The 72,089-nt window shown below is 36.7% G+C and overlaps 1 long non-coding RNA gene across 1 annotated transcript; it reads right to left on the bottom strand.

Moving 5' to 3' along the window:
* Nucleotides 1–18,641: 18,641 nt before the first annotated feature.
* LOC123333108 lies at nt 18,642–49,060 on the bottom strand. The gene is made up of 4 exons (XR_006550260.2): nt 48,923–49,060; nt 35,070–35,254; nt 24,093–24,175; nt 18,642–18,905 (listed from the first exon to the last, which is right to left on the bottom strand). It is a non-coding gene; the product is annotated as an uncharacterized LOC123333108 (long non-coding RNA).
* Nucleotides 49,061–72,089: the final 23,029 nt, after the last annotated feature.

Genomic DNA, 72,089 nt, shown 5'->3' with positions numbered 1-72,089 from the left:
TATTCATGTAAATGTAAACTTACGTGTATGTATCTCCAAATAGAATGAAAAAAAAAAGAAAAGTAAATTCCCTTACCACTCCTAATACCATGGTAATGTATGTTTTATTTTAACTATCCAAATCTAATTTCTCTGAGCTGTCTCTCTCTATATATGTTGACTAATAAGTGGAAAAGATAGGATTTAGGAGTTATTGTTTTCATATAACCTGTTACTCTTACATCTGTAACAAAAAAATTGGTTTTTATAGTTATTGGTATTTATATTTAACTCATTATAGTTTTACCCACTGTGCTAGCACATTGCAGTTAATCACAATACATTTTAAGGATTTCATTTTTTTGTATACATCTCTGCATTATTACTGTTGTACTTGCTCTAGAGTTTACAGTATGCCTCTTAAACTTCACAGTCTACTCAGGATTAATTTTGGGCAATGTCTTAAAAATGTGAGCATTTTGTAACTGGTCTTATTTACCCTTGTCCTTTATCATCAATATTTTCTTTTTATATGTTAATTGAACTATAGAATTAGCTTAGTTTTCTTTGTATTTTTCTAGTTCAAAGTTTGATATTTTGTTTTAATAGATAAATTTATTTCACTAAATTTGAGAAATTTTTGAGCATAAATTTTTCTAGTATTTGCTCTATATATTTTTGGCCCACTTCACCTTTGACTCCATGTAGTTCTATTAGACCTTTTGAGATTGTCTTTCAAGTTTCTGAAATACTGATTCTACTATAATATTTTTCTCTGTTGTTCACATTGTATAGTCTCCATTGATTCTTTTTTAATTTCACTGATTTGTTTTTCTTTTGTTATCTCCATTCTGCTTTTAAGTCCATCTGATGAACCTTTTATTTTTCTGCTCAAATTTATGACTTTTGCATTCATTTCAAACTTATTTTCCTTTTCTTAGTTAAAAAAGCTCTTTTAAAGTCCTTGTATGATAAAGACTTTACCCAACATATGGGTATCCCTGGTGTCTCCTTCTTTTGATTATATTTGATATTTAAAATGAGTCAGGAAATTCCCTGATGGTCCAGTAGTTACGACTCTGCACTCTCACTGCCAAGGGTCTGGGTTCAACCCCTGGTCAGGGAACAACAATAAAAAAAAAAATGAGCCACATTTTCCTTCTTCATATTTGAAGAAACTGGATTCTGAGCATGACGTTGTTAAAACTTTGCATTCCACTGTATTTTTCTGAAGGTTACTTCTGTTTTTATTTTGCTAGGTAATTAACTTGTGCTGTGCTTAGTCACTCAATTGTGTCTGACTCTTTGTGACCCCATGGATTGTAGCCCACCAGGTTCCTCTGTATGCAAATTGTGAAACTGATGTTTGGAGAATCAGCTTCAGACTTGGTTTAGGTCTTTTGTCTTTAGCTGAATCCCTCTGATTGTGCTCTGAATATGTCTAGTTCAGGATTCAACTATAGAGTTGGCTGACTTTACACTGACGCTCCTATTCTGGCTGTTTTATGCCCAGCATTGACCCTCACACTCTGGTGACTAATACCCTGTTTTTGTCCTATGGTTTCTCAGGCCAGAAATATAGCAGAATTTCTTTGGAACTTCAGTCACCATACACCACCCCCATAACTTGTCCTTAAGCCAGAGCTTACAAAACATGGCACAAATTTTTCCTCGAAGTATCAACTGCCCTTCAACGTATTCTTTCATTCATTTTTGGTGAAATTGTCCATTCTAAAGGCCTTTATTACTAGACAATTTGGTAATATGAAACAAAATGTATACTGTGTATATTGTAGCATTCCAACTTCTAGTTAAACTTAGGAGCTAGTATTTAGAAAGATAAAAGATATGCCAAGGTTTCATCATAGCAGCATTTTTAATATTAATTAATTGGAAACCAAAAGGACAGGTAAACTAGTGTTATCCACACTTAAAATTGAAAACTATGCAGTTATTAAAGTTTTGATAACAGATATACATTTATTGGTGTTATAAAAATCCATGATGTACTGCTAAGAAAAAAAAAGTTTAATAAATACCAGGTATCCTATAATTCTAATTACGTAAAACAAATGCTTTGAGAGATGAAGACTTTAACAATTAAATGGATATATTTGGTTAGTGGAATATCAAGTGTTATTTTTTTTAATCTCGTTTCATTTTCTTTTTTTTTTAAATTTTATTTTTAAACTTTACATAATTGTATTAGTTTTGCCAAATATCTTTAAACTATATTTGTTATATCCTTTTGCAAACACTATACAGCTCATAAAATGTTTTCTCTTCTTATCTTCACCTTTTAAATGTAGTCCCCAATTCTAAGAACACCCTTTTTCTATTTAAATCTTACCCCTTGAAGCCCAGCTCAAATAATACTTCCTCTAGGAAGTTTGCCTTATTTAGGAACTCTATAATACATGTGTTGACATGCCTTTCATCTTAACTTTTTTGACCATCTCTTCTTCTACATCTTTTGAGACGTGATCTAAGTATTATTTATCTTTTCTTTCCCTATAGATCTAAGGACTATTTGTATGATAGACAAATTCCTAATGAATTAATTTACAAGTATCATCATGATTTTACCCTGATAATATCAGCACAGAGAAATTAAATACTTTTCTCAATGTCAAAATTCTAATTGAAAGATAACTAGTAATGGTCTTAGTGCCTGATAAGCCACAAATAAGGAACAATAAAAATAATCTTTATAAGATTCAAAACACATGACACCCTTAATTTGTAAAACATGATTAGATAATGGTTGTATGTATCAGGTTAATTAATTAAAAACTGGTGAAGCTAATAAAGAGATACACAATTTGCCATCAGTACAGTTAAATGGTTGTTTTGGAAACTCCAAATGTAATAGTCACTTTTCATAACTTAGGAGGTATGGGGAGGAATGAAGCTTAGTTGTTACATCAACTGTAATCATTTTCCTACCCACACTGTGTAATTTAAACATTTTAAAACACAGATTGAAGCCATCCTAGAGATTATTTTATCATTTATAAAGGGAAATAAGACATTTAGTTGCCAGAGAATAACTATTTCAAGCTGAAGATTGCTTATTTATTTTGTCAGTTTGAGGAGCACTTGCCAGAGACAGAGTCTAACTTTAGTGCCCTGTGATTCTGTACCAGTCAGGGTTCCTGGTTGCAAAACAGAAACTAAAGCTGATTAGATTCAGTATAAAAACATTTATAATGGGGTAGCTCACAGATTTAACAAAAATAGCTGTGTAACAGAGCTAAGGAAATGACTTTGGGGAAAATGACTCGAGTGAGCCAAAAACATAGACTTATACTACCCCAGAGAGTGTCAGAGCTAGTTAGACTGTTTAGCAGGTTTTACTCATGTCAGACATTTTTATCTTTGTGTTTAGACTCCCGGTTCCACTACCACCATGACTCTTGACCAAATATGCTAGATTTCTCCACTGGAATAAACCTTAAACTGTCCTCATTTTTATGGCTTTTGCCATAAGTAGTGGAACATTCAACTGACAAAACCTATGTAATATGTTTATATGCTTCATGCCAGGGGTTGTGCAGAAGAAGCATAATTTTCTAATCAAGATTGAAAAGGATACATATTCATTTTTCAATCAAGAAGGCTTTAATCTTTGGTAGAAAAATTTCTCATTTTACAGTAATATCTCACTTTCAAGGTGACATTGTGCTTAAATTTATCAAATCACAAAAATCTTTATGTTTCAATACACAAACTTATTTTAAGCTCTCCTAGAATATACTTATTTTGAAATATTAAAGGTAAAATTATCTTTTTCTGTTTAAATTTATAAGTAAACCATTTATGATAAATGTCACATGAATGACAAAGGTTGTTAAATTTGGATAAGAAAGCAGTGGTACATATACACAATGGAGTATTACTCAGCCATTAAAAAGAATACATTTGAATCAGTTCTAACGAGGTGGATGAAACTGGAGCCTATTATACAGAGTGAAGTAAGCCAGAATGAAAAACACCAATACAGTATACTAACGCATATATATGAATTTAGAAAGAAGGTAATAATAACCCTCTATACGAGACAGCAAAAGAGACACTGATGTATAGAACAGTCTTTTGGACTCGGTGGGAGAGGGAGAGGGTGGGATGATTTGGGAGAATGGCATTGAAACATGTAAAATATCATGTATGAAACGAGTCGCCAGTCCAGGTTCGATGCACGATACTGGATGCTTGGGGCTGGTGCACTGGGACGACCCAGAGGGATGGTATGGGGAGGGAGGAGGGAAGAGGGTTCAGGATGGGGAACACATGTATACCTGTGGTGGATTCATTTTGATATATGGCAAAACCAATATAATATTGTAAAGTTAAAAAATAAAAAGAAAATAAAATGTATGTAAAAATAAAACATTAAAAGTATTTGCAGCAAGTATTAAGTGGTTGTCTTTGAGCCATGCGTGCATACTTAGTCACTTCAGTCGTATCAGACCCTCTGCGACCCCAGGGACCATGGCCAGCCAGGCTCCTCTGTCCATGGGATTCTCCAGGCAAGAACACTGGAGTGAGTTGCCATTACCTTCTCCAGTGATAAAGTATGAAGTGAGTGAAATGAGTGAAGTGAAGTTGCTCACTCGTGTCCAACTCTTTGTGACCCTATGGACTGTAGCCCACCAGGCTCCCCTGTCCACGGGATTCTCCAGGCAAGAGTACTGGACTGGGTTGCCATTTCCTTCTCCCTTCGAGCCATAGAACCAGGCATAATATAGTTTTCTGCATATTTTAATTTTTCAAGTTATATACATATGCCATATACCTACATTATTTTAATAAATTGAAATGGGAAACGTATTCTAAGTGCCTTAATCTTATACTTGAAACACAGGCCATTGGAGAGCCAAGATGATTCACAATAAATATTTTATGTCTTTTCATTGGAAAAAAAAATATAAAATAAATTTTATTTCATTTAAAAAGTATTGAGAAAAAATGAGCTCCATCTGGTAAAAGTTCCTCAACATTCTAAGAAAAGTAAAGGCATTAGAAAAAAAGTTATTTAAAAAAATCATTTCTTAATTAACAGAGGATATAACTAAATAAGATAAAATATAAGGAGGCAGGGGGATTGTGGTTTAAAGGAAGCATGAGATTATGCTATTTTATGAGAAGTAAAATGGTTTTGTAATAGCAATTCTTATTAGTTGACCCTTTAAGTATGTGTGTTTAGAGTTCTTAGTTATAAGAAAGTACTATTTTATTGAAAATTAAATCATATCTTACCCATATCTTACTGAAAACTACCACTCACCAACTCAGTGGACATGAGTTTGAGTAAGCTCTGAGAGTTGGTGATGGACAGAGAAGCCTGACATGCTGCAGTCCATGGGGTCTCAGAGTCGAACACAACTAAGGGACTGAACTGATCTGAACTCAAAGGAAATATTTTTCTCCACGCCAATTTTCCTGTCCTGGAAGAAATAAAATTTCTTATTATTAATATGCTGTCCAAAGTACAGAATATAGATGTCCCCAAAGAAACCCACCAAATTTGTTCTTTGTAAACTTTTCTTTATTATAAGCATTAAAACACATGATAAGAAGCACAGTAGAAACCTTTTGATACCTTACATTCAGTGCTGGAGGTTAGTTAATAAAAAATAACAATAAAGCAGAAAAAACAGTAATACTATAAACTTAATTTAGAGTATATAATTACATATTTATTGTCCAAAATTTTGACCTGCCAAAGTAATATGAATGAATATAAATATGTATGAATTTTCTGACAAAAGCTCTACATCAGGTTTTTTGTTTTTGTTTTCAATTATAAACCCAGCCATAATCCATTCTGTATAATTTGCAGTGTGGGTTTTCCTCAAAAGAAGCCAGAATATAAAGAGACAAGAAATAATCTTAGGAGAGACTTCTCCCAGATTTTAACTATTTTTTCCATATCTTTTAAAAATTTTTTATATTTAACTGAAAGAAAATTACTACACAATATTGTGATGGCTTCTGCCATACATCAGCATAAATCAACCATAGGTATACATATGTCCTCTCCCTCTTAAACCTCCCTCCCATGTCCCTCTCCATCCCATCATCAAAATTATCTCTGAGCACCCGCTTTGGTTCCCTGCATCACATAGCAAATTCCCACTGGCCATCCACTTTACATATGGTAACATATATGTGTCAATACTACTCTCTCACGTCATCCCACCTTCTCCCTCTCCCATGTCTTTTATATGTATTTCACCTATACCTGGGTTTCCCTGGTGGCTCGGTGGTAAATAATCCACCTGTCAATGCAAGAGACATGGGTTCGATCTGTGGGTCAGGAAGATTCCCTGGAGAAGGAAATGGCAACCTCTTCCAGTGTCCATGCCTGGGAAATCCCATGGACAGAGGAGCTTGGCGGGCAACAGTCCCTGGGGTTACAAACGTGTTAGACACAATTTAGCAACTAAACACCACCCCCTACACCTAAATCAGTATCAATATATTTTAGAAATCTAACTTCATTGAGCCTTTCTAAAGTATTCAACTAATTTCATATAGAAAAAAAGGCATCTGGTGCATGAGTCCTTTCACGGTTCTTTATTATTATTGGTCTATGTATTCGTCTCTTGCCTAATTATGTGCTGTCTTAACTTAATTACTGTAGTTTTATAATATCTGGCAGAACAGTGATTCCACTTGGCCCATCTTTTAGAATGTCTTGACTTCTTTGGCTTTTGCATTTCTATATAAAGTTTAGAATTAGATCATCATCTTTCTCCCAAACTTCTGGCATTTTGATTGGGATTGTATTTTATATATTTGAGTAGAATTGGCATACTTAAAACAGTTTTCCAAACATAAATATGGTATGTTCCACTATTTTTTCTGCCTTTGATTTTTCTTAATAACACCTTAAAGATTTTGTACTGAAGTCTTACTCATACTAGTTTATTCCTAGAAATTTCATTTTCTTTAGCTGGTATATAGAAATGCAATTGTTTATTGCTTGTCTGTTTTCTTATTCAGTTTAGCCCTTACTAAATTGCTAAAATAAGTATTATAAAAAGAAATATCTTTACTACATATATTGAAACTTGTCATATTATATTACATGGACAAACTATTAGCAAATTAATAGGAAAGATCCACTAAATTAATATGAACAGATTACAGATGAGTAATATATCATACAAAAAGCATGGCTTGTTTTATTATATAAAATGGATGGTAGTAAGATTTAAATAAAATAGAAAAATAGTAAAAATAGATCCTCAGATTTAACTCTGTTCTTTGAAAGACAGATTAATTTTAGCATAAGAAAGGTACTAGTAAGTCCCTTAAAATTCAGTTACGTGAGCTTTTATGTGTTGGCAGAATTATTAAATTATCATCTGTGCTTTTGTAAAGAAATTTCAGATCTAAACATTGATCCAATAAGATGTCGTGGGGTAAAAAACTTCACAGTGCCACTATCTATACATATTGTGTGTAGAATTCTGAAACAATTTCCTGGAGTAGATTATTCATTCACATATTTTTTCTCATATTCACAAAAAATTATCTTTTCTCTGAAATGATCCCATGGTATCACTGCATATTTATTGGCTTCCCCACTTATTTAATCTCCATCAACATGCAGTTATTGATTGCCTTGAATAGATTGGTGAATTAGATGACTTTTAACATTCTTTCCAATGCTGATAGCAGGTGATTTGACAATCTCTACCGTGGGAAGCTTGCAGAAAGCAAAATAGATAACCTCTCTGACAACGGTTATCATTAATATGTTACGTCTTTCTCCCTGAGGTAACTTGTACTACAATTCACTAAACATTCTCTCTCTGAGTTACCCACCCCCATCCGAGAAGATATATCCCACCTTTGTAGAATGTAGCAGCACAAATGTAATTAACATTTGCCAAAAGGATGTGGGCGTGAGTTTGGTGTGTGATTTGGGGGAGAAGATTTAAAGCCAGAACATGGTTTGCGATTTCCTTTACCTCTGTGTCGTGACCAGATTGTTTTGTCAGTTTGGATCCTGGAGTGCAGATTATGAGGCAGAGACTAGATAAATATCAATGGATGTGTACTGTGTGAGATGTACAAACTACTTTTATCTGTCAGAAGCTAGAATTTGGTCGGAGAAAGCAATGGCACCCCACTCCAGTACTCTTGCCTGGAAAATCCCAGGGGCGGAGGGGCCTGGTAGGCTGCCATCTATGGGGTCACACAGAGTGGGACACGACTGAAGCAACTTAGCAGCAGCAGAATTAGGTAGTCATTTGTTGTGGCAGCAAAACTTAGCTTATGCAGACTGTTACACTCCTTCCAACAAATGATGAGATGGTTGAGAAAAGGACCATGTATTTGTTCAATCATTAATTCTTTATTCCTTCTAATCTAAGCATCTAAACACTGGTGTATGGTGAATGATAGTAAATGATAGTTGATTAAAGTAATTCGATGAAGTTTACCTCAATCAATCAATATATATATATATATGTATACAAAGAAAGAAATCTAATAAATTCTAATTTCAAAGACCTACAATTCAGTTGAAAAGATAAATTATACAAATATTTAATTTTTTAAGTTTCAAGTTGGTGTTACTTTTAAAATTCACATGAAACAGTGGTTAGTCTGCATTGGAATAATCAAGGGAATATTCTCCTGCAAAGTATTAACTTGATCTGGAAACTGGAAACAGCAGGGACAAAGATATTCTGTGAGGAAGGAAGGTAACATTCATGTAAGGAAATAATTGTGAAGAAGGATGCAGAAGATAAATAGATTATCTAAAGGAAGAGTATGCAGTTTTTTCCGATAACAAAAGTACACTAAAGGTAAAAAGAATAAAAGTAAAAAATTATATTTTTCTGATTTATTTATGATTTTGCAGATTTTTAAGAGCTGTCCACTGATAACACACATGAATTCACTGCTAAGTCCTGCTTTTCTAGTATTCATAGTATTTAATTATACAATCATAGGTTTTGTGCTTTAAAATAAGCATCTGATATATGGGCTGCCGTCTATGGCGTCGCATAGAGTCAGACACGACTGAAGCGACTTAGCAGCATATATATATATATAATATCAGGGATAACTTTGGAATACATATCAATTATGAGAAACAAATTGCAATGTTTAACCATGTATTTAACTACCTGTTATTTTACTATACACTGCTATTAATGCACCTATGTATCACCTAAAGAGTACACTTTATAAGTATGCTCCTCTCTCATACTAGCCCCTGTGATACATAATCATTTAGAACCCCCCTCTCCTGGTCTCCCATTGCATCTTGCTCACACATACCTCTGTTCTTCTAGTTCTTGGCTTCTGTCTTGGATCCTTATTTTTAACCTCTCAGATTTAGTGTATGTTACAAATATCATGCTTCTAATCCTTAATCATCTTCCAATATAATATTCCAATACTTATTCTCATGTCATATCCATTGTGTATCTTAATCTGAACCAGCCCTATAATCTGGGACATTATCCATGTATGGCCTTTGCAAAAGAAGGAGCTGAAAAATATAAAACTGGGACTTCCCGGGTGGTCCAGAGGTTAAGACTTCTTGCCTCTACTGCAGGGGACATGCAAAACCAAGATTTTGTGTCCCACAACATGGCCAAAAATAAATAAATAAAAATAACCGCACACCCCACCCCTTAAAAAAAGACAAAAAAAAAAAAAAACTATAAAACTCATATATGCTTCCCTGACTATGTAGTTTTTAAATTCCATGCACAGTAATACAGAGAAGTGGTCGGAGAAGGCAATGGCAACCCACTCCAGTACTCTTGCCTGGAAAATCCCATGGACGGAGAAACCTGGTCGGCTGCAGTCCATGGGGTTGCTGAGCGTCGGACACAACTGAGCGACTTCACTTTCACTTTTCACTTTCCTGCATTGGAGAAGGAAATGGCAACCCACTCCAGTGTCCTTGCCTGGAGAATCCCAGGGACAGGGGAGCCTGGTGGGCTGCCATCTCTGGGGTTGCACAGAGTCGGACACGACTGAAGTGACTTAGCAGTAGCAGCAGCAGGCCTTAGGCTTGGGAATTCTGGAGTCATCCTGAGTTTGATAGCAGTTTTGCTACTTGCCAATTGTGCATCCTTGGACAAGCTACTCAACGTCTCTTTGTTTCTCTCCTTTGGTAAAATGGATATAGTAATATTACTGATCTCATAGGGTTATTGTATTATTTGAAAAATTCAACATAAATTGCTTATTAGAGGAGTCCGACACTTTCATGTATTCACCATTCAAGAGGATCAAGATAACCAGTTTTGATGAGATTCTTTCAAAGCAAAGACAAGCTCATTTGAAGTTTTGAAAGAATTCATCACAGAAAAAAAGATTTATGGGATACACTTAGAGCAGTACATCTTTGTCTTTGATCCATGCTGATATTTTAAAACCTCAGTACATTAGATCCTTTTGACTAAGGATCTAATTTCTGTGCCTTGTAACTAGAACTTTATAGATCCAAAGCATTTTTTCAAAAATATTGTGCATTTTAAGGGATCATACATTGGGAAAATTCAAATTTCCCTACTGAAGAAAGTTAGAGAATGAACAGTTCTGGAAAATTTCTTGTCCAGCTGATTAACTTTTCCCTGAAATAATTTACCTCTTACATACATATTCACACGCTCATTCTGAATTGTCCCTCACTAATCGCTTTTTATGCCCTAATTTTCTAAATTACTAAAATGATAGCCAGCATTATCACAATTACATGTATTTATGGTGCTTCCTATGATTACAATAATCATTTTCATGCTCCTAAAATATTAATATCCCACAATTATAATCATTATTAATTACTACTAACTTCGTAGTCTACCACATAACCCCAGATAGAGTGACATAAAAAGATGACAAAGAGATGGCTGCTCTGGATTCTTTTCTCCAGAAGGTTATTTCAGTGGTTTAGAAGGAAAAACATATGCATGCTAACTGCACTGACGCTAACTGTTCAAGCTCTCCTAGGGAGGTAATTTTTCATGCAACAATATGTCTATTATTAGTTCTTATACATTAGCCCTTAGTAAATAGTATTTATTCTGTCTGCATATCTTGACAATGACTTCCCCCCACATTTGCAGCCACCCACTGAGACAATCATTGCCACCATTCAGACACACAACAAACTAAGGTTTTATTACTTTAATTTTCCAAACAAATTGCACCATACTAAATTACAACACATGGAAATAATTTTTAAAAGACAAAGAGAACAGCAGATTTTGCATTTTTATTAACTGAGCTATCTGTAATTTCAAATAATGGCATATATTAAGTATTCCAGAAATGTGCTCACACATAAGTGTGTGCTGAGTGAGTCTTGTAGCAAACCTCAAAATTTGCTGAACCCTTTTGAAATTAAATGGAGAGAACTATGTAAATTATTCCTATTCCAGTATTTTTGTAGCTCAATAAGTTTAAAGTAATTTTAAGGAATAGCTGATAATCTCAAGGTGTATGCACTCTCCAATAATATATTTATGTTTGGCAATTTAGAGTCTAACTATACATTCATATATGTATATGCATTACATATGTTGTTTCTGTTCAGTTACTCAGTCATGTCCAACTCTTTGTGACCCCCATGAACTACAGCACACCAGGCTTCTGTATCCTTCTCTATCTTTTGCAGTTTGCTCAAATCATGACTACAGAGTTGGTGATGCTATCTAACCATCTCATCCTCTGCCAGCCACTTCTTCTCTTACTCTCCATCTTTCGCAGCATCAGGGTCTTTTCCAATAGGTCAGCTCTTTGCATCAGGTGGCCAGAGTATTGGAACTTCAGCGTCAGCATCAGCATCAGTCTTTCCAGTGAATATTCAGGGTTGATTTCCTTTAGCATTGCCTGTTTTAGTCTCCTTGCAGCCCAAGGGACTCTCAGGAGTTTTCTCTGCTATCACATTTGAAAACATCAATTCTTCGGCACTCAGCCTTTTTAATCCTTAATTTCAAACTGTAGGGTGCATTTTTATGCTTACTGCTAGAGCTTCTCACAAAGACTAACAGAATTCATCCTAAGGAATTATTTTCTATTTGAATTGCCACAGAACAATGTTAGATTAAGAGTTCAGATATACTGTGAAGATTAACAGTGGGAGATTACACTAACCTCAAAGAGCTCAAAACAGGAAATATTCTTTAACAAAGTTTCTGCATTTCTCCAGGATTTTTAGTATAACTAAAAAATAGGGCTTCCCTTGTGGCTCAGATGGTAAAGAATCTGCCTACAATGCAGGAGACCCAGGTTCAATCCCTGGGTTGAGAAGATCCCCTAGAGAAGGATATGGCTACCCACTCCAGTATTCTTGTCTGGAGAATTCCATGGACAGAGGAGCCTGGTGGGTTACAGTCCATGGGATTGCAAAGAGTCGGACACAACTGCATGAGTAACACTCCCATTCAAATCTAGAGGAAGATGGCTACGTATAGTGTATACTTTGAGTTTGGAGAAATTAGAAAAATGTTGTCTAACCATTCCAGTCATGCCAATTTTCATGATGTTTTAAGAAAGAAACTCAGCTTTGGAAACAAAACAGTGGGAGTTTTTTAGGATACTAACTCAAATGCCACCCAGCTGAGTAATGATCTGTTTGTTGTTACCAAACTTATTATTTCGGGGCTGCTCAGTGAATAATGTCACTTGAAATTACTATATCCTCCAGTTCACTCCCATATGGACAACTGCCACCATTCAAACATCGTCATCAAGCTACCAGTTTGGTCCTGAGAAGCTGATAAATTTGATTATTGCTAATTTTCATGTCCCCAGAGTGTTCATTCAGTGGTTGATTTCAGGAAAACCTAGAACAGCTGGTCTCAACTCTGGCCCATATCTGGAACCATCTAGGGAACTTTTAAAAATATATTTCACTGGGTTTTAGCCCAAAGCTACTGAATGAGAATTTCCAGGGGTTGTCCCTGTCAAGTTATATTTAAACAGGCTCTCTAAATAATTTTACTGCAGCTGTCCATGGACTGATCTTTGGGATCCATTGACCAAATTTTGAAATCAGCCCCAAGGTTGTGGAAGAGACCAAAGTCTATTACCTATTTCTGGACATGCAACTAGCTTACATTTCTCAGCATATCATGTGGTTAGTTGTGTTCATATGACTAAGTCCAAGGAATGCCTCAAAAGAAATGTGAACTACTTTACAGATTTAGACCATAAAAACCTCCCCAGTGAATGTATAATGATTGTTTCCCCTCTGGCAGGCTAACTAAGATGACCTACAAAGTGACCTTGGAAACTCTATGTTGAGCATGGACATGGTGTTCCACAAGATGGACAAACTAGGTTTACTGAATACTCATGTAGGAAGCTATCCACTAATAAAACTTCATTTGTGTTAATCATCTGTGGTTTGGGTTTTACCTATTAACAGAGTTAGTAGCCCAAATTTGCTGTTCAGTTTTTTAATTACCTTTTTATTTTTTTTAATTTTTTTTAAATTTTATTTTATTTTTAAACTTTACATAATTGTATTAGTTTTGCCAATATCAAAATGAATCCGCCACAGGTATACATGTGTTCCCTTTTTAAAATAACAGCAACATTTTAAAGATTTTTTTCTCTCTTTACTTACTTGTCTGTTGTGGTATTGTCCTAATTTATCGATTGTGGAAACTGCCAGGAGTTTCAGTGCTCATAAGATATGATGAGTACTTTTCAGATTCCTGCAGCAGCCATAAGAACCCTCTGTGACAGGGGATTGTCCTGTCCTTTAAAGATGAACACGTGCCACCAGGGACCACGCTACATGATCCCAGGGCGTCTCTCCTCAACTTCAGAAAGAGCAAGAAAGATACACATAGTAGATTATGTTTAGGAAATTTATTAAAATCAATAAAGAATACTATACTTATTTAGATTCTGAGGCACTACAAGCATTCATCCTCCTGTATATGTTATCTAAGTGACACATCATCTAGGGTTACGGTTAGGCTTAGGGTCAAAGCAAGGCGTTCAAACCAGGCAATATTAAAGGAGATCAACCCTGAATACTCTTTGGAAGAACTGATGCTGAAGCCGAAGCTCCAGTGCTTTGGCCACCTGATACAAACAGCTGACTCTTTGGAAATGACCCTGATGCTGGGAAAGATTGAAGGCAGAAGGAGAAGGGGATGACAGAGGATGAGATAATTGGATGGCATCACTGATTCAATGAACATGAACTTGGGCAAATTCCGGGAGATGCTGAGGGACAGGGAAGCCTGGAGTGCTGTCATCCGTTGGGTCATGAAGAGTTGGACATGACTTGGCGACTGAACAACAACATGTGCCATTTATCTATGAATGACTATGAAAAATTGCTCCCAAGACCACAGTGATTACACTTCTCCCTTTGCCATTGCTCTTTGGGATTTTCTTTCCCTTCTCCTCTGCCTGCTACTTCTAAGTGGCCCCTACCTTTATATCAGCCCTAATATCCTAATATTATGCAGGGCTGGTCCTGAAGGATGTTACTTTGGGAAGAACAGGATAGTTTGGAAGACAGTATATAAGGGAGAATAAAAATAAACTAAAAAGTATATTCGCAACACCTCTCCTCCCCACTTACAAGTTCTCAGGGTAGCATATTCAATACCCTATACTAGTTTTTTTTTTTTTCCAGTTCACCCATATTCCCTTAACATTTCTCTGCATCTTGCATTCCTTCATATTTGGCTCATTTGATGTCTTCAGTTCAGTTCAGTTCAGTCTCTCAGTCATGTCCGACTCTTCGCAACCCCATGAGCTGCAGCAATACAGGCCTCCCTGTCCATCACCAACTCTTGGAGTTTACCCAGACTCATGTCCACTGAGTCAGTGATGCCATCCAACCATCTCATCCTCTGTTGTCCCCTTCTCTTCCTGCCCCCAATCTTTCCCAACATCAGGGTCTTTTCAAATGAGTCAGCTCTTCACATCAGGTGGCTGAAGTATTGGAGTTTCAGCTTCAACATCAGAGACCCTCCAATGAACACCCAGGACTGATCTCCTGGGTCCATCTTAGGATGGACTGGTTGGATCTCCTTGCAGTCCAAGGGACTCTCAAGAGCCTTCTCCAACACCACAGTTCAAAAGCATCAATTCTTCTGCACTAAGCTTTCGTTATAGTCTGACTCTCACATCTATACATGACCACTGCAAAAACCATAGCCTTGACTAGATGGACCTTTATTGGCAAAGTAATGTCTCTGCTTTTTAATATGCTATCTAGGTTGATCATAACTGTCCTTCCAAGGACTAAGCATCTTTTAATTTCATGGCTGCAATCACCATCTGCAGTGATGTCCTAGGAAGACAGAATTCCTGTTTTTCTTCTTTGATGTAATTAATCTTCAGTCCTTTGTATACTCAGAAACTCAATTTAGAGAATTTCTTGATTTGATTGTACCCAAAGGAATTACATTGAAAGCCGCAAGTATAGTTCACCCTACTTGCTACCAGATAAATTGTTAGTGACTCTTTGGAAGGCTATGTTTAGAAAGACTTGAGACCAGTGCATAATTCTCAGCAAGAAGGCACATCCTCATCAGTTAGGGATGTGTTTCCCAGTTGCAGGAGGAGAAGCAATGGCATTCATACCAGGAGTTTTTCTTTCAAAAACATAACATGAGTAGGATGAACATTTTTACTGCAAAAAGAAAGTTCAAAGAAGCAATTCTTTTCGTTTTTAGTAGTGGTGAGGTGTGGTCAGGCCTTCTCAAAGTTAAGAAAGAACTGGTCTTCAAGCATACTTTTGAGATCCAAGTTTATTAAAAACCAAGGGAGTACAAGCCAATATTATAAATACAATGATATATTTTAAAAACTTAAATTTAACCATCTTTCAGTCCTTTCAATGTGTTCTCATGACTGTATACATAAACTTGTTTGGTGATAAAAGTGGAAGTCTAAATTTGAAATATTTCATTCATGGAGACTTTGTCAAATGGCCCTTGAATTCAACCCTGAAAATGAGCTATATAATCAGACTGATTTCTTTCCTCCAATGAAAGACTGATTGAGAAACATTTGTCAGAAGGAAGAATGAAAGAATGAAATAGGCACATCCTAGACCAATGCCTAAAGCAATTGAAATAAGAGAAAGGAGGTGACTGCTAAACAATGTCAAGATAAATAAATGATACATAGATAGATAGAGGAACAGATGTCAGGTTTGAGATCTAAATGAAATAAAAATAAAAAAAAAAAGATGGAGGCACTTGTTATCAGGGGTCCCTGAGACTCTTAATTCCTTAGACCTTTTCTCTTAAGGCTTTCTTCTTTGATGTTTTCCTCAGGTCCTCTTTCATCAGAGGGTTGACCACTTCAGCTGCTAATTCTTAAATTACTGCTGAACTCTTAACCCCACATGTTGTCAGTACAAACCAGAGTTTGTACCTGGAGACTTCTTACACCTTATGCTTGATAGACTGAGAGGCTGTGGACAGAAGTTCTTGACCCATTTATTGGGCCCCGAAAGTAAAATTGGCATTGATTTTCTTTCTGGCAACACTTTCAATAATTTGAATAGAGTCCTAAACTTTGGACTCATGATATGAGTTAAATAGATTTTTCTGTGCCTAATGGATAATAAACATTATGTACAATATTGTGCCTATGTGAATATATCTTGTCAAATTCCAAATAACTGACTTCCAAAGAACATTTACATCGCACCAATTTGTAATTGGTAAGCCCATTTCCCTGCTTTCCTTTTTTCATTTATATAATGAAATTGAATGAAACAGATGTCAGATCCACATCTCCCCAAACACTCATTTTACCAGCTCAGAGAATAAATAAAGAAATGAATTTAATGATGCTAAGTTACTGACTTGGTTACATGCATCCTATTGGATCCAAATAATTTCTCACAACAATGCATATCTTTTTCACCTTCATGTTGCTTAAGAGGAGACAGAGCCAAAGAGTGCTTACTAGACTGTGAAAGCTGCAAATTTGGCTTGGGTAAGTAGCACAAATGGTGAATGCGTACATTAACCTTTCTTGTTTCATATTCTCAAGTATGATTTTGATGAAAAGGTGACAAAAAGGAGCTTTTCTCTAAATGTACACCATGATTAGGTCTAGCTAGCATTGCCGTCTGATTTTATTGTGATTTTACTTATGATTTTGGAAAACTGAGAAAATGAAGTGCTACTTATGATACAAAATCACTAATTTAAAGCACAAACAATAGAACATGATTATGCATGGTATAGAGATGTATGGTAACAGTATAAAATGTCCACAGAAAGGGTATATGATGATATCAGGCTATAGTTACTTCTGAGAAGGTGAAAGAATGGGATGCTGGGAGAGGCTTTTGTTATTAGCTGTATTTAGTTTTTAAAGATGAGATGCAAATATGAAATACATATGGTTTTAAAAATATAAGATTGCAAAGTACAAACAAGTTCTATTAACTTTTTAAAAACTTTTAGGCAGTAACTATTATATGTGAACTGAATAAGTCAGTTACTTAATTTAGGTTTAAAAAAAAAAATCCTATTCACTTTTTGGAGCTAATTGTGAGTTGAGTAACCTAACTTTGACACTGTCTTACAATTTTGACTGTACTTCATCTCCCTTAATAGAATTACACTTGTTACTCATGTAAATTTATACATTTTAAATATGAATTTTAATATTTATTTTAGGGTTTTAAAATTTAGAACTAAATGATTTCACTATGAAATATACATGTTAGGGCTCTTCTTCATGTTACATTGTATCAAGTAAGATGACAATAAGGGTGATGAAAGTGAATTGTCACAATTATCTCTCTGCATCATTGGAGAATAGCTTTTATTTCAGTTAGATTCCATAAAGGAATGGTTATTCCTAACCATTTTCTATGGTTATTTAGACAAAAATCTGAAAAATCCATGAAATGGTTTTCAGTTTCTTTCCTTGAAAACAGACCTTTGACAGTTTACAAAAATTATCTTAAAGTATGAAGAACACATTAAAAACTGGTTCCTTACCTTCTGAGGACAAAAATTATTAATAGAAAATAGAATTAATACAAATGTTACCTTTTCATTCATATAAATGATGAGCCTCCAACTTCTAATTAGCCAAAAAACATTTAATGTTAGCCACTCAGTCGTGTCCAACTCTTTTGCGACCCCATGGATTGTAAGCCCACCAGGTTCCTCTGTCCATGGAATTCTCCAGGCAAGAATACTGGAGTGGGTTTCCATTTCCTTCTCCAGGTGATCCTCCTGACCCAGAGATTGAACCTGGGTCTCCTGTATCGCAGGCAGGTTCTATACCATTTGAGCCATGTATAGTCCATGGAATTCTCTAGGTCAGAAAACTGGAGTGGTAGCCTTTCCCTTCTTCAGGGGATCTTCCCAACTCAGGGATCGAACCCAGTTCTCCTGCATTGCAGGCAGATTCTTTACCAACTGAAATATCAAGGAAGCCTATCTGAGCTACCAGGGAAGCCCCAAAACATTTAAGGAGTAAATAAAAGATGTTTCAAACAAAAATGAATCACATTCAGTCTTGAGATCTAGTAAAATGGTATTTTCTTTTTAAAAAAAGAAATTTTGATTCCAAATGTAACAAACCATGTTCAAATGAAGATTTGCATATAACTTATTGCATATAACTTACATGAAATTCATTATTAGAATTCCACTGATTTAGTGCATTGCTGTAAGCAACTGATCGACATCCACACTGATTTAATAAGAGCTTTAATTGCATATGGTCTGTGTGAGATAAAACAAAAAGAAAACCAATTAGAGCAGTTACCAACATCTTCATCATTATGGTTATTTTTATCATAATGATGAGTAACATTTTTTTTAACTCCTCACACATTGGAAGTGCTTTCATCTCCAGTACCTCTCACATCTCACAGTCGTCTTTACGGTAGGTAGAACTTGTGTGATTTATTCTCCCTAGAGTTGGAAATTCTGAAAAAAAAAAAATACAGAAAAATGAAAACCAGTGATAGCTTATGGTGAATGGTGTCGGATTTGTGATCTCTGAAGAAGATTTAGCTTTGGGACCAGGGACCAGGCTTAATCACTCAAAAGCTTTTGCATAGAGTTTTTTTAAAGTATGAAAAGGCACAGAGAAAGCTTTTGACATAGACATCAGAAGGAGGATGGAGAGTCCCCCCCATTACTAGTCTTAGCAAGGAAGCTAGATACTTTTTTAATTAGTTATTACAATAAGTCAAAAGAATGTCTCAAGGTTGTAAAGATCTTACCAGACTCACTCCCACAATTTACATTTTAAGATAACAGGATTAGTCAGGTTTTCAGGAGGGAGAAACTGTCATCAAGCAGGATAAACTGTTATATAATTCTTAGTACAGAGTTTAAGCTGAGTTGTTTTGTTGTGTAATCATCAGTTCTGGGCTTAAAGAAATAAAAAGTTTTATGTGACTAAGACTAAGGAATGCAGAGGGGGAAAAAAAAAGACGTTTGTCCTTTCCTCCTTGAGAATTCTAGACTCCTACTTCCTCCTTGAGAGCCCCAGACTCTCACTTTCTCCTTCTCAGGGACCCCAGACTTCTTATCAACCTGCCTAGGAATTGACTCTCTCACCAGTACCAAAAATAAGAAGACATTTATGTTGTCTCTGTGTCAGGTGGCATTTTTAAAAGATGGACGCAGAAGGATCCATTATGGGAGAAAAAAGTCAGGAAGATGTGTTATGAGCTCAACAATGGAATGGCTTAAGCTAAGATGATTCCCCAGAGATCTCTAATGTTTGGTTAGAAACAGCCCAGATAACATTAAAATAGATGGAGAACTATATATCTTAACTTATTATTCTGAAGACATTTGAGTTGTTATAAATGAGAATATTATAATAGATTTACATGTATCCATCACCAATTTTTCCTCTACATCCCCCGCTCTCTTCCCATATAACCCATAATATACTGTTTTAAAGCTATATAATATATGATGTTATGTTATATCCTACACATCATTTCATTTAGGAAAACGCAAGAATACTTTATGAAAGAATAATAAGTCCATTTGAATTGAATGTGGATTTAAGTAGAAGAAATTATTATTTGTTTAAAATTGATGGGGGTTTTTTGAGGTTTACTTCTTTTCAAATTCCTGGATGAATTTGCCCCCTTCTGTGTGAATAATACATTCTACCTGAAATTTCATAGTCTTATAAACTCTTCCTGAGACCAACCAGAAATATTGTACATTTTCTTTTATGTGATCTTTCTGTTGTTCAGTCGCTTAGTTAGCTCCTTATGACCTCATGGACTGTAGCACACCAGGCTCCTCTGTCTATGGGGTTCTCTAGGCAAGAATGCTGGAATGGGTTTCCATTTCCTTCTCCAGGGGCTTTTCCTGTACCAGGCATAGAATCTGTGTCTCCTGCACTGGTAGGTGGATTCTTTACTACTGAGCCTCCAGGGAAGCCCAATTTTTGGTAGATGACTGCAGTAAACAGATGGTCATCTTACTGTTTTAATGGAAAGGAGTCTTATTAGCAAAAGATACTCAGTTTTAACACTTCCTGAAACAACCAACTTTGAGATCTTGAGCAAGTCAGATATTTTTTATGGATCCTTTGCTCTCACTAATACAATAAATGGCCAGATTACCTCCAAAATACATACATAGCATAGTATTCAACTCTGTTGCATTATTCTGTCTCTGAAGTACTTCACTTCTTACTTCCATTATATACATTCATTCTTTTGAAGCTCAAATCCATGTTCAACAGTGACTCTTACCTTGTTTAAACCCTACACAATGTAAACTGCCAAATCTAGAAAAGGAGTAACGATGGACAGAATGTCAGCAGTAATTACAGTGGTAAATCAGTCTTTTAGGGCACAACTTGAACACTGAAAGCAAAACCATTATATCGATGTGGTCTGTAGTATTATATAATTTGAGCTCTCTTGAAATTTGGGTAAAAATCACCCCTTATTAATGTCTCTGGGAATAGCTCATTGTAAACATCTGTGGCATATACATTTTTGAGGTTGATGTGGGCTTTTTTTCTTGCTTTTAAATAGACATTTTCAAATTATTCTCACTGCTGAAATCCAGTGTGAAATATAAACATTAATAATATGGAGAGATTGGTTTTTAGAATTACTTTTAGAGATTGTTTTTAGAATATATTGGTTTTAAAGCATCTATTCTGTGGTATAATACACATAAGGAAAAGCCACCTATTGCCTGAAAGTTACTTTCAGGAAAGAGGCTCAGCAATAATGAGTTATGATGTTGCCTTTGATAATGAAAGCTGGAATGCTTCCTGAAGGACTTTGAGCATTCATATATTAAATATTTATTTAGCATATATCAAAACATTGAAAAGAAATATGAAAAATACTTTAAGTGCCATAAATAATATTAGCTTTCATTCATGTTAGTTCTACTTGAGCTAGTAATCATTTACTGTAAAAATCATTAAGTTTTGCCATATTTCCTGTATGTTTAAGAGTCCAAAGGCCAAACCTTATTTCCCCAGAGTTGACAGTAGAGGATATTAAGTTTAGTGAAGCCAGAATTCCTGAAAATACTTCCTACACCTATAACCAAGTACTCAAGAGAGGAGAAATGCTTCCCCTTGGAAACAATAGAGATCCATGCATGTACTCAAATGCATACATGCCAGCATGCACACGCACACACACACACACACACACAACACACACACATTTCTAAGTGCAATTCATTTGGACAGTGCTTTTGTCTATAAAGAGAGAGCAAAGATATACTTCAGAAAAAATATTCTTGGTCTCTGACTTTAGCTTGTCTCTACCATCCAGACATGATACGTTGTGCTCAAAGGAATCACTAGGTAACCTTTGAGAGATTTGAGCATGTACTAAAACAGCTATTGTGGGTAAATATAACACTTTGAGCTCCTTTAATGTAATTTAAATTATAGAAATGTAAGGTATGGCCTTAAAATTTTAGCATTAAGGTGGAATCTTAGGCCTCTTGAACATTTGTAGTAAGGATTTAAAAGACTTAAAATCTCTTAAACTTGAATATAAGGACTTGAAGAAAAAGACTTTTGCATCAGATATATGTGTTATCAGTCAGATGCCTTAATGAATTGCATCTTTGATATGATTTCTTATATAATTTATAAAATTATTTTAGCTTTAGGTATAGAAAATTTCTCTATCAAAAATATACCTTTAGACTGAATACCTGATAGGTAACAAAAGTGAAGAATTATTTTTAAGAAAATTATGAAACCACCTTCTTAAAAATAAAAAGCAATGTGGGCTTATATTTATGAGATACATTTTTAAAGAAACCCTTTATTCCAGTTATTTCTTTTTCAATTATTAGGTTTAATAGTCTTAAGTGGCACAACCTTGTAAAAGTGATACTACAATTTATATTTATTTCTAATGGGCCTCTGGCTGGATTTTGGCTTTGGTTGGGGTCAAAGCCAGTTTGTTCTTAAGTTGAATTAATTCTGATGCTTGACACGCATACTCCCTTGTCCATTGGAGCCCTACTTCTAAAGGTCAGTGTACCATCTACTGACACGCAAACTAACAATTAAGAGTGGGCTATAAGGGAATATTGTTAATATTTTGAGTGGCAAGAAAAGCCACAGTCATTTTGTCTTTGAACTTTGGATGCTGAAATCATCCTATGGAACATGGCCACATCTAGATAAATGTCAGCTTTTTTTCTATTAAAATTATTTCCAATATCTGTCAAAATGCTTTCTTCCATAGAATGTTTCTGGCCCATAGTGGCCTGTAAAACATGTATTTGGAATAATATTCGGGAAAAAGTATAGTTTTTTTAAATGAAAAAAAAAATCATATCAAAGATGCAATTCATTAAAAACAGTGTATGCTGCTGCTGCTGCTAAGTCACTCCAGTCGTGTCCGACTATGTGCGACCCCACAGATGGCAGCCCACCAGCCTCGCTCCCCCATCCCTGAGATTCTCCAGGCAAGAGTAATGGAGTGGGGTACCATTGCCTTCTCCGAAAACAGTGTATCTTATAACTCAAATTTGAAATTTCTCCCTGAACTTTAACCCAGACTTTCAGGAAATGAGAATGCATTAAATCTCTCTGAGTGTAAGAACTCTTAATCACTTTATCACTGAAATAACTTGAGGGGAACATAAAAAAAAACTTTTTGAGAATGACGTAGTAAATTGTGGCAAACAAATGACATCCTTTATGATATATATGAAAATTCTAAAATGTTTATTTTATAAGAATGGTGAGAGAATTAGTAGATGACAGTGTTGAGGTATCCAGCTCCAAACCTGAGCTCACAACCCTTGGCTAAGAAGTCTGAGTTACTAAAAGATACACACCTCCTTTAAAAGTCCATTGTGTACAGAGCTTTGCAAGGAAAAAAAAACTGTGATGTTAAGTGCTTGGTGCAGTGATAGCGATGCATTGATGGTGGCTTTATGAGTAAGGGTTAAATGACAAAGCTAAAATCTGCTCTAACCCTCTCTGTCTATCAAACATCTAGAAATGAAAAATTGATTGCTGTCAGCTAATGGCAAATTGGGCTTCCCGGGTGGCTCAGACTATAAAGAATCTGCCTGCAGTGCAGGAAACCTGGGTTGGATCCCTGGGTCAGGAATTCCATCCTGACCAGGAATGGCAGGAATTCTCCATCCCCTGGAGAAGGGAATGGCAGCCCATTCCAGTATTCTTGCCTGAAAAATCCCACGGACAGAGGAGCCTTGTGGGTTATAGTCCATGGTGTCCCAAAAAGTCATGCGGTACTGAGCAGCTCGCACACAAACAATGGCAAATTGCTTTGAGTAAATAATGTCACCTCTTGATGACTACTTTTTTCCTTCATGGGGCTTATAAGACCTTGCATCTATCAAGCTTTTCGTCAAGCTTAATCCGATTTACACCATTTTCCCTTTCCTGCGAGTATTTTCTTACCTCCAAAGCATTGTTAAAATGAACATGAAGAGCCGACTACAATCTGGTAAACAAAAAGCAGTAAATAGTCTGAGGGAAATGTGTTCCAGGTAAAACTACCTCATTTCCTTGGACTTGATGCATCCTAGTACAGTTCTCTAGTATTACTAACTGTAGAGCTAACCGCCAGCTTTATTTATTTCATTAAGTCCTTGAGTTAGTTCACTGCTCACCTTGAAAATAACTTCAGTTGACAGACTGGTGGACAGGCCGAACATGCTTCCAGCAGATTGCTTAAAGAAGGCCACCTGTAGAGCTGCCAAAGAAAATAATTAAAATAAGAGAAAAAACTTTAAACTGAAAGTTAAAAATCCACATTATGAAATAATTGAGAAAGGGTAAGGGAGGTATAAATCCTCTTTCTAGAGTTTCTCCCTCTCAGTCTACTGACAATTACTTCAACCTGTCGATTCTTGTGTGTATATGGACACTCCTTAGGAAGGAATTAGGCACATTTTTCTGTAGCACTTTCTGTTAGCCAGGTGACTTTTGAAAAACATCTTTGAAAGGGGGCTCCTTCCCAGGAGAAGCGACTTTCAGTTCCAGTCCCAGATAGCTAGAGAAAGTAGAGGGCCTGGAGGTTGAGTCAATTGTCAACAGGCAATGGTTTAATCAGTGGTGATTATGTAATGAAACCTCCATAAAAACCCATGAGGACAGGGTTTAGGGAGCTTCCATGTTGGTGAACATTTAGAGGGAGTAGGAGAATGGCTCCTGCAGAGGGCATGGAAGAGCCGTGTCTTTTCCCCTGCCTTGCCCTGTGCCTTTCTTTCACCTGACTGTTCTTGAGTAATATATTTTTATTCTAAACTGGTGATCTTTCTCTGAGTTTTGAGCCACTCTAGCAAATTAGTAAAACCCAAGGAAGAGGGTGTGAGGACCTCTGATTTATAGGCAATGGTCAGAAGTACAGGTAGCAACATGGTCTTGAAACTGGCATCTGAAGCTGGTGGGGTGAGGGGGGCAGTCTTAAAGGACAGAACCCTCAACCTGTAGAACCAGATGCTAACTCTGAGAGATAGTGTCACAATTGATTTGAGCGGTAGGATATGCAGCTTGTGCCTAAGAATTGCATGTTGGTTTGGGAGAGCTACATAACATGCACACGCGCGCGCACACACACACACACACATTGAAATTGGGTCTAGGAACCTAATTTGGTTATAGTAAATCAGGTCAGTGGTTTTCACCTAGCCCTTGTATTTTCAAAATGTGGGATGTCTATTTTTGGCTGTATCTGAAATTGACAACAAAAGGCATGGCATTAAATAACAATGACTCACACATTGAGGAATATTCAATTTTCTATTCTCTTAATCTTTTGGTTGGCCTCAGAAGTAGACCTTGTATTTTTTTTTTTTCTTTTTGGAATATAAAGTTAACACTCCTTTAATGTTTGCTAATTTTCCATTATAACAATGAGAACAGACCTAAGCTCAGAATGTCCTTCAGGCAACAGCATACAGTTAGAATTTAATACTTCAAAAAATAATTATTTTAGTTACAGTTTTCTATTTATTTTATTGACTATACAAAATCTTCCAAATAAACAGTTTGGATACAGACAAACTGGACAAAGAGTCAAGACTGTGTTGACTTTTCCAAAATGTTGACTTTTTAGTATATGAAATTTGAATAGTATCCTAAAAAATAGAAGCTACCTTAACCAATATTAATTATTTCTTACCTAGAAATTCTTTTATATTATTTTTCAGGCTAGAAATGAATATTTTTAAAGTCTTGTTCTAGTTAAAAACTTCAAGATTTGTAACTTGTACACCCAATGTCCTAAACTTATGCCTGCTACGTTGTTTCAGTCATGTCTGACTCTGTGCGACCCCATAGATGGCAGCCCACCAGGCTCCACCGCCCCTGGGATTCTCCAGGCAAGAACACTGGAGTGGGCTGCCAGTTCCTTCTCCAATGCATGAAAGTGAAAAGTGAAAGTGAAGTCGCTCAGTCGTGCCCAACTCCTAGCGACCCCATGGACTGCAGCCTACCAGGCTCCTGCGCCCATGGGATTTTCCAGGCAAGAGTACTGGAGTGGGGTGCCATTGCCTTCTCTGAAACTTATGCCTATCTGGGTCTAAATACTTAAAAGTCATCCCTCATTTACTTTCTTCATCTGTTATCACTTCCCAGTCTGTCAGCTAACTGAAGTTCTATAAAAAGAACAAAAAAGTTGGGACTACTGGAAATAAGGAATAATTCCAATTCATGCAGTCAGTAATTTTTTTCAATTAGTCAGTATTTATAAATCTCTCTTATAACCTGCTTTATGTTATAAAAGTAACTCAAAGTAAAATATGATATGTGATCTCAAGACTGTAGTTGTAAAACAAGCTCATTTGGTTTACAAATATATTTTGCTTTTTTTCATTTTTTAAAAAACTTATTTAGTTTTTTTTTTTATTTTATTTTTAAACTTTACATAATTGTATTAGTTTTGCCAAATATCAAAATGAATCCGCCACAGGTATACATGTGTTATTTAGTTTTTAAGTATAATTGCTTTACAAAATTGTGTTGTTTTCTGTCAAACATCAACATAAATCAGCCATAGGTATATATTTTGTTTGTCACGGAAAGCTATAAAAAAAACTGAATATCAAAGCTTTCCCTGAGGGATGTGCCATATCTAAGTCCATAACTCTCCACTATTTTCTGTTTATCACACCTGAACCTCTCTACTAGTGTACCCACTCTCTTCTTCTAAAGGCATTGAACTGATTATTCCAAGTTTAGAATAGATTGGAGAGTCTTTGTTTCTGAATTCCTTGTTTAATTAAACAAATTGAATAAAATGTTCTGCACAGAGCAGAGAGTTCTGTGGGAACTTGTAGAAGGGCATCCAAGCGATCTTGGTATAAATTAAGACTGAGATAAATTTTGAGAAACAGGTAACTGCTGTCCCAGTAAGAAAGAAAATAAAGAGAAAAATGTTCCCCAGGCAAAGGGAAGAGCACATAAAAAGACATCGGAGCTAGAGGCAGATAATGTTGCAGCAGGGCGCATAGTAAAGCTTTATGAGAACAGAGAGGCAAGAAATGAAATGAAGTCTGAAGGAGAGAGTCTGAAGCCAGATTAAGTAAGCCCTTTCATACCTTAATAAGAAGCTTGGAACTTATCTTTAAAATAGAGGGTGGATACTAATGGTAACCCATATCTTCCCACGCAATAGTTAGCTTAAAGATAATCAAGGGGTTGATAATGACAATATCTACTCCTCTGGGTTCAGTCCTAGCTGGTTTGCAGGGCCAAGTTCCCCTAAGTCCTTCATTTACTTGTTGATCCTGAGTTAATTTCATACTCCTCCTGGGCATCTGTTCTCTTGGGCTTCTTTCTTTGGCATCCTTAAAGTGGCATCCATCCCAAGGGAGGGGAGACACTCCAAATAACTAAATCACATATCCAGGCCTCTAAGCTGCTCCTTCACACCAAAGCCCTGGAGGAGCATTACAAAGATTAATTAAAGCTCAAAGTGACTGGGATTCCCACTTTTCCTTCTCTTTATTTTTCTTCCTATTTTCTGTTCTACTTGTTATTCATGGAGGACTAGAAGGATTTTTACTCTATTTTTGTAATCAGCCAAGTGCTCTCCCAAGGTACAGCATTCCAAAAATTGAATTGGGAAAAAAATGAAAGAGCATGCTGTCAAAATCAAAAGAGATGATATGCTCCATTATAAAATAAAATATTCAGAATATCATTTATATGTTTAAATTATTCATTCCAATGACAGAAAATTAAGGTGATTATTTTCCCCCTGTGGTGCATGTCATGTTTCTCACAATAGGTGGAAAATAGGAAAGTCAGTTCTTTCTGTGTCAGGATTGAACTGTTTCTTCTATTAATGAGTTTAATGAAATTTTAAAAGCAGTTGCACTGAGTTTAAGCACCCTAAATAAAAGATTAATAAGAATTATGAAAACTGTCTCTTATGAGTATACCATCACAGCTCCAAAAAATCTTCAAAATGTATGAGCTTCTTTGTCACTTTAGAATAACATTTCATTTGTGTTAATTTAATCTCAGTTTCCACTTCCTGGCTCAAAACCTGTCATTGGTTCTTCATAAACTTCAAGATAGACATCAACTCCAAACAAGACATATAAAGTTGTAATGACCCATTCATTCATTGATTTAGCCATTATTCAACAAGTATTCATTGAATAACTCATATATCTTACTCTTTACTAGTTGCATTCTCCATCTGGTTTCTACTTAGCTTTCAGTCTTTTCTCCTACCATGTTCCCACTTACACTCTTTATGATGGCCATCCTGATCTGCTTGCAATTTCCAAAGCAGGCTTAGACTAGTCACATTTCCTCATCTTCCCTGTCTTATTCCCATGCCAAGAATGCCATTTACAGCTCAACTTTCTAGCTCAGTGTTTCAACAACATATCTGGTCTTCAAAATCACATGAAAGATTTAAAAAATACATTCCAGATATCCAAATCAAAGACTTGGATTCAGTAGATCTCTCAGTTCAGTTCACTTGTTCAGTCATGTCCGACTCTTTGTGACCCCATGAGCTGCAACACACCAGGTGTCCCTGTCCAAAACCAACTCCCAGAGTTTACACAAACTCATGTCCATTGAGTTGGTGATGCCATCCAACCATCTCAGCCTCTGACATCCCCTTCTCTTCCTGCCCTCAAATCTTTCCCAGCATCAGGGTCTTTTCAAATGAGTCGGTTCTTTGCATCAGGTGACCAAATTATTGGAATTTCAGCTTCAACATCAGACCTTCCAATGAACACCCAGGACTGATCTCCCTTAGATGGACTGGTTGGATTTCCTTGCAGTCCAAGGATCTCTCAAGAGTCTTCTCCAACAGCACAGTTCAAAAGCATCAATTCTTCAGGGCTCAGCTTTCTTTATAGTCCAACTCTCATGTCCATAGATGACTACTGGAAAAACCACGGCCTTGACTAGGTAGACCTTTGTTGACAAAGTAATGTCTCTGCTTTTTAATATGCTGTCTAGTTTGGTCATAACTTTCCTTCCAAAGAGCAAGCATCTTTTAATTTCATGGCTGCAATCACCATCTGCAGTGATTTTGGAGCCCCCCAAAATAAAGTCAACCACTGTTTCCACTGTTTTCCCATCTATTTGCTATGAAGTGATGGGACAGGATGCGATGATCTTAGTTTTCTGAATGTTGAGTTTAAGCCAACTTTTTCACTCTCCTCTTTCACTTTCAAGAAAGAGGCTCCTTAGTTCTTCACTGTCTGCCATAAGGGTGGTGTCATCTGCATATCTGAGGTTATTGACATTTCTTCCAGCAATCTTGATTCCAGCTTGCGCTTCTTCCAGCCCAGCAATTCTCATGATTCCTCTGCATATAAGTTAAATAAGCAAGGTGACAATATACAGCCTTGACGTACTCCTTTTCCTATTTGGAATCAGTCTGCTGTTCCATGTCCAGTTCTAACTGTTGCTTCTTGACTTGCATGCAGGTTCTCAAGAGGCAGGTCAGGTGGTCTGGTATTCCCATCTCTTTCAGAATTTTCCACAGTTTGTTGTGTTCCACACAATCAAAGGCTTTGGCATAGTCAATAAAGCAGAAATAGATGTTTTTCTGGAACTCTCTAGCTTTTTCGATGATCCAGCGGATGTTGGCAATTTGATCTCTGGTTCCTCTACCTTTTCTAAAACCAGCTTGAACATCTGGATGTTCATGGTTCATGTATTGCTGAAGCCTGGCTTGGAGAATTTTGAGCATTACTTTACTAGCGTGTGAGAGGAGTGTAATTGTGCAGTACTTTGAGCATTCTTTGGCATTGCCTTTCTTTGGGATTGGAATGAAAACTGACCTTTTCCAGTCCCATGGCCACTGCTGAGTTTTCCAAATTTTCTGACATATTGGGTGCAGCACTTTCACAGCATCATATTTTAGGAAGAAGTAGCTTGACTGGAATTCCATCACTTCCACTAGCTTTGTTTGTAGTGATGCTTTCTAAGGCCCACTTGACTTGACATTCCAGGATGTCTGGCTCTAGGTGATTGATCACACCATCATGATTATTTGGGTCATGATGATCTTATTTTAGAGTTTCTGTGTATTCTTGGCATCTCTTCCTAATATCTTCTGCTTCTGTTAGGTCCATACAATCTGTCCTTTATTGAGCCCACCTTTGCATGAAATGTTCCTTTGGTATCTCTAATTTTCTTGAAGAGATCTCTAGTCTTTCCCATTTTGTTTTTTTTTCCTCTATTTCTTTGCATTGATTGCTGAGGAAGGCTTTCCTATCTCTCCTTGCTATTCTTTGGAACTCTGCATTCAGAAGGGTATATCTTTCCTTTTCTCCTTTGCTTTTCGCTTCTCTTCTTTTCACAGCTATTTGTAAGGCCTCCTCAGACAGCCATTTTGCCTTTTTGCATTTCTTTTTCTTGGGGACATTCTTGATCCCTATCTCCTGTACAATGTCACAAACCTCAGTCCATAGTTCATCAGGCACTCTATCTATCTGATATAGTCCCTTAAATCTATCTCTCACTTCCACTGTATAATCATAAGGAATTTGATTTAGGTCATACTTGAATGGTCTAGTGGTTTTCTCCACTTTCTTCAATTTAAGTCTGAATTTGGCAATAAGGCATTCATGATCTGAGCCACAGTCAGCTCCTGGTCTTGTTTCTGCTGACTGTGTAGAGCTTCTCCATCTTTGGCTGCCAAGAATATAATCAATCTGATTTTGGTGCTGACATCTGGTGATGTCCATGTGTAGAGTCTTCTCTTGTGTTGTTGAAAGAGGGTGTTTGCTATGACCAGTGCTTTCTCTTGGAAAAACTCTATTAGCCTTTACCCTGCTTCATTCTGTACTCCAAGGCCAAATTTTCCTGTTACTCCAGGTTTTTCTTTACTTCCTACTTTTTCATTCCAGTCCCCTATAATTAAAAGGAAATCTTTTTAGGACATATTTTCACCCTTTTAAATTAAAAGTGAAAATACCCAGCAATATTAAATGTTGGGAGATGAGGTGGATCTCATAAGACAGCTCTACTTTTTGGAGGAGTGGGGAGATAACTTGTCACAACCATTTTGGGGAACAATTTGGCAATTTGTGGAATACTTGAATATACTCCTCTCTCATAATTCCATTTCCACTGTTAGACACAATTTTGCCCGTATACCTAAGGAGATATAAAACCATTTAAACAGAGTTGCTTAAAACAGTAAAATTCTAAACATGAATAAAAGAATGGATAAACTATTTGAAATATTTAAGATGGGACACTTTAAAATAATTACACAAGTTGGCATCAACCGATGTCGATTTGTTGAAACGTCACAAACAGAATATTGAACAAAATAAAACCAAATTGCAAAAAAGTTCACATTAAGAAAAAATATGTAAAAATTATAATGACTTTATATGCAGAAAAGAAAATAAAAATATGTTTTAGCCATATATATAATAGAATGTCAAATGAATTTTAAGTCTCCTTATACTAAACAACAATAATACATTTAATTGCATGTACATAAGCCAAATATTTTTGTAACACCTCCAACTCATCCATCCATACTGTGTTTTCAGCAGCACTAATGGAAGCTGTTTTATGAAGAATTCCATCAATATATATATATATATATATATTGGTTCTTTCTCAGGTTTGTTGTGAAAAGCAGAACACTCCAAACCAGGAAACTTTTTATTACCATTTTCATTTCTATCTTTGGAATGCCCAGTTGTTCAAGAAAACTAAAACCAAAATAGTGTCAAGTAATTCACAAAAAGTAAAGAAAAACATCATTAATGTGGAGAAACTGTTTTCTTCTTTTTCAGAAGTTAACTATGCATTTTTATTTCTTCAAAAGACTGTTGTTGTTCAGTCAGTAAGTTGGGTCCAACTCTTTGCAATCCCATTGACTGTAGCACACCAGGCTGCTCTGACCTCCACTGTCATGAATTTTGCTCAAATTCATGTCCACTGAGTTGGTGATGGTATCTAACCATCTAATCCTCCTCTACCTCCTTCTCTTTTGGCCTTCAATCTTTCCCAGCATCAGAGTCTTTTCCAGTGAGTCAGCTCTTTGCATCAGGTGGTCAAAGTATCAGAGCTTCAGCTTCAGCATCAGTCCTTCCAATGAATATTCAGAGTAGATTTCCTTTAGAATTGACTGGCTTGAGCTTCTTGCAGTCCATGGGATTCTCAAGTCTTCTCCAGCACCACAGTTCAAAAACATCAAATCTTTGATGCTCAGCCTTCTTTATGGTCCAATTCTCACATCCATGCATGACCACCGGAAAAACCATTGCTTTGACTGTATGGGCCTTTGTCGAGAAAGTGATGTTTCTTCTTTTTAATACACTAGTTAGGTTTGTCATAGAGAAATATAAAATTATCCTTTCCTTTTTTAGTATTTACAATTTTAAAATTAAACTTAGTGAGAATACTATGCTTCTAGACACTTTTATTTTATTCATCTGTATGATAGATTAAATAAGACCATAAATTCTATGTAGCAACTAGTATCAAGAGATGAAGTATAATTTCCCATGTCTAGATTATTGGCTGCCCTTGTGGCACCCTTAACCAATAAAATGTGCTGGAAATTATGTTGTGTGAGTTCAGCAGCTATGGCCTCAAGAGGATTTGTAGTATTTGCCTTTTCTGTATTAAATTGCTGCTCTAAGACCATCGCATAAGGGCAATGGTCTAGCCCAATGAAAGGCAAGAGACAACTGGGAGAAGTAAGTTGTCACCAATGAGAGACAGCACCAACTTTCAGATAGGTGAGTGAGGCCATCTTGTACCTTACAAATGAAGGGTAGCTGAAAAAGCCATCCCCAAATACACACTTTGGTGTATTGATTATTTTGAACTCCAGGCACTTGAAAAACAGCGAATTCAGAGATAGACTTATTCCAAACCCCTTTTATCTGTTTAAACCTGTTTTAAACCTGTTTAACACCTGTTTTAAAAGGAGTTCAATTGTCATAAATGCCCTCCTTGGGAGTTTCATCAACCAGGAGAGATTGTTTCTTATCACACAAGAGGAAACTAGAAGTCTACACCATACCTAGAAAAACTGTCACAAACTATCATATCTTCCATCTGTTCTTTTAAGGGTCTGTTTATATTTCCAAAAAGTCATTTACTCTCCCCTAAGAGGACTACATATCTCCTTTCCTTTAGCTCTTAAAATGATCAGTCAATTCAGTCACTCAGTCCTGTCAGACTCTTTGCGACCCCATGGACCGCTGCACACCACGTTTCCCTGACCATCACCAGCTCCCGGGGTCTACTGAAACTCATGTCCATTGATTCGGTGACGCCATGGCCGTAACTCGAGTCCATTTAGTCACAGACAAGAGTTAATGATATATAAGCCTAAATTCTAAGCTACCTCTTTAAATTATTCATTTTTTTTTTCTGGATACCTCCCATGTATACATCGTGTATTCATGATGTATACATTTTCATAATCTTATATCCATTTTTTCTCTTGTTAATCTGTCTTTTGTTACAGACTCAGTGATAACTCAGAAAGGTAGGTGAAAAATTTTTTTTCTCCTCTACATAGCCCACTTTATCTTCCAGCATTCATTGAGGTTATCCAAGTAAGTCAGCAGAGAGGTCACCTACCAACCCAGAGACTGATGATAAATGATAAATATTTGTGGTTTATGCCACTGAGTTTTGGTGTGCTTTGTTTTATACCAATAAGCTAATAGTTATAGAAGCTAGTACCTGGAAGTTGGGAGCTACTGTGACAAAAATCTTGAAATAATTGTGCCATTGATTTTAGGACTGGTGACAAGAGAACTTGGAAAAGCAGTGAGAAATATGTAAGCAAAGACAGGGAAGATGACTGGAAAAGGTACTGTTGGAGGCTAGAGAAAGGGTAATCCATGTGATGTTATGGAAGAACAGAACAAAAATACTGACTTCTGGAACTGAGGGTAGAAAATATACAAAATGAACAGGATATGATCGAGGACATCTATGGACAGAAAGTTGAGAATGTAGATAGGTTTTTAGTGTGTGTATTTAGCTGCATATAAGATATTGGAAGGAAAGGAGCTAAGGAAGGAAATGATTTGCAATTAAAATTTAGAAAAAATATAGAAGGCGTAGAGAGCATACTGGGTTGGAAGTGGCTGCTTCCATTCTGCCCAGTAGTAAAAAAATCTTCAACATAAAATAGCCTCAGCAGACAAAGATCTCACCAAGGCTGTGCCTATGCAATTTTTAAGACCTCTTAGAGATTTAAATTCATGCCTTAAACGTAAAGGCATTTCCCTCAGCAGTTTCATACCCTTGAACATGGGCTAATCTCGCGACCTGCTTTGACCAATAGAAAATGATTCCCCGACCTAGCCCTTAAACGTGTTTGCAGCTGCCACTCTCAGCTGCCCCGAGAATCACCATTTAGAGGCCAGTTAAGAATGCTGTAGGATGAAAGGGTACATACAGAAGAATTAAAGTGACCCACCCAAGAGTCGTCACTGACTGCTTAAAAATTGTTAGATCATCTTGCATCTTATAGCCACAGGTAACCCTCCATCTGTATGCAGTTGTTTAAGAGGGCCTGGGAGAAGTATCAGAGGAATCACCAGCCAACTTACAGATTACTATAAAATAATAAAGTGCTATGCTTTTGGTATACAACTGAGGCTTACAGGAACTTTTTATAGAGCAGCAATTGATGGTTAATCGTCTGATATGATCTTCATTCCAAAAATCAATGTTAATGACTGCAAATGCTACAGTGGTAAAGAATCTACCTGCTGATGCAGGAGACGCAGACTCAACCCCTGGGTTGGGAAGAGCCCCTGGAGAAAAAAATGGCAACCCATTCCAGTATCTTGCCTGGGAAATCCCATGGACAGAGGAGCCTGGTGGGTTATAGTCCATGGGATGACAAAGACTTGGACACGACTGAGCATGCACACACGCCATAAGTTAATACAAGTAGTAGAGTTACTGACACTGTGGGTCAGGCCCCAACAAGGGCTTTCCTGCCCTGTGTTTTTGGAGCGAGTAAAATAAGACCAAGTTAGGCTTGGACGCAAAGGAAAGCTATATCCTTCAGTCAAAGAATTAAGAGGTCTGAGCTGAGCTTTAGAACACACTCTCCTGATGAGCAGGGCAGGGAAGGGGTGTTCTGGGGTCAGGGGGAAGGCTCAGACCTGCTGTTTATATCGCCACTGTGCACAGCCCACTTGGCTCCATTGTCTGCAGAACTGGGTGCTGTGCCTAGCACTTTTGCACACGGCAGGAGATAACGCATCAGTGAAGCCATTTCTCACCAGAAGCTCAGGTCTGAAGCGTTGGTTCAGGACCTCTGCCCACGGCAACCTGTGAGCATGCGAAACTAGATGGAGCACAAAGCAAAAACAAAAGGTTAGACTTTATTTTATTACCATATTCTGTTTGTATTTACCGAAAATTTTTAATGGGCTTTGCTGGTGACTCTAGTTCTCGAGTATAGTCAAACATGTCTCCCAAATTAAGGTGTTTAATGACAAATTATATGTTTACGTGATTAATATAAGATATTTTATATTACTAAAGGTACTACAACAAAAAAGAGTTTTTTGAAAATAGGAGTTATATCACTTATTTACTGCACATTGAATTTCTCTGACCATGCCTCAAGATTTAAATAGTCATGAAGGACTAAAAAAAGCCTTCCACTTCTGTATTTATCTGCTACTTCTTTGTATTTCCTGCTATTATTTTTCATATAAATGATGACTTACTGAGGGAAAAAAACTTCCTTACTATGTACCCTTGTAATTCTGATGATATATCCATTGTGATACAGTAATGCTTTGATTGAATGCCTTTGGCTTTGATTTTGATTGCATTCATACTTGGAAGGCAAAAATCACACCTTAACCAAATTGCACTTGCAACCTTCGCAATATTGTCAATATATTTCATATACGTCATTGTATTTTGTTATAAAATAAGCATAGTAATTCATATACACACTGAAGTTTGATAAACAGTAATCTGGGAAAGGAACAAGCTATCTCTTTGCAGCTGTTCAAGTAATCAAACCATTCTGCATTTAGAATAATCTTCAAATTGCAAAGGAGTATGAGGATGGGTAGAGGACTTCAAAATGTTTATGTCCGCCTGCAGGGTGAATTCTGTGTTGTTTTGGTGTTAATTCTATAGAATTTGAAAAAAAATTAATAGTCTTTATAATGAGACATTGAAGTGCATTTTTCGGGAAGGAAGCATTTAAAGATATCTCCTGAGTTAGAGGATAAAACTCCAGGGAATTGTGATTCCCCACATTCTTTCTGTTAGCTTTTTCCTATTATACTTTTGTGCAACATTTTTAGAGAGCTTCATGAAGAATTTACATGAAAAACACTATAAATATTTAAACTGTAAATTTTGATATATTTTGAGATATATATATATATATATATATAACTTATGAAAGGATCACCACCATAAAAAGCATTTACACATTAATCACCCCCAAAAGTTTCAACACCCTTCCCCCACCACCCCCCTGCATAGCCAGGCAACCAATCATCTGACTTTCTCACTATAATGCTTACATTTTCTGTTATAACATGTACTTAACTTTGTCTGGCATTTTTCATTCAACATAATCTCTTTAAGTGATTGTCCTTTCATGTTTCCCATCAGTTTCACTGGGAAGTATGTCCTCGGAGCTCATCACACTGCCAACCAGAAGTGGAACTCTTTCCTTCACTTCTTAACGAATGATTTCCCTTAGTTTTTAAATATGTTTATAGTTGCCTTGTCTGGAGAATTCCATGGAGGGAGGAGCCTGGTAGGCTACAGTCCATGGGGTCGCAGAGTCGGACACGACTGAGTGACTTCACTATACTATACTATAGTTGTCTTGAAGACTGTCCGCTAAGTCAGACACCCGGCCCTCTTACAGACATTTTCTGTTACTTGCTTGTTTTTCTCCCATGTATGGATCTCATTTTCCCACTTCTTTGTGTGTCTCATACTATTTTGTTGAAAACTGGCTGTTCAGATAATATGTTGTAGTAACTCTGGATGCTAATCTCTCTTGTTCAGGACGTCTTGTTGCTTTGCTTGCTTGTTCATTTGATTAGTGTTTGGACTGGATTGTTTCAGTGAAGTCCATTTCCCTGCAATGTGATACCTCTGATATCACTTCTTAGAGAGTGCTGGCTTGGATGTATGCAAAGTCAAAAATGACAGTGTCCTAACAGAGCTCTCTTTGACTCTTCTCCAGTTCTTTGTGTTAAGCTATCTGCCTCTTTTGATATTACACTCAGTTGGCTAGGCTTCCTAATTGCCAGCTGATTGTTCTAATTTTTTGACATTGCCTTGCAGTATAAATTGCTCCACGGTCTGACCCAATCAAGAACAGGCCCCTTTTCAGGAGTAATTTTTGAAGGCAGTTTTGAGGTTTGTTCCAAAACGAGAAGAGGTCATTTTAGCTGTTTCTTTTCCTGATAAATCAATTGGCCTATGTTTTACTTGGTTGCTGTCTTAGAATCTCCAGTCTCCTGTTACATACTAGAACTCCAAATTCCCATTAATTTCACAGGTGTCATTAGACTTGAACTTTCTCTTACTCTACTCCCAGTAAAGTCAGCTCACCTGAAGAGGGCTTTGGAGTCTTCTGGTTTTATGGTCTGCCTCTTCCCATGGGCAAAATCTCTGAGTCTTTTTCCCAGAACTGTAGGAGATGATGGTGGACTATTCTCATGGGGTGACTCCTTTACTTTATAAGTAGGGTGCTGGGTGAGGATGGTAGCCTCTGGTCTCTCAGCTTTCCTCTACCAGCATGGAATCTCTGCCCCATGAGCAAGCTGGGGAAAGGACTACATTTATTAACACATGGGGTCCCATTATTCTCAGTCTGCCTTCCTTGGTAGAGCCTCAATGCTGAAAGTGAGGGCTGAATGAGGGAAGGGAGCCCTCTATTTCTTGGTTGCATTTGTTCGGAATTCAGCTTCTGCCAGATGCAAGACAGAACTTGAAAGGATGAGAAATGCTTGCAGCCTTCTCCTCCTGGGGAGACACTATAGTTTCTGATGAAGATCTGGAGTAAGCTTAGCTACATCATCTTGGCTGCACCTGACCGGAGTGAATTTTCTATTACGCTGAGCTGGGAGAGGAGAAAGAGGAAACAGGGCATGACTCAAGTGTCACAAATGCTCATTGCATAAATAATTATATATTTGCTGTATATCCTTAGGACAGTTTCCAGTGAGCTTAAATGATTAAGGGTTTGGGGCCTTTATCATTTTTATCATCACGGTTACTTCGCTGAGGAACAGGTTCACAAGTCTGTCATTCTGGAAGTCCTGTTTCAGTTTTTGACTATTACATATAAAGTTGTAAGTACATTATTGTACAAGTCTTTTGTGTGGGCATATACTTTTTCCTCCCCTTGGGTAAATATCTAAGAGTGGAATGACTGGGTTATAATGATCCTATAGGGCAGGTATGTGTTTAACTTTTTAAGAAACTATCCAACTGTTTAAGATGTTTGCAGTAGTTTGCGTTCTCATCCGGAGTGTAAGAGTTCCAGCTGCCTCACAGTATCCTTAGTGTCCTCAGTAAGATACCATACCACAGTGTATCTTGTCTTCATTTCAATTTTCCCAATGGGTAATAATGATGAGCATTTTTTTCATGTGTTTATTATGTTTATATCTTTGGTTAAATGCCTTTTCAAATCTTTTGTACATTTTTTAAAGTTGGGTGTCCTATTAATGTATTTTTAGAGTTCAGAGTCTTATTTTTTTGTTCCTATATTTTACGTTAGGTAGACTTTTCATTGTAAATTCTTGCATGCATCATGTAGTTTAAATTTTATTTTAGTCCAATTTAAACTTTTTCTTTCAATTGCTGAGTTTAACACATTTACTTATAAAAAATAAAAATAATACACAAAACAAATAGGAAATCCAGTTGTACAAGTTTGTACAAGATTGCCTGTCCTTGTCCTTTCTGTCACTCTCATTTTTGTAAGAGGCAATGCCTTTAACCATTTATGACTTTAGTTGTAATGAGGAGTCCAAACCTATGGAGGATAGTTTTAGATGGAGCTTTATTTTTATTGACTTATCATTCCTTTGAATCTTATCTATCCACTTCCTGTTGTGTTAGTTGAAAATTTAGCTAACTTTCAAACACATTCACAAATATTGTTCTGTATTCCACCAACTTCCCCAAATAATGTCTTTTCTAGTTTGCATCAACTAAAAATGACGACTTTCTCGTGTAGTTATTTGTGTAGAGTTGTATACTTCTTGGAGAAGGCAATGGCAACCCACTCCAGTACTCTTGCCTGGAAAATCCCATGGATGGAGGGGCCTGGTAGGCTGCAGTCCATGGGGTCGCTAGGAGTCGGATACGGCTGAGCGACTTCACTTTCACTTTTCACTTTCATGCATTGGAGAAGGAAATGGCAACCCACTCCAGTGTTCTTGCCTGGAGAATCCCAGCGACGGGGGAGCCTGGTGGGCTGCCGTCTATGGGGTCGCACAGAGTCGGATACAACTGAAGCGACTTAGCAGCAGCAGCAGTATACTTCTTACCGCCTTTCTTTTTTCTTACTGAGAGAATAGAATAGAAGTAAAGCATGCACATTCTTTACTCTGTTACTAATGTCTTCCAGCTTCTTAATAGTTTTCTCTGTTGCTTGGGACACAATGTTGAAGACATCCTTCTTGGACTCTTGAAGTCAGTATTTTCCTATCATGTGACCAGTAACTTCACAAAATACACATCTGTTTCCTTAAACTTCATAGAGTTTTATGGGTTTTTTTTTTTTTAATTCAAGGCTTTGCTATTTCTTGATTTACTTATTTTACTTGAGAACTTCAACAAATTTAAAGAAAAAAAGGTAAATGAGAGCCAGAGTAATACAGACTATTTTGGCTATGATTAAAATTAACTCAAATTGTCTAAAATATAAAGGAGAATTATGTATTAATTCAAGGAAATTCTAGGAATACAATGGTTGTGTTCAAGGCCTCAATAATGTCATATAGCTCAGTCTCACTTTCATATTTAGCATTTTAGAAACTATCTTCTCATGATGGCCACTGAAAGATCTGAACTTAACAGCTGTCCAGGCTTAAGTGCAGAGAGAGCTTTCCTCAGCAGTGAGCCTGCTGATAGGTAAAAGTTAATAAACATGTCCCATGGCTGAAGAGGGGCATGTATCCACTTCTGATCAAGTCAATATGAACAAAGAACAGCATCCACACCTCGTGGAGCTGGGACTTGTGCATAGAATCACCCAAACCATTTGAATGGTGCTTGAAAAAGGAGTAGATCCCAGATGAAATTTTCTTTGGTAATATTAGAACAAAGGGGATGAATGCTGAGAACACAATAAACTTCTTCCTCACAGGGTAAGGGTCCTTTGAATGTCTGTATTTTCAGTTTTGCTCTGGTGATAAGCAGTCTCGAAGTCTCAGTAACTTACGACAGCATAAATTTATTTCTGGCTCACATTGTATGAGGGCTGTAGATCAGCTTCAGCTCCGCTTGACTCAGCATGCTCAACGTGGCTCAGCAGCTCAATATCTTATTCAGAGCCTCAGGCTGATAGAGTAGCCCCTGTTTAGGATGTTCATTCTCACAGCAGAGGGCAGGGATGCGAGAGTGATATCAGACCAAATCAAGCAGCAATATTTAAAGAATCCTACTTAAATATGGCAAATGTATATCATGTTCATTCACATCTCAATTGCCAAAGCACATCTGCCTGGTCAAAATCTGAGGTCAGTGCCATGGTGACATATGCTCAGAAAAATCACAGGTAGATTGATAGGGATGTATAATCCTGATACAAGGAGAAAGTGAACATTTTTCAGCCGCTATACAATCTACCACAAGAGTATAGAATTTTAGATTACAAACTATTTCCCTATAAATTTTGAAGGTATTTCAGTTTTTTGGCATCTACTTTTACTGATAAAAAATGTGGTTGACCTAATAATTATTATTCTTTTACAGCTTATTTTATTTCCTTTAGAAGTTTTCAGGGTGCACTCTGTCTCAGTTTGGAGAAATTTTGATTTGCAATTTTTATCAGATGTTTTGTTTTGCTTCACATATTTAAGTCTAAATGTTTTTTGTTTTTGTTTTTGTTTTTTTGCATGCGATTTAATGTGTGTATCCTTTCTTTTAGATAATGTGTGTATCCTATATTTAGCTTCGCTGGTGGTGCAGAGGGTAAAGCATCTGCCTGCAATGCAGGAGACCTAGGTTCGATCCCTGGGTTGGGAAGACCCCCTGGAGAAAGAAATGGCAACCCACTCCAGTATTCTTGCCTGGGAAATCCCATGGACGGAGAAGCCTGGTAGGCTACAGTCCATGGTGTCGCAAAGAGTCGGACACGACTGAGCAACTTCACTCACTCACTCATCGTTTATTTTAATTGTTTGCTAGATGCTGAAGCTGAAACTCCAGTACTTTGGCCACCTCATGCGAAGAGTTGACTCATTGGAAAAGACTCTGATGCTGGGAGGGATTGAGGGCAGGAGGAGAAGGGGACGACAGAGGATGAGATGGCTGGATGGCATCACTGACTCGATGGACGTGAGTCTCAGTGAACTCCAGGAGTTGGTGATGGACAGGGAGGCCTGGCCTGCTTCAATTCATGGGGTTGCAAAGAGTCGGACACGACTGAGCGACTGATCTGATCTGATTCTTTTCTCTTGTATCTTTGCTAATTTCAAAGGGATATAGTGTATTCATTGTTCTTTTCTAAATGTGATTATCTCTATATCTTTAAATTATATTGCCTAAGCTTCTCTAGTTATTAGCTACAGAGAGTAAACAATATCCTTTTACTCTCTGCTGTGGAAAATTAAGGACTATTATACCCTTCCCCAACCCAGGTGGCTATGTGGTAAAGAAATCCCACTGCGAATGCAGGGGATGCAAGTTTGATCCCTGGGTAGAGAAGAACCCCTGGAGAAGGAAATGGCAACCCACTCCAGTATTCTTGCTCGGGAAATCCCATAGACAGAGGAGCCTGGCGGGCTGCAGTCCCTGGGGTTGCAAGACAGAGGAGCCTGGCGGGCTGCAGTCCGTGGGGTTGCAAAGAGTCAAACAACAATAACCTTCCCTGTCTGTCCAAGTTTCCCAACTTTTGGCACACTCGGACATATTTTTGCCTGCTGTTTTTCAAATGTATTAACTTTTGTTTCTATAATTAAAGCATTCCATTTGCAGCCAGTTTTTATAAATGTTAAGATTTAATGATATATTTACCTAGATTCAGAATTCTCTTCTAAGCCTTTCACTCCTTGATGTATTGATCCCTTGTTTTTAATTTTGATTCATTATTTATTTGACTGCATTGCATTTGCAGGTAGATTTTTATAAGTAATACTATATATGTTAGATTCTTTTACATTTCAAAATGTCTTTCTGTTTTCTTTTAATGTGAAAGCTACCCTTGTTAAGAGTGTATTTAATATTTTTCCCCTGAACATTTTTTAGATGTTGATTTTTGTTCTCAGTACTTTAATGAGCTGGAACAGGCTGGGTGTACAATGATAATTACATATTATTTTATGTTTAAAACATATACCAGTTTATGTCTTATTCTCAAGGATTCTATATTTCTTTTCTCTTTTTTTGACAGATGATAAACTTTCCATTCACATAAGCAAAATTTGCTTTGCAGCAAATTGCTCCTTCTATGCTTTCTATTCTGTTTGTTCTAGTTGCTTTGATAGGGATATCTCCCATTTGATTCTCCCTTTATATTTGCTTTTCCTCTTTTCAGCACATTTTAATTCTAACACAATTTCACAACATGTTTGAAAAATTAATCTTCTTTGCTGCTGCTAATTCCATGTGAAAGTGTTTGTTGCTCCGCTGTGTCCAACTCTTTGTGACCCCATGGTCAGTAGCCCACCAGGCTTCTCTGTCCCTGGGTTTTCCAGGCAAGAATACTGGAGTGGGTTGCCCTTTTATTCTCCAGGGGATCTTTCCAACTCATGGATACAACCCAGGTCTCCCACATTACAGACAGATTCTTTACTGTCTGAGCCACCGGGTAAGTCCCAAAATAGGTACTAGGGATGGAACCCAGGACATATTTCTTTGGATACCACAAGGATATAACATAGTAATTCAGTGTTACATTGGGAGGGATCATACATGCTACATAGACAAAATCTTTACTTTAGGACTAGGAGGAGTTTGGGATGAAGTTATTTACATATGGCCCCACAGTCTGTGACCTCTGAGCTGGGTTGAGACAAAGACACAAACCAGAAATCATTCAGTGAGGAAAGGAGAGTGGTTCCTTATTATTACCTTGAGTTTGTTCCTTGTCTTCAATTGTTAATACTTATCACAATTATGATTGATTGGGAAGCATGACCTTTTCATATATACATTGTGCATCAAAAAACCAAGTGAATTTTATATAATGAAGATAGCAAATTTATTTCCTCAAAGCCTTAAGGCTTTAAATACAAGTTATCTTAAGTGAATATTGTTAAGAGCTTCTCCAAATTATCTTTCACAATGAGATGTATAATCTAAGTTATATCAAAAAGCCAAGAAACTTAGATGACTCAGGCTTAAGCCGCAATTTCTGCTGCATGTTCTAAACAATCAGCTCTCTAGTCTAGCTCTGATATTTATTAATAATATATTTATTAGAAGGATGTGGCTTAGGAAAATGCTTCTTTCATATTGAAGAATTTTAGTCATATGTGTACCAATTCAGTCTCATAGTTTCCATTAGGATGATTCAACAGTTTTTAAGCATTTCAGTTGTAAGTGGGACTCAGAACTTGTTTTCTTTCTTCAGTTTATGGAGTCAGACAAACTGACACATTAAATAGTAATCCTGAAATTGTTTATTCTTCCTGTGTTCATCAGATAATTCTCCACTGGCTCACTTTAGTGAATAAGTCTTTGCAACACAGCAAGAAAAAAGGAAATGTAGTACAGATAGAGCAAATCTTTCATAATTTAACATCTCTCTATCTATGCTATTTCAAATATATATATATATATATATGGCATGTTACATGTTTGTGTTTCCTCCAAAATATATTTTTAAATGACAATGATATAAAATTTAGTATGTGGAATTATGTATCATTTGGTTTTATTTTTTATTCTTTAAATACCCTAAGAAAGATTGAGGGAAGATAGAGAAGGAGGTGACGGAGGATGAGATGGTTGGATGGCATCACTGCCTCAATGGACATGAGTTTGAGCAAGCTCCAGGAGATGGTGAAGGACAGGGAAGCCTGGCATGTTGCAGTCCATGGGGTTGCAAAGAATTCGACATGACTTAGAGACTAAACAGCAAAACCTAGGAATCAGCAAAAGTGCAAATAACTATATTATGAACTGAACTTATGCCACATAAAATCACTTAAAAGAATTATTAATAATTACTGTTTCTAGAGTACACAGCTTATGAGAAGTTTAAAGAAAGCAACTATTTTTTGCTTTCTTTTACTTTTTTTTTTTTTTTTTAAGAGAGGCACTTTACATCAATGTTTATTGTCACAAAAGGCCTATTTTATGTTCTGGCATACAGTTTTTTACTTTTTTTTTTTCTGTATCACTTTTTTTTTTTAATTTTATTTTATTTTTAAACTTTACATAACTGTATTAGTTTTGCCAAATATCAAAATGAATCCGCCACAAGTATACATGTGTTCCCCATCCTGAACCCTCCTCCCTCCTCCCCCCCCCATTCCATCCCTCCGGGTCGTCCCAGTGCACCAGCCCCAAGCATCCAGTATCATGCATTGAACCTGGACTGGCAACTCGTTTCATACATGATATTTTACATGTTTCAATGCCATTCTCCCAAATCTTCCCGCCCTCTCCCTCTCCAACAGAGTCCATAAGACTGTTCTATACATCAGTGTCTCTTTTGCTGTCTCGTACACAGGGTTACCATCTTTCTAAATTCCATATATATGTGTTAGTATACTGTGTTGGTGTTTTTCTTTCTGGCTTACTTCACTCTGTATAATAGGCTCCAGTTTCATCCACCTCATTAGAACTGATTCAAATGTATTCTTTGTAATAGCTGAGTCATACTCCATTGTGTATATGTACCACTGCTTTCTTATCCATTCATCTGCTGATGGACATCTAGGTTGCTTCCATGTCCTGGCTATTATAAACAGTGCTGCGATGAACATTGGGGTACACGTGTCTCTTTCCCTTCTGGTTTCCTCAGTGTGTATGCCCAGCAGTGGGATTGCTGGATCATAAGGCAGGTCTATTTCCAGTTTTTTAAGGAATCTCCACACTGTTCTCCATAGTGGCTGTACTAGTTTGCATTCCCACCAACAGTGTAAGAGGGTTCCCTTTTCTCCACACCCTCTCCAGCATTTATTGCTTGTAGACTTTTGGATCGCAGCCATTCTGACTGGTGTGAAATGGTACCTCATAGTGGTTTTGATTTGCATTTCTCTGATAATGAGTGATGTTGAGCATCTTTTCATGTGTTTGTTAGCCATCTGGATGTCTTCTTTGGAGAAATGTCTATTTAGTTCTTTGGCCCATTTTTAAAAAGAATTGGCTTATATATTTGGTTTATACTTAAATATGTCCCTCTTAAAAAATGAGTCTATAACACTATTTTCTTTGCTTGATAAAATATTGTTTTATTGGAGAAAATGATTTGATTCTTATGATTGCTGGACTATAAATTTGAATTATATTTAAGGGTTTTTGGACTATTTAAAAATATTTTAACATCATTCTAAGCTTCTTATTTAAAGGGTTATGGTGATTTATAAAATAAACATCTAGTCAAATATGCTTCAAGAAGATTAATTATCCATTCTCCCAAACACTGTATATCAAAATTTCTATGCACTCGTGTATTTATGACAGTCTTAGTGATCAACTTTTTTACAACAAAACATTACTGTTGCCATGATATTGGATTAATGACTGTGTTTACCTTCACAGTAATGGAAAATATTCAACAATGCAACATTTTAAGCTTGGAGGTCTGACTAATGCTGCAGAACTAGATGAAATTTGCTTAACTCAAGCAGTGTGTCTGAGAAGAATAACAACTCTGAGTCGTGCTATTTGCTGCTCAATGTCAGTAAACATATTTTGTACCAGCGTGACTATTTTCATTCTTCCTTGTGTACATTAATTCTGTATTTTTAGAGAGGGTATGCAATATAAAGTGTAAGGTTTCTTTAGGTATGATCATAGTTGTGAGCACATTTAGATATGTCAAGTCCCAGTAACATGAGCAGTAGGGTGAAAGGGAAAGATTATTGGGTTTGTTTACTATCTGGAATAAATGTGTCCTCCCTTAGCTGGCTTGCTTAAGGGCAGGTTGTTATGATGGTGAGCAAGATCCAAAGGGATGAAAGTTCAGATCTAGTCTAGGCAGGTTTTGGTGCATGAAAGAAAGATTACTCAATCAATTAAAGTTGACTTTTCATATTAGAGCTGACACTCAAAATCACTGGTGATTTTTTCAAGGAGGACCCTAGACAGGCACTAGATAATGGAAATATGACTCAGTTCCTGGGAGTGACAGCTTCTTCTGGTTACATGGTTTTAGGACAGAGTTCTATTCCTAGCATATCACTGAAGGATCAGGTAGAAACATTGAAGAAAAAGTAATAGTCAAATAGATGTGTCCAACAGGTTGGTGAAGGAAGGAATGAGAAGAGGAGAAAGAGAAGCTCCTTCAGTATTTGCAAAGCTAAATAAGAAACTCTGTAGGTAACTAGAATTTACCCAAGATATCGGTTTTACTGAAGAAAGACCAATCCAAGACTATATCATCCGGTTGCTAATTTCCTTTTATCTTGTTCAGAATTGACTTAAGAATTAAGAAAGTCTAATTGAGTAAGGGCTGATTTGAGCAGTTCCACTATGATGAACCTACAAAGTCAGGGGAAAATCAATAAAAATATCCTATCCATTCTTGAATTATCTCATTAAGGGTGGGAACATGATGAGTTATGATTTATAAAACAGCTAAATCTATTTTATAGGCAATGTATATGTAGGTTTGGTAGGATTTAATGAATTATGAGATAATTTTCCAAAGTTTGCCTTTAAACTCTGATATAAAAAAAATAGATTCTGTTCAATATTCTGTAATAATGTATATGGGAAACGAATATGAGAAAGAATAAATACATGTATGTGCTTCCTTCCCTGGTAGCTCAGATGGTAAAGAATCTGTGCACAATGCAAGAGACCTGGGTTCAATCCCTAGGTCAGGAAGATCCCCTGGAAAAGGGACTGTCAATCCACTTCAGTATTCTTGCCTGAAGAATTCCATGGACAGAGGAGCCTGGTGGGCTACAGTCCGTGGGGTCACAAAGAATCGATCATGACTGAGTGACTAACACTACCACTTACTACTAACACTACCCCTTACTACTAACACTACCCCTTACTACTAACACTACCACTTACTACTACTGCTATTACTACTACTACTATGGGCTTCCCTGGTGGCTCAATGGTAAAGAATCTGTCTGTAATGCAGGTGCCCGGGGTTCGATCCCTCGGCGGGGAAGATCCCCTGGAGAAGAAAATGGCACCCCACTCCAGTATTCTTGCCTGGAGAATTCCATGGACAGAGGAGACTGGCGGGCTACAGTCCATGGGATTGCAAAGAGTCAGACATGACTTAGTGACTAAGACACACACACATATATGTATCTGTGTAACTGAATCACTTCGCTATGCACCTGAAATGAACACAACCTTGTAAATCAACTATTCTCCAATATAAAATAAAAAAATTAAAAGTAGATTCTGTAAGGAAGAAAGCTTTGCTGTAAAGTATCGGTTTCTTTTTTTGGGTGTTTTTGTTTTGTTTTGTTTTGTTAGTATCTATCAAGTCTTGGTAACTTTCCATATTTGTACATGCCATTACTAATGACAGTCTCCATGAAAGCCTGTCTTTTTCAACTCAAAACCAAGAACTGGCTCAGAGAAAAAGCCTCAAGCAACATGTGTTAAATCAACAACATCCCATTAACATGCTTGGGGTAACTTAGAATAATAGGACTTATAGGCACTCAATCAAATGTAAGCATCTATGTTAAAATTTATGGTAGCAATACTCCCTTGAGTATGCATAGGTGTCTGCCTCTCCTAGCCTCCATACTTTTAGTATGATACTTAAAGTTTCTTTATCACTGTAAATAGTATTTCTCAAGGCATTAAAATTTTATGGTTTTCATTCAAACTTCTTCACTCCTTTCCTTACTTACATGTTCTAAAGCAGAAATTAATTTGAAATTTAAAATGGAAACAGGCTTATTTTCTCTTTTCTGTACTTGTCATTCTTGTTTACAAATAGACAAGTAGATACATGGAAGCTATGAGCTTTAAGCATTGGAAATATATTCTTCATCTCACACATACACAGAGAATTCATTAGTTTTACATTAAGTAACATGCTTAAACATTTAAAAAGTGTTAAGAAAGAACTGATTATGTCATCTGATATTCCATAGTTCTACTCCACTTTCTATAAATTTCTATTTTGCTATCTGGTCATTCATGGTCAAAGACTCCTTATTAGTAACAATGGAATTCAAAAGAAAAAGTGTATTTACTATGCAAATGCTATTATTTGTTTGACTTTCTTTGACAAGTTGTCGATAAGCTATAACACTTCTAAATAAAAGCAGTTAATGCTCCCTTTTTCTAATTTCTTTAAGAAATCAGTAGAAATGATCATCAGACCTGAATTTGGAGAGTTGATTATCCATATGATGATAAGCTCTTATTGTAATCACTGCACAGCATGTGAGAAGTCATTAGATGAAGTACTGAAGTTCCCAGGTCAGTGACTATAATAAATGTGTACGTAATACACACTTTGTTAAGAGAAGCACTGATTACCCACTGTTGCTTCAATAGAGTTCATTCCATTACCCAGATATACACATACTGAAAAACAACACTGTTGCATCTTTCTTCCAGCCCTTACTTGACCATACCACAGACAAATCAATAACTTACCTAGCTTGTAGAATGAGTAAAGTCTTACCTCTCTTGCTCTCAATGTCTGTCTTTCATTCTCTAAACCCATCTCTTCAACAAGTCTTCCTTAAGGAACATAAGACCTCTCTCTTCCTATTTCCCACATGAAAAGCAATGAAACAAGAGCTAATTGTATAAAGCTGTAGTTGTGCAGTTTCCTTGCCTGAGGTAAAATTATGAAGTATTTATAGGAAAACAACTGTGGCCTTCAGTCCAAGCTAGGTTTTCATACTCTGATCCAACTTTCCCAGTTATTTTTATATTACTCTTGTGTCTCTGCCATAATTGGTCCTGAATTCAGAAGAGAGTAAGCTATGTCATCTAAACATCCACACACTTTGATGTGAAAGAAAGTTAAACACTGAAGTATATACAAAGGTTAATTCAATCTCTGCCTTCACAGATTTTGTGATCTACATAGGGATAATACAGTTACCCAGAGTTATTACCCAAATAGCCACAATATCAGGACAAAAAATATCTAAAAACGTAGAACATGGGTTGTGACAGAGACTGTAAGCTGCCTGCTTCAGTGTCCAATCTCTTCTTTTAGAATGTTTCTGGTCAAGAAGGAAGTTTACATTTACCAACATCCTTTCAGCTAGATGGTGCCATTTCCCTAAACACATGCTGATCAATGAGTTGGAAGTTGCAATATTATATGGAACTTATAGGTGATTAATTTAAAAGAGAGTCAGAATGTAACTTTTGTCTCTCCTCTTTTCTCCTTACTGCTTAGGATGTTCCTTCTGTCAATGAGTCTATTTTGGTCTTGAAGACATGGGTCACACCCTAGTCTTAGTGAAACTTGAAGCTAGAAAGTCACCATTCCCAACCTAGAGACTGCTCAGATTGGGCCTTTTACGAGAAAGGTTTAAATGTTTATCTTTGCAAAGCACCATTTCTATGATTTCTGTTAGGCACATTTTGAGATTGATGACATATGAGATAAGTATGAACAATGAGTAGGAATAATATGTGATGCTAAACTGGTGGGAGAAGAGTGTTCCAGTTTAAGGGAACAGCGTGTGCTAGAGAGCAAAGTGGCTTTTCAGAAATTGAAAAAAAAATAAAAATCATCTAGCTTTGTGGGAGTGGAAAATATGTGAAGAGAGTTCAGGTCTGGAAGGCCTTGAATCCAGACTGAAAAATAATAGATAATTGAGTAAGCAGAGACTGCTACAGGTTTCTGCACCAGGAGAGATGTAACTATTCTGTGCTTTAAGAAGATAAATATGGAAACCATGAATGGATGAAAGTAGAAAGGAAAACTCAGCAGAAAGGTGATGAACAATTGAGGGGTTGTTGCACAACTCAGTAAATATAGTAACTCTACTGACTTGTATATTTTAAAAGAGTGAATTTTATGGTATGTGAATAATATATTAAATAAGCTGTTATTTTAAAGCAAAAGAGTTAAGTGGGTAGACTACAAAGTGGGAGAAGGGCTTTAACTTGGAGATTGGCAGTGAGTGGAAACAGAATATGTATAATGATATCTGACATTATCAAATGTATTAACAGGGTTGTCTAAGCTAATATTTCCAGTCCGCAAGACTCTTTAGCCCATTACAGTTTTGTTCCTGCATGCCACTGAAACTCCTCTTGTTCACATACTATTGATGAAAGAGTATCATTCATTGGTCTCTTCTCTGTTGCAAAATGTAAGGCTTTCTGTAGCATTTGACATTGCGGAACACCTAACACTTCTTGAAATTCCATCCGTGGCTTGGAAGGTAATCTTTCCTGGGTTTCTCACTACCTTTTTTAGATATTTTTAATCAGATTCTGTTAAGGTTCTCTAGAAAATCAGTAGGATATGTGTGTGTGCGGTGTGTGTGTGTGTGTGTGTGTGTGCATGTGTGAATGTATGTGTGTGTTACAGCTTGAGTCTGAAGGTAGCCTAGAGATAGAATTCCCTTGTTCTCAGGATACCTCAATCCAGTTTCTCTTAAGACCAACTGATTGGATGAGGCCCACCCATATTATGAAGGATAAACTGCTTCATTCAAAGTTTACTAATTAAGTGTTAATCTCATCTTAAAAAAATCTTCACAGAGATATTTGGTTGGTGTTTGACCAAATATCTGGTTATCATAGCCTAGCCAAGTTGATATAAAACATTAGCCATTGTAGACTTCCTCAATAAATATGCTTTTGCCCACCTATCAAAGTAAGTCTTTTCTAGTTTTTTACTCTTTAATTCCCTTTGCTACCTAAATAATATTATACCTTTTATTTAGAAATCAATTGTATATATACCCTTTTAATCAGCAACTGCTTGTATAATCACATATCTGCTATTTTAAAGCTGATTTCTGTGTTATCTGCATTGAAGAGATATGGTGTATATGTGTGTGTCATAAGATATCAATAATATAAACATAGAGAAGTAAAGAGATTCAAAAACAAAATCATAGAAGAGAGACAGATTTAGAGATAAAGAGGATAAAAATAGCCATAAAAGACAAGAATGAAACAGAATAAAGCCTGATGTGTCAGGTGGTAAGAAAAATAAAAGGAGCCAGCTTCTGTGTCACTGGAGATAGTGTCAGTAGTTACAAATGAATCAGGAAACTCAGAGAAGATGAAAAGTGAGATAAAGGTAGTCAGATTTGGTGACTAGAAGATAATTGGGGATTTTATTGGAGGGAGGCATGGGTTCACTGACATAAAGATGTATAGCAGAAAATGACTTCAATATTTAAAAACAAAGAAACCTGCAACAACTGTTGCAAGGGTGGAAAACCTCTAAAATTATTGTGCTTGGATGACATGCAAGTTGTTAAACCATCTGCTTATGATCTCAAGAACTTGAGCAAACTGACAAGCCACTCTTCCTCAATTTCCTTTTCAGTAAAATGGGATATATATATTTATTCAGTTTAGTCAATTCAGTTCTCAGTCATGCCTGACTCTTTGCGACCCCATGGACTGCAGCACACCAGGCCTCCCTGACCATCACCAACTACAGGAGTTTGTACCCAAACTCATATCCATTGAGTTGGTGATGCCATCCAACCATCTCATCCTCTGTCATCCCCTTCTCCCGCCTTCAATCTTTCCCAGCATCAGGGTCTTTTCCAATGAGTTAGCTCTTCGCATGAGGTGGCCAAAATATTGGAGTTTCAGCTTCAACATCAGTCCTTTCAGTGAATATTCAGGACTAATTTCCTTTAGGATGGACTGGTTGGATCTCCTTGCAGTTCAAGGGACTCTCAAGAGTCTTCTCTAACACCACAGTTCAAAAGCATCAATTCTTCTGCGCTCAGCTTTCTTTATAGTCCAACTCTTACATCCATACATGACCACTGGAAAAACCATAGCCTTGACTAGACGAACCTTTGTTGGCAAAGTAATGTCTCTGCTTTTTAATATGCTGTCTAGATTGGTCATAATATATATATGCATGTATGTATACATATATATGTATGTATATATAATATTAAAGTAGGTATTTAATATAAATACATATTAAAGGATTATAGTAAGTATTTTATAAAATAGGATCCATCAATTGTTTGATATATAGTGGGACTACCTAGTATTGGCCTTTTGGAATAATGGTATTTCCTATGCAATAATTTTCTCCCCAGATATACAAATGAACTTTCTTCACACTGTCCCTGTTCTTTCTGTCACTGAAGCTAAAAACAACTGCCAACTGTTTTACTAGTCATTGAGATATATATCAGGTGAAGAGTATCTGTGTTATTATGTGGGGTGAGGGCTTCCCTGGTAGCTCAGCTGGTAAAGAATCTGCCTGCAAAAAGGAGACCCTGGTCCGACTCCTGGTTTGGGAAAATCTCCTGGAGAAGGGCTAAGATACCTATTCTAGTATTCTTGGGCTTCCCTGGTGGCTCAGATGGTAAGGAATCCACCTGCAATGCAGGAGAACTGGGTTCAATCCCTGGGTTGGGAAGATCCCCTGGAGGAGGGCATGGCAACCCACTCCAGTATTCTTGCCTGGAGAATCCCCATGGACAGAGAAGTCTGGCAGGCTACAGTCCATGGGGTCACAAACAGTAAGTCACACACAACTGAGTGACTAAGCAAAACGCATGTGGAGTGAAGGTAGTATCTTCTCTCATCCAGACTACTATGCTTGTATCAGTTTTCTACATACCAACCCAGGCTGGTACATGTTTGTTTCTCAGATCAGGGCTTGATGATATATAGTTAGGATCACACTGAATGAACATCTCACAGGATTTCTCATTTTGGAAACTGTCGACATTTTGTATTGGATAATTCTTTCTTGGGTGGTGGGGAGACCATTTGGTACATTATTTAGCAGCATATCTGCCTCTACTAACAAGATGTAAGTAACAATCCCCTTTAATGTGACAATCTAAAATGTCTCCAGGCATGGCCAAATATCCCCTGTGTGTGTGTGTGTGTGTGTGTGTGCTTGATTGTCTTCTGACTCTGAGACCCCACAGGCTGCCACCCACCAGGCTCCTCTGTTCATGGGATTCTCCAGGCAAGAATACTGGAATGGGTAGGCATTCCCTTCTACAGGGGTTCTTCCCAACCCAGAGATCAAACCCAGATCTCCTGCACTGTAAGCAGATTCTTTACCATCCGAGCCACCAGGGAAGTTCCTGGGGTAAGTATAAAATCTCTCCTCTCTCTCAGTTCAGAACCACTGCCCAGTAACTACTCAAATGGACTTCCCTGGTCGCTCAGGAGTGAAGATTCTACCTGCCAATACAGGAGACACAGGTTCAATCCCTGGGTCAGGAAGATCCCTTGGAGAAGGAAATGGCAACCCACTCCAGTATCCTTGCCTGGGAAATCTCATGGACAGAGGAGCCTGGCGGGTTCCAGTCCATGGGGTCACAAAGAATCAGACACAACTTAGTGACTGAACAGCTACCACCACTCAAATGCAGTGCCCAACTATCTTTTGTGTGGTGTCATTTTGTGGATGTTGATATGTATATATGTATATTGCCAGTAGAAAGCATTTTGCTTTTGCTTTATTCAAAATTATCTGTGTCTTTCTCATTGACAGGTCTGGCTAGTTACTAAGAATATCAGTCCATAGCTAGTGGTGGGGATCATGGTACCATCTTTATTTTAGTAAAGCATTCCATTAGAAAGAACAAATTAAGAATTTCAATTGTGTGGAAATCTCTTGTGTCTCCAATAACTATACTCACTAAATAGTCCTTGAGTAGCATTTCCTGAATCATTTGTAATACCGTCTACTGGTTGTTGCCAGAATCAGAGGAATTTTTTTTTTTTTTTTTTTTTTTTAGGGAATCCCAGACTATGGTAAGACCAAACATATTCTAATGTGTTTAATGATGCTGAGTATCACACTCTGTGATATTTCTTCAACAGAAAGATTGAAGGTGTCAAAGTCCTTTAACAAAATGGCAAATGATACTCAATAGGTTCATAATACTCAGCTTATATCCTTCCTGGATTTAGCCCTTGTCCAAGCCTATCAGCTTCTCTATACCCTCCAAAAACTCTTGAGAGATTTTTATAAATATTTTTTAACAAAATAACATCAAACACAGAGAATCTCAACTTCCTAATTCTAAGTGCTTTCATTTAGAAGCCCTGAATTTTAAAGTCTAGATTCTTACAGACATTAGATATTAATTATTTCAAAATTAGTTAAAACCCACCAAAAGCTAAAGAGAAGATAATTTTAAAAAATCAACTTACCTTCTTCAAAAGCTAATGTTTAATATTAGAGAAGTGCGCCGGCCGCGATGGACCTCGCAGAATTGTGGCCGAGAGGAGCTACCCTACGTCCAAGGTCAGGGGCGGCGGGTGTTCCTTGGAAGGAATGATGCTGAAGCTGAACTCCAGTACTTTGGCCACCTCGTGCGAAGAGCTGACTCATTGGAAAGGACTCTGATGCTGGGAGGGATTGAGGGCAGGAGGAGAAGGGGACGACAGAGGATGAGATGGCTGGATGGCATCACTGACTCGATGGACTTGAGTTTGAGTGAACTCCGGGAGTTGGTGATGGACAGGGAGACCTGGTGTGCTGTGATTCATAGGGTCGCAAAGAGTCGGACACGACTGAGCGACTGAACTGAACTGAACCGAATGTTTAATGTAAGTTGAAAACCAGGAGAGTGCTATAAGGAAGCAGGATTACCTTCTGTTTTTTTAGTAGTGTTTGAGCAGTCAGTCATGCAATTACTCTGGCTGAAAATTCTTTTCTGGCAATTCTTCTCTTTGAAGATCAAACCCATATGCCATTCATGGAGCTCTTAATGACGTGCCCTCTGTTTGCTACATTTGTATTCATTCTCACTTCCTTTACTTTCCATGTTCTGGAGCCACCTATTCTTTATGTGATGCCCTGAACCGACAGTACACCTCACGCCTCAATGCCTTTCCAGTTTGGCTGTCCCCCTTTTTTCTTCATAGAACTAACTTGATATGGATTCATGGCACAACTCAAGTGTAGGCTACTCTGGAGAGTCCTCCCTTGGTTCAGTTCAACTCTGGATCCAGCGTGCTCCTACAGGTGGCAGCCCTGAGTCTGTGTCTGGCTGACCTCCCACAGCAGGGATCATCCTTGATCTGAAATCCAGCTGCTGTGCTCTGTAATTCATGGCTGCATCTGTGCCAAGGTCACACTTCTCATAGGCCATGTCTAGTCAATGACTGAGTGTGGAAGACAAAGGCAGGTCCATCCTGGCAGACTCAGGACTCTGCAAAGTCTGGCTTTGCCTCACTGACTCTTGTGTTTGGATCGACCTTCCTGAGACTGCACGGAAGTCCAGGAAACTTTCACCCACTTGTTCCTCCTTCTCTTTGTCAGACTTGCATCATGATCCAACTGCTTCTCAAATTTCTGCATTTCCTCCCTGTATTCACTCACAAGCATTTCCCTTGGGAAAAGCTTTGCACATTTAATCCTGTCTTAGCATCTGCTTCTTGAAGGACACAGAGTAACACATGCACACCCCTATGTATATCTCTAACTAGGCCACAATTAGGCTGTACCACACTTGTGCATTTATCAGTTGGTCTTCTACACTAGACTGTCATCTTCTTGTCACTGGAGATTGGGCCTTCTTTTTCTCAATCCTCAGTGCAATATTTAGTAAGGATTCAATATGTGTTTGTCAAATGAAAGGCTAAGTCACTCCCTTTACTGAGCTTTCAATCCTACAGACAAATATGACTAAATCCTTTTAAAAAATGGACTTACTGCAAGGCACTCTGGTTGCTATAGGATACAAAAAGCTATTAAGAGTTCCCCATTTCTCAGCTTATAATTTTAGATCTGGAGATAGAAAAATATAAATACATTATGCTCATATAAAGGCATGTATGTGTGTGTGTGTGTGTGTGTGAAAGAGAGAGAAATTGCACTCTAAGAGATTTAGAGAAAAGAGAGAATCCCTCGAGGTTGAGAAAATTGCACGTTTCTTCAGGGATGGCATTTTACTTGACAAAGTACAGATTGGTTACCTAGGTGTAAAGAAAGGAGTATAAAATAGACAAGGAGAATGCTATGCTATGCTATGCTATGCTAAGTCACTTCAGTCGTGTCCGACTCTGTGTGACCCCATAGATGGCAGTCTTCCAGGCTCCCCTGTCCCTGGGATTCTCCAGGCAAGAACACTGGAGTGGGTTGCCATTTCCTTTTCCAATGCATGAAAGTGAAAAGGGAAAGTGAAGTCGCTCAGTCGTGTCCGACTCTCGGCGACCCCATGAACTGCAGCCTACCAGGCTCCTCCGTCCATGGGATTTTCCAGGCAAGAGTACTGGAGTGGGGTGGACAAGGAGAATGGAAAGAGTGAAATCTTGAAGATGAGAGTGCTATGCAGTCTTTGGGCATGGGCAGAGTGTTAATTGACAGAGCATTAGTAGAGGGAGATTAGACTAGTGATACCTTTAAATGCCAGGCTAAGGAGTTATTTAAAAAACCTTTCCCCTCATTTCTGTACAGGAGCCACCCACACTGGCCTTCTTACTGTTCCAAGAACATTAAGTATGCTTCTGCCTCAGGGCCTTTTCACTTGCTTAGCCTTTTGTATCATTAACTTTCTTTTTTTTTCCAGTTTTTACTTAAGAATCACTTTCTCAAGGGTAAGTTTCTCCTTTCTTGATCATTTCACTTAAGGGTTCAAACTTATTCCAACATTTTCTCTCATGCTTCATTAGCCTCATCACTAATATTCTGCATATTGGGCTTATTTAGTATTTTAAAATATTTTTGATTTTTTATATCTCCATTAAAATGTAAGCTTAATGAAAATGGAAATTTGTAGAGACTTGTCATGTGAAAGAATGGTAGTTCCAATGAAAGAAATAGTGAAATCCAGAAAAATAATTACAAGTGGAAAAGAGATAATATTTTAAAATCATATTATAACCACCTTATCCCTCATCCATCTCTCTATATATTTATGTATACACATATTTGTTAATTTTTTAATGCTATACCAATTTTTTTGTGTTTGATCTATTTGTTGAAAATCAGAGTGACAAGTGATGCAGATAAGGAATATTTGAATACTTCAGGGACCTCCTGTCATCAGTATCCCAAAACTTAGTGATATTTAAAATCATCTGAAGCCTATTAATAGCTTTTGTCACAGCTCCATGAACTTCTTAAAATATTTATTTTTATCTTAGATCTGAATTTTTAAAGATGAGAAAGATAGCTGTGAAGAATATCTAAACCATGACATCTAGTATAATAGCCAAGTGACAATATTTTGCCAAGAATCAGGACACTAAAGTGTGCTCTCAACAAATATTTAAAGAAGAAAGGATGTGAGTAGAAAGAATCAGTTACAATTTTCATTATAGACTGAAGCTGAGAAGAAAACAGTAAGAATCCCATGGATATTTTTCCCAAGTTTGGGAATACTGTTGTCAAAAATATTTCTAGAAATTAACGGAATTCCACAGGCTCAAGATTGTTTGGTATTACCAATAGGTAATCAGCCAGAAAAATAAAGACCTTTTTGTACTCTTTAATTGTTATTTCCTCCATGATTCTTCTAAACCTTAATCAATACTTCAAACCTCAAACTTCAGTAAAGCCTTGTTGCCTTATCTTGATTCACCATTTCTATGGATGTACATAATAACAGTTATTTTAGGGACCAGTTTTTCTAACTGCTCATGCTGCTAAATTACTATGGAAATAATTTAATTCAAAGAGTGGTTTCACTTAGAAAATGCAGAGTGCTCAGCTGGCTCTTATTCAGAAGCCTACCGTAGTAACTGCTTCCTCTAGTTCCCATTGTGATATCAGGCTCCTCACATATTTTAATGGGTACTGGAAGTAAAATAAATATAGGTTTATTTGATGAGTGCCTGTTTGGAATTTTCAAATGCAAAGAACAAAAAGCATCCTAGTTTTCATTTCCTCATCAACTGTTTTTAAAAACACACAGAGAATGAGATGGTTGAACTAACACTTTTTATTGCAAAAGTGAGTCATTATTGTTTTTGGAATATTAGCTTTCCTTTCTAATGATGAGTTTTCACACTGAATTAAAAAGGAGCACTTCAATTCAATTTCCTTGATTTATTTAACATGTGATTTTTGTAGTCCCAGAAAATTACATTCTTATATTCCAAGTCCCCCAATCTCTTTTTTTTTAAAGATCAAGTATTCTGAGAAAAAAAGTTTTGCTTTATGTACCTAACTAAGCCTCCTCCAAGAAAACGTCAGAGTCATTTTCCTTTTTTGATTACTTTAAGAACCAAGCACAGTACAAATTTTCAGCCTTTGATATACCAGATTACAGGGGAAAAAATTAGACTATCATGTTGCTGCTCAGATGTATAGACAATGTGCTCACCAAGAGCAAATCACCTCATCCAAGGACAATTTGCAGTCATTCTATTTTCTTATATCATTTTGAATCCCAGGCAACGGCCTTAATTATATCTATATTGTTTCAGTAATGAGAAAGAGATTTGAGAACAGATGAAATGTTTCTTCTCAGGGATATCATCAGCCCTGGTTGCTAAGAGACATTCAGTTTTTCTTAAGCTACCAAATTAAGTAAAGTCTTGGTCAATTACAATCTTTTCTTTCACTTTATTTATTGAAGTATAATTGATTTACAGTGTTGTCTTAATTTCTGCTGTACAGCAAAGTGATTCAGTTGTATATATGTGTGTATATGTATATATATGGACTTCCCTGGTGGCTAAGACAGTAAAGAGTCTGCCTATAAAGCAGGAGACCCGGGTTCAATCCCTGGGTCGGGAAGATCTGCTGCAGAAGGAAATGGCAACCCTCTCCAGTAGTCTTGTCTGGAAAATCCCCTGGAGGGAGGAGCCAGGTAGGCTACAGTCAATGCAGTTGCAAAGAGTCGGACATGACTAAGTGACTTCAGTTTTCTTTCTATGTATATAAATATTCACAATTATATATATATGTGTGTGTGTGTGTGCATATATATATATGCCTTGTAATGCTGTGTTAGTTTCTTCTGTACAACGAAGTCATTCAACTATATGTATACACGTATCCCCTCCCTCTTGAAGCTCCCTCCCACCCAACCACCCCCATCTCACCCATCTAGGTCATCACAGAACACCAAGCTATTATAATCTTTATGACTATTAGCAACTTAAAATAAAAACATAATACTGACACATGAATAAAAAGTTTCCCAATGGATAAAACGGCATTAGACATAAAAATAAATTTGCCCTGTTGGACATGAATAATTATGACATTAAAATTTTATTTTTAACTTTGCCTGATTTCTCTTCTCTTATTTATTATCTGATAATCCTAAGTTTTATTGAATGTTTCCTTTGTGCCAGTATATATACTAAGGACTTAGTGTACAAGATTTTACTTGATGTACAAAATCGCCTAGTGAAGTAGATACTATTATGATGGCCATCTATCATTTAGTTTTCACATAACATCACACAATTATTACATAGAAAGGGCTTGATTCAAAAGAGGCAGTCTGTTTCCAGAAATCAAGGTCTTAATTATTCATTATATTGATCAGCCTTATGAAGAATTTTATAGTAACTTTTTTAGAGGGTGATAAAATCATACAATTATTCAATAAAAATCATCAAATTGCAAGAGAGCTGCTAAATAATAGAGGTATTATTTTACCTCTGTATTATGTACTTTAAATTATAACACACTATATATTTTCCTTTAAAAAGTTAAAACATTTCTATGATGAAAAAGCCTTCTTTGATTATGCTTCCCAGTACAACTCTACGCATGGTGAACATGTTTAAGGTAAATACTTTATCTGGTCAAAGGTCTTGTTAGCAGCAATTCTGGAGACACCTGGAGAATTTAGGAAGGTACCCACACTGAACTGTCATAACTTGACTCTTTCTTGGGTTTATTGTGTCTCCCATCCTGCAGTATACATTGTGTACAGGACACATCATCAAGTACTCCTGACCATGTGAGGTAGACTCTGGTAGATTTCTAGATTAGATGAAGTACAGGGCTTTTACCTTACTTGGCTTATAGGCAGAGATTTATTCTCCTAGGATTTAAGGCACTTAAACGTTATCATCGGAGAATGCAATGGCAACCCACTCCAGTACTCTCACCTGGAAAATCCCATGGATGGAGGAGCCTGGTGGGCTGCAGTCCATGGGGTCGCTAAGAGTCGGGCATGTCTGAGCGACTTCCCTTTCACTTTTCACTTTCATGCATTGGAGAAGGGAATGGCAACCCACTCCAGTGTTCTTGCCTGGAGAATCCCAGGGACAGGGCTGCCGTCTATGGGGTCGCACAGAGTCAGACACGACTGAAGCGACTTAGCAGCAGCAGCAGCAGCAAACATTATCATTTGCAGTTGTATACTTGCTTGTGAGGTGGTGCAACAAGCATTTACCCTGACTATGATAATGTCATAAGTTATAAGATTTACTAATGTCCTGTTTTATAGCTTGATATTCACTGTCCAAACATGGGAAAAGATATTTACCATCATTAAATCTAAGAAGTTTTTATCAAAAGGAACTAACAAAGTCAAATATCAAGAATGTGTAAGTAATTCTCATAAATGAGCTTCAAAAAAGTGACATTTATCCATCAAAATACCATAAAATTAGAAACTAACTTCAAAAATTTAGAATTATTTTATGTAATTGATAATTTTTTTAAAAAACTAGGTAATTCTTTGGCTACTGAAAAATTGCTGTCTTAATAACTGAATTATAATGTAAGATATATTTGTTTAAAACTCTGAAGATAGTAGTCAAAAGCTAATCAGATAGAAATACAGAATTCTAAATATAATTATTAAAATAACTGAAAAATTAAAAAAAACTGTATTTTAATGTAACTGGAACAGTACAATAAAAATGTTAGCACATGTGAGATTATCAGTGAAAATTATAAAGTTGAAATCAGAAATTAATTCCATAAGACGACTGATAAATTTAAAAGAGTTACTTCTTTGAAAAGAGCAGAAAATATAAATGATCATCTCAGAAACGCAGAAAAAGCCTGCATCGTTATATTAAATAAATAAATACTTGGAGTCTGAACAGTTCACTTTTGAATAATCTGTGGGTCAAAGAGAAAGTCTCAAGGATAATTAAAAAACAATACATTAAATTGAAGCAAGGTTTAAATGGAAATACATCATAACAAAGTTTGTGTGACACAGTTAAAGCTACTTAGAAGGAAATTTATAGAACTAAATGCATATACTGGAAAAAAGGAGAAAGTCTAAAATCAATAATCTGAACCCCCATTGCACAAACCTAGAGAAACAAGCTCAAAATAATCACTCCCTCCTAGGAAAAGGAAGACAATAATAAATATAAGAGTTGAAAGCAATGAAATTGAAAAGAGATAATGTAAAAATCACTAAGTACAACTCATTGAACTGAAATGGATGATTTGAATAGTACCATGATTATTAAGGTCACTGAAATTATAATTTATAAACTCAAAAAAATAAATAAATAAAAGGAAAATATCCAGGTCCAGATGATTTCAGTGGAGAAACCACCAAAGTTTCAAAAAATAATTAACACTAGATTTACATAAACTCTTGTAGAAAATTTATTGGAAGAAACCCTTCCCAGTTCATTCTATGAAGCAGATATTGCCCTCATACCTATCCCAGGGATGCAAGGATTCTTCAATATCCGCAAATCAATCAATGTAATACACCACATTAACAAATTGAAAAATAAAAACCATATGATTATCTCAATAGATGCAGAGAAAGCCTTTGACAAAATTCAACATCCATTTATGATAAAAACTCTCCAGAAAGCAGGAATAGAAGGAACATACCTCAACATAGTAAAAGCTATATATGACAAACCCACAGCAAACATTATCCTCAATGGTGAAAAACTGAAAGCATTTCCTCTAAAGTCAGGAACAAGACAAGGGTGCCCACTTTCACCATTACTATTCAACATAGTTTTGGAAGTTTTGGCCACAGCAATCAGAGCAGAAAAAGAAATTAAAGGAATCCAAATTGAAAAAGAAGAAGTAAAACTCTCACTGTTTGCAGATGACATGATCCTCTACATAGAAAACCCAAACAAATAAAATACAGACCAATATTTCTCACGAACATAGACACAAAAGTCTTTTAAGAAAATAGCAAATAGAATTCAGCAGTATATAAAAGAACTTATACATCATCCAAATTGAGTTTACTCTATGATACAAACACTGGTAGCTCAATATTTGAAAATTAATCAGTATAACCTACTATATTAACAGGTCAATAAAAGAAAATTATATATTTACAACACAATGCAGATAAAGTATTTGATAAACTTTGACACTAATTCATGATAAAAATCCTCAGAAAAAAATAGAAATAGAAGATAACGTCCATTCTCAATAAAGAACATTTACAGAAAACCTTCGATAACACTATATTAGCGGTAAAAGACTAAATACTTTCCATTTTAGATCACGAACAAGACAAGGATGCCCACTGTCACCATTCTTACTCAATAGCTCTGGAAATTTTGGCCAGTACAATCAAGCAAGAAAAGGAAATAAAAATTATGAAGATAGAAGAAATATAAGTCTCCCTATCTGCAGGAGACAATATACGTAGAAAATCCCAAGGCAGCTATAAAAATGTACTTATAGTTATTTAATGAATTCAATAGGGTCACAGGATAAGAAGTACACATACAAAAATCAATTATATACTAGCCATAAACACAGAGAACCCAAATTTACAAGGCAGTACTATTTACAATCACCAGAAGATGAGAGGGGCTTCCCAGGTGCCTCAGTGATAATGAATCTGCCTGCCAAGCAGGAGATAGAGGTTTGATCCCTGCGTTAGGAAGATCCCCTGGAGCAACCTACTCTAATACTCTTGCCTGGGAAATCCCACAGTCAGAGGAACCTGGTGGGCTACAGCCCATGGGGCTTGCAAGAGAGTTGGATACAACTTAGCAACTAAACCACCACCCAGAAGATGAAAAAGAGTGAGAGAGAGGGAGAGGATGAAGAAGAAATGATGGAAGAGAGGGGTAAAGGCTTAGATATGTCTAACAAAGTATATATAGTGCATTGATGTAGAAAACTGTATAATAGATGGAAAAGTCAAATAAGACCTAAATAAATAGTCATGTTGTGTTCGAAGAAGATTTAACAGTAACGATGTCAGTTATCCTCAATTAATATACAGGTTTAACATGATTTATAACAAATTCTAGGAAGATTTATTTTTGGTAGACATGAAAAAGTTTATTACCAAATTTATATATTTATATAGAAAGGCAGAGAAACAAGTGTAGTGAAAAGCAATGTTAAAAGGAAGAATAAGGTTCAAGGAATCAGCCTACTGATTTCAAAGTCTGTTATAGTATCAGTATTTTTAGCATGGGGATAGAAGCATAAATCAATAGAAAAGGATATAGAAGCAGAAACATACCCATGCAAATGAACCTAACTGATTATTAAAGGCAAAGATGCTAAAGAAATACACTGAAGGAAGGATAGTCTTTCCACAAATAGGGAGCAGTTACACATCCATAGGCAAAAATGGGCCACAACTTAGGTCTTATACTTTATTAAAAGATTGCTTCAAAATGGATCACACTCTTAAATATAAAATGTAAGACTTTATATAAAGCTTTTAGAAAAAAACAGAAGAGAAAATCTTTGGGATCTAGGCTAGGAAAGCATGCTTGGCTCTGAGAGTGACACCAGCATTATAGCCACAACAAGAACAATGGATAATTTAAATGATAAAAATTAAAAATTTTGTTCTATGAAAGATCCTGCTAGCAGTGTTAGGATTCCCTGGTGATTCAGATGATAAAGAGTCTGCCTGCAATGAGGGAGACATGGGTTAATCCCTGGGTCGGGAAGATCCCCTGGAGAAGGAAATGGCAACCCACTCCGGTACTCTTGCCTGGAAAATCCGATGGACGGAGGAGCCTGGTGGGCTGCAGTCCATGGGGTCCCTGAGGGTCGGACACGACTGAGCGACTTCACTTTCACTTTTCACTTTCATGCATTGGAGAAGGAAATGGCAACCCACTCCAGTGTTCTTGCCTGGAGAATCCCAGGGACAGGGGAGCCTGGTGGGCTGCCGTCTCTGGAGTTGCACAGAGTCGGACACGACTGAAGCGACTTAGCAGAAACAGCAGCAGCAGTTAGCAGTATTAAAAAAAGACAAACTACAAAGTGAAAGAAAATATTTGCAAATCATCTATCCAACAACAACTAGTATCTAGAAAATATAAAGTATCTCAGAATTCATCAGTTTTTTAAATCCCATTAAAAAATACACAAAAGACATGAAGAAGCCTTTTACCAAAGAAAATATACAGATTTCATTATACAGATAAGAGAATATATACACATAAAATATATTCAACGTTGTTATCCATTCCAAACATACAAATTAAATTTGCAGTAAGATATCACTACATGGTTATTACAATAACTAAAAGGAAAGGAACATAGCAGCAACAGCAAATGTTAGCCAGAATAGGTAGAACCAGATCACTCAGACATTGCTGATGGAATGTAAATTCTGGATCTACTCTGGAAGGCACTTTGGCAACTTCTTAAAAAGTTAAAAGCACTTTCTAACACCATACACAAAAATAAACTCAAAATGGATTAAAGATCTAAACGTAAGACCAGAAACTATAAAACTCCTAGAGGAGAACATAAGCAAAACACTCTCCGACATACATCACAGCAGGATCCTCTAGGACCCACCTCCCAGAATATTGGAAATAAAAGCAAAAATAAACAAATGGGACCTAATTAACCTTAAAAGCTTCTGCACATCAAAGGAAACTATTAGCAAGGTGAAAAGACAGCCTTCAGAATGGGAGAAAATAATAGCAAATGAAGCAACTGACAAACAACTAATCTCAAAAATATACAAGCAACTCCTACAGCTCAACTCCAGAAAAATAAATGACCCAATCAAAAAATACGCCAAAGAACTAAATAGACATTTCTCCAAAGAAGACATACAGATGGCTAACAAACACATGAAAAGATGCTCAACATCACTCATTATCAGAGAAATGCAAATCAAAACCACTATGAGGTACCATTTCACACCAGTCAGAATGGCTGCGATCCAAAAGTCTACAAGCAATAAATGCTGGAGAGGGTGTGGAGAAAAGGGAACCCTCTTCCACTGTTGGTGGGAATGCAAACTAGTACAGCCACTACGGAGAACAGTGTGGAGATTCCTTAAAAAACTGGAAATAGAACTGCCTTATGATCCAGCAATCCCACTGCTGGGCATACAGCAGGAAACCAGAAAGGGAAAGAGACACGTGTACCCCAATGTTCATCGCAGCACTGTTTCTAATAGCCAGGACATGGAAGCAACCTAGATGTCCATCAGCAGATGAATGGATAAGAAAGCAGTGGTACATATACACAATGGAGTACTACTCAGCCATTAAAAAGAACACATTTGAATCAGTTCTAATGAGGTGGATGAAACTGGAGCCTATTATACAGAGTGAAGTAAGCCAGAAAGAAAAACACCAATACAGTATACTAACGCATATATATGGAATTTAGAAAGATGGTAACAATAACCCTGTGTACGAGACAGCAAAAGAGACACCGATGTATAGAACAGTCTTATGGACTCTGTGGGAGAGGGAGAGGGTGGGAAGATTTGGGAGAATGGCATTGAAACATGTAAAATATCATGTATGAAACGAGTTGCCAGTCCAGGTTCGATGCACGATACTGGATGCTTGGGGCTAGTGCACTGGGACGACCCAGAGGGATGGTATGGGGAGGGAGGAGGGAGGAGGGTTCAGGATGGGGAACACATGTATACTTGTGGCGGATTCATTTTGATATTTGGCAAAACTAATACAGTTATGTAAAGTTTAAAAATAAAATAAAATTAAAACAAAACAAAACAAAACAAAAAACAATAAAAGCACAACCACTATATGACCCAGCAGTTGCACTCCTGGGCATTTATCCCAGAGAATTGAAAACTTACGTTCACATGAAAACCTGTGCATAAATGTTCATAGCAGCTTTATACATAATAGCCACAAACAATACAAACTGGATGTCCTTCACCAAAGAAAAACCCCCATAGCCATGTGACAACCTGGATTAACCTGGGGAGAATTATGCTGAGTGGAAAACTCGATCCCCAAAGAATTATATAGTTTTATTATATTTACATGACATATTGACATGACAAATACAAAAATGGAAGAGAGATTAGTGGCTGCTTGGGATCAGGAGGAGGGGGGTAGAAGGAAAGTGGATGGGGCTATAAAAGGGCAATGTGAGTGATCCTTGTGGTGATGGGAATTTCTGTATCATAACTCTACAAATGTCAGTATCCTAGTTGTATAATAAAAGATATGTAATCCTTTTAGGATTATTAGTGACATTGAGCACTAAGATTAATCAATGTAAATGTCTTAGAATAATATGGTTATGAAACTCAATGAAACACAAATTCCTTACAAAAAAAGATCAATACCATGAAATGATAATGTAATACTAATTCTATAAATGAGGTTCCAGAATTATCAACAGCATTAATTGTGGTAAGGATGGTGATAGGGGGAGGACAGAATTCTCTGAATTCTTTCTCTCAGTAAGGTAAAACTCAGTAAAAATTCTCCCTTATATAATTTTGAGAATAAGACTTCAGGAAGTAAATATAATGTTGAAAATCTTATAAGTATTCATTGGTTAACTGAAAATAAGACATATGCATATTAAATACCAAGTAATATAAGATCAGATAAAGCAAACCATATATAAAAAGTATAAACACTATAAATAAGAATAAAATAAAAAACAAAAATCTTAACTATTAAAAGATATATTTTTTTATGTGAATGCTTTGTATAAAATAATTCATTTAAATCTCACAATATCTGTATGATGTAGGTGTTGTTACAAAGGCCATTTTACAAATGGTAAAGTTCATATTTTGATATAGATGATGGACATTAGCTTAAACACTTTATACTGATTATAGGAAAAATACCAACTTAATAGCGCTTCGCAGGTGGTTCAGTGGGAAAGAATTCTCCTGCCAATGCAAGAGGTGCAGGTTCGATCTCTGGATCAGGAAGTTTCCCCTGGAGAAGAAAATGGCAACCCAGTCCAGTACTCTTGCCTGGAAAATCCTATGGACAGAGGAGTCTGGAGGGCTACTGTCCATAGGGTAGCAAAGAGTCAGACAGGACTGAGGAAGTCAGCATGCATGCACCAACATAGTAAGCTTTTCTAATTAAACTAGAGCCTCTCAGTTCCAAGTATAAAGCATAACTAAACAATATCATAGTTAGGAAGAGCACAAATTATAAATGTAAAGCGTTATGCAAAATTAGTTAAGGCAAATGTAAGCAAATTGGAATCAGACAATGATTATAATACTTTCACTAGGCAAAATGTAGTCAAGGCAAAAATAAAGATGACTTGATTAATATTTTATAATAATAAAGGGTAAAAATCCCAACAGGGAAATAATTACCAGAGATTTTTCCTGTGTAAATAACATGGTTTTAAATCAGATAAACCATAATTAGTGGAAATACAAGAACTGAACAGAAAAATTGTAATGCTGGAAATAAGCCCATTACACAAATAAGCACAAATAAATGATGCTATAAACCACTGCTTTCATACTTTTGAATTCAGAAAAATTCCAGTATTCTGTGGTTCTCAAGAGAATGTCATAGTTGAGCTGATGTAAACATCTGGTCTCCTTAAAAAAAAATACATTGTTGTAAAATACTTAATGGGAATTTGGTGACATAGTTCAATTTTAATGACTGTTAATCAGCCTTTCCAACTCAAATCTAACATGGAAAATAGTTAAACACCATCTATGTATCTGCTCAGAAATCTTCAAGTAGCTACGGTACATGCGTCACCATTATGCTATTGTGTGACCAGCCAGTTACCCCTCACTGCCTCCCTCTCAACTTCTATAGAGCATCTTTAATTGAAAGAGGATATCGAACAAAATTTTTTATCTATATTTCTTCATTGACAATAGGATGTGCAATCAGTTCCGTTACTGATAGGCTTTGGTTTGTTTTCAGACTTCTCCTTCTATATATGATTTATCTTGAACACACACTGTTTTGTATTTTTCCAAGATAATCTTTAGTATGCCATTCCTTCAAATTTCTGCAATTTGCTGGGTTTTATTAGAAATTGAGAATGCATTTCAAAGGTATTTAAGATAGCTTGTTTTTGTTTGTTTTAAATTTTCCTCTTAAGTGTTATACTTTTTTTCCTCTATGTCCTGGATAAAAATGGAATTGAATCCAAATCAGTGAATTGATGATATATAGATAGATGATAGCTAGATGAATAGATGGATGATTTATTCCACTCATGAGCCTGTGGAAGGCTAAAATAACAATATGAACTAATTGCCACATGTAGAAGAGATCATCAGCTACTTATGAAAACCCATTTCCTTTTCTCTCAGGACACAAAATTATACCATATTTCCCAGCCCCTAGTGCAGGTAGATGAGATCTCTTGCCTGAGTGGTATTTAATGAGATGAGTATAAGTATTATGTACTATTTCCAGGACTGCCCCACAAAATCCTTTTAAGTGTGATCACCGTGCTAATCTCCACTCATATCTGGTCCCCAAATGAGTTGCTGTTTCACCGGGATATCGCTGGAAATGCAAATTCTTGGGCTTCACCCCAGACCTGTTGAGTCAGCAACTCCCAGGATAGACTGAATGATGTTATTCTAATCTACCCTCTGAGTGATACTGATAAATACTATTTTGAGAATCATGGCACTAATTGTTGGCTGAATGCAGAGGAGTATGAAACCCTAAAGGAAGACAGAGCCGCATTATGGAAAGTACCTGAATTTTTGAATAATATAAAGGAGACCTTGCTCTAATCAGGAGCACATTTACTTATCTTCAATCTTGACAAGAGGTGATATATTTCTTAGAACAAAAACATTTGTAACAACAGGAATGTATTAGTGATCAAAGGTGTTCAGCCTTTGGTTAACACAGCTAATCTCTTATCATCTGCCAACAGTGTCCTTCTTGATATCACAGTATGATTATAGATGAGGAGCACCCATCTGGTGTATAAATGAGTAAATGGGAAAATAAAGGCTAAATCTCTGAAGATCAGTTGACATAACAGGTAGAGCAACCTGGAAGTCTTAGTGATCCAGCTATATTTTTTTCATCTGATAATTTTCTTATTTTGAAAGTTATTTCTGTATAAATGGAAAGCTCCTCTTAGTTATTATATATTGGTCAATCCAGGCAGATGATGCAATGTCCCTGCTATTGCTAAGGAGATATAATGATGTCTGCTTTCCATGGGACTTTGAGTAGCAGGCTGTTTCTGTTTTTAACATTGATTGGCATTACAAGGGTGCCTGATGATATAAACCAAAAACTACTTATTAATGATAAGAAGTAGTCAACTAGGAAACAGTGCAACTCTCTGCTTTATCTTTTGCTAAAATATATTTTGGACCAAAACCCAGGTATATTTCTCAGGATACAAAGACTAATTTATGCTATGGAAAGTGAGATAGACATTCCATCAAAGTTTTTACAAAGGTAAATACCAATCTTTGTTGGGAGTGTATAAATGTATATATCCCCTCCTGGACATTGTTACTTTTTACTTGACTATCTCAAAATGCTATAGATATTATAGGTATGCTTTCTTTTTTTATAAAAGGCTTTCACCTGTCTTTGAATCAGAAAGTTCTGTGCAGGACTGATTATATTATCATCGATAATTAAGTGTCGGGTTCAAATTATATTTGGTTCAATAATTACCGTCCTCCTGGAACATTTGGTAGAACACATCATTCATATAGTTAATGGTCATTTCATACAACCTGGTAAATTTAGTCTCATTTTGCATGATGATGTGCTAATCACTTTTAATCAGTGACTCAGGATATACAGTCTTATTATTATGTGCTAAGTGCAGTGAGACACACTACCTTTCACTTAGAAGTAATTATCATTAATCTTTTATTCAAAGCAGAAGGGGAAAGGCCATTGCCACAGAGTTCAGAACATTTAAAATAAAATTGAACAATTGAACTATATTGAACAAAGAACTATTGAATGTTCATTGTAAGGTGTATTGTTTGGCTTGGTTGCCAGGAAATAATACTTGAGAAATAATAAATTACAATTAGCTTGTTAATCCAAGGAGTTCTAATATGTTCTGCTATGATTTATATAATTACATTAATTAAAACCACATTTATATAGAGCTAGCTGCACTAAATACCCAATATAATTATTAAAAATCTTCTGAAATATCTGCACTCCTCACTACTGAAGACAAACATTTTGATGACGGAATCTGAACCTGCCACGTGTTTGATAATTGTCAAAGACAAAATTAGAACAAGACTGTTAAGAGAGTAAAGGCTAAAGACCTTCCTTTAAGCATGACTTGCTTTCAAATAGAAAAAAACAAAATCAGTATATGTTTTCTAAGGCCAGCTTGAGGAAACAGTGCTCCAGGGAAGTGTTTGCAAAGAAATTCTATATTTTCTTTTCAGACTTCTATAGGTGACTCAGTGGGTAAAGAATCTGCCTGCAATCAGTAGATGCAGGTTTGACAGATCCTCTGCAAGAGGGCATGGCAACCCACCCCAGTATTCTTGCCTGGAGAATTCCATGGACAGAGGAGCCTGGCGGGTGATAGTCCAGGGGGGTCACAGAGGGTCAGACACAACTGAAGCGACTGAGTACATCACACACACATAAGCAAATGGACAAGGTGGTCTTCTTAACTTAGATGAGATAAAATTCAGTGGGAAGACCTTCGTACATTGGAAACTTACTACTATCCTTTCTAAGTAAATTTTCTTCACAACATTAAATTTGGAACCAGGTATTCTCCAAAGAGACATTGTTTTTTGTACTCACTGTATTCTAGATGTCTTGTGTATCTGAAAAAAAATAATGTAAAGTGCTTCAATATTTCACTAATGAAAAACTCAAATCCTTCTGCATCTCAATACTTAAAGAGCCAGCTTTCCTTCCTGTTTTAGTATCTGGTATTTTACTTAAGTCTAAGTTCTCTGTAAAACCAGATGGGCGTCATTAAATCATAAAACAGTTCCTGAAAGTGTATTGCTAGATTGTCTATGATGGTACATTGCATCAAAAGATAAAACACAAGACACCAGTCAACCCATCAGTAGGGTTTTTGTTTTTTGTTTTTTTCCTGAATGCTTTGCATTTCATGGAGACGTGTTGGTAAGAACTATGCATTAAAAAAAATTAAAAGTTGATTTGAGACAGAAAATTAGTATTCTCTGCCTTATTAGTAGGATTCGAAACACATATATAATATACTGAAATGGAAAAATTGCTAATTGAAATAAATTCAACAGAAAACAAAGAAGGAAGGAAGCAACAGAAGTGGGGGGAAAAAACCTAAAACTATATGGAGGAAAAGCATCAGGAACAATTAAAAGAAAAACAGTTCATTACTGCTGTTGCTGCTAAGTCGCTTCAGTCGTGTCTGACTCTGTGTGACCCCATAGACTGCAGCCCACCAGGCTCCCCTGTCCCTGGGATTCTCCAGGCAAGAACACTGGAGTGGGTTGCCATTTCCTTCTCCAATGCGTGAAAGTGAAGTGAAAGTGAAGTCGCTCAGTCGTGTCTGACTCTTAGCTACCCCATGGACTGCAACCCACCAGGCTCCTCCATCCATGGGATTTCCC

This window comes from Bubalus bubalis, chromosome 4, assembly GCF_019923935.1.
Source record: "Bubalus bubalis isolate 160015118507 breed Murrah chromosome 4, NDDB_SH_1, whole genome shotgun sequence".
In the NCBI taxonomy this organism is placed as follows: Eukaryota; Metazoa; Chordata; class Mammalia; order Artiodactyla; family Bovidae; genus Bubalus; species Bubalus bubalis.
The sequence above is the reverse complement of the archived record's forward strand: the minus strand, read 5'-3'. Positions and strand labels throughout refer to the sequence as shown.